The following is a 72,089-nucleotide window of genomic DNA, read 5'->3' as shown; positions in this document are numbered from 1 at the left end:
CATATGCTCTTGGACACTTTGTCAAAAATGAGTTCACTGTAGGTAGATGAATTTGTTTCTGAGTTCTCTGTTCTGTTCCATTGACCTATGTGTCTGTTTCTATGCCAGTACCATGCTGGTTTGGTTACTATAGCTTTGTTAGTATAATTTGAAGTCAGATAATGTGATTTCTTCAGTTGTGTTCTTTTTGCTTAGGATAGCGTTGGCTATTCTGAGTCTTTTGTGGTTCCGTATAACTTTTAGGATTATGTTTTCTATTTCTGTGAAGAATGTTAATGGTATTTTGATAGAGATTGCATTGAATCTGTAGATTGCTTTGGGTAGTATGAACATTTTAATAATGTTGATTCTTCCAGTCCATGAACATGGAATATTTTTCTGTTTGTGACATCTTCAGTATCTTTCATCAGTGCTTTATGGTTTTCACTGTAGATATTCTTCACTTCTTTGGTTATGTTAATTTCTAGTATTTAATTTTATTTGAGGCTATTGTAAATGGGATTATTTTTACATTTATTTTTCAGATTATTTACTGTTGGTATATAGAAACGCTACTGATTCATGTATTTTGATTTTGTATCCTTCAACTTTAGTGCATTTGTTTATCAGTTCCAATAGTTTATTGGTATGTCTTTAGGTTTTTTTAAAAAATAGGATCATATTATCTGCAAGCAAGAATAAATTGACTTCTGCCTTTGCAATTTGGATGCACTTCATTTTTTTTTCTCTTGTCTGATTGCTTTGGCTAGAACTCCTAGTGCTATGTCAAATAACAGTGGTGACAGTGGACATCCTTGTCATGTTCCATATATTAAAGGAAAGGCTTTCATTTTTTTCCCCATTCAGTATGATAGTAACTGTGGGTCTTTTGTATATGGCTTTTTTATGTTGAGGTTTGTTTATTTATGCCCAGTTTTTTGATAGTTTTCTTTAATCATAAAGGGATGTTGCACTTTATAAAATGGTTCTTATGGATGAATTGAAATGATCATATGGTTTTGGTCTTCATTCTGTTGATATGATGTATCACATTGATTGATTTGTTTATGTTAAACCATCCTTGCATCCTTGGGATAAATCCCACTTGGTCATGATGAATGATCTTTTTAATGTATTGTTCAGTTGGGTTTGCTAGTATTTTGTTGAGGATTTTTGCATTAATATTCATTACAGATTTTGAAGAGTTTTCTTAGTTTTCTAGGTAAACTATGGTTTTAAGTTTTAACTCTAGTTTTATAGCCTATAATTTTCTTTTTTGATGTGTCTTTTTCTGGTTTTGGTATCAGGGTAATACTGGCTTCATAAAATGAGTTTAGAAATATTTCCTCCTTATCTAATTTTTGGAATAGTTAGATTAGGATTAGTATTTATTCTTCTTTAAGTGTTTGGTAGAATTCAGCAGTGAAGCCATCTGATCCTGGGTTTTTCTTTACCGGGAGACCATTTATGATGGCTTCAGTCTTGTTAGTTGTTATTTGTCTGTTCAGGTTTTGAATTTCTGCATTTTTCAATCCTGTTAGGTTGTATATGTCTAGAAATTCATCCACTTTCTCTAGATTTTGAAATATATTGGGATATATTTGCTCATAGTAGCCACTAGTGATCCTTTGAAATCCTTCAGTATCAGTAATAATGTCTCTTTTTGGCTCTGATTTTTGAAAATATAGGTGTCTCCTTTATTCTTAGTCTAGCTAAAGATTTGTCAATTTTAATTATCTTTTATAAAAAACAGATTTTCATTTTGTTGATCTTTTGTAATGTTTTGTTTCAATTTCATTTATTTCTTCTCTGATCTTTATTCTTCTACTAATTTTGGGATTGATTTGCTTTTGCATTTATAGTTCTTCAAGATGCATCATAATGTTACTTATTTGATGTTTTTCTTCTTTTTAATGTAGGCACTTATAGCTACAAATTTCCCTCTTACTATTGCTTTTGCAGTATCCCATAGGTTTTGATATGTTGTGTTTTCATTTGTTTCAAGAAATTTTTAAATTTTCTTCGTAATTTTTTCATTGATCCACTGGTCATTCAGTAGCATAGTTTTTAAATTTCCACATGTTTGTATAGTCTCCAAAATTCCTCCTGTTGTTAATTTCTAGTTTTATTCTATTGTGGTCAGAATTATATTATTTCTTTCTTTTAGTGTTTTAAGACTTGTTTTGTGGTCTAATATATGGTCTGTCCTTGAGAATGATTTATGTGCTAAGAAGAATAATGTATATTCTACAGTTCTTGGATAAAATGTTCTGTAAATACCTATTAGGTCCATTTGTTCTATACTACAGATTAAGTCTGATTTTTTTTTCTATTGATTTTCTGTCTGGAAGATCTGTCCAAAGCTGAAAGTTGAAGCCTCCACTATTACTGTAGGCAGGTCTATATCTCTCTTTAGTTCTAATAATGTTTGCTTTATATACCTGGGTGCTCAGCATTGAGATGCACGTTTACAATGTTTATCTAAATTGCTAAATTGACCCCTTTATCATTATATAATTACACCCTTTGTTTCTTCTGATAGTTTTTGTCTTGAAATCTACTTTGTTTGATATAAGTATAGCTATTCCTGCTCTTTTTTGGTTTCCATTGACATGGAATATCTTTTTCCATCCCTTTATTTTCAGTCTATATGTATCTATTAATATATAGGTAAAATGTGTTTCCTTTAGGCAATGGATCATTGGGTCTTACTTTTTTATCCACTCAGCCACTCTTTTGAATGGAGAGTTTAATCTGTTTAAATTCAATGTTGTTATTGATAAGAAAGTGCTTACTCCTGGCATTTTGTTGTTTTCTGGTTGTCTTTTGGTCTTCTCTTTCTTCATTTCTTTCTTTCTGTCTTTTTTTAATTGAAGGTGATTGTCTCTTGTGGTATAATTTACTTTCTTGCTTTTATTTTCTTTTGTGTATCTGTTGAATATTTTTTGATTTGAGGTTACCATGAGGCTTGCAAATACTATTTTATAACCCATTATTTTAAAATAATGACCACTCAACACTGATTGCATAAACAAACCAATAAGCAAAAGGAAAACTAATAAAAACTCTACATTTTAACCTCATCCCCCTGCTGTTTCAGTTTTGTTGTTTCTTTTCATGTATTATGGTACTATCTATGTCATATAAAGTTGTAGTGATTATTTTTGGTTGGTTCGTCATTTATTTTTCTACTTAAGATAACAATACTTTACACCTCACAATTACAGTGTTATAATATACTGGTTTCTCTGTACTTAGTGTTACCAGTGCTTAGTATTACTACTGCCAGTGAGCTTTGTAACTTCAGATGATTTCTTCTTGATTATCAACATCTTTTTCTTTCAGATTAGAGAATCCCCTTTAGCATTTCTTTTGGAACAGGTTCGGCGTTGATGAAATCTCTCAGTTTTTGTTTGTCTGGGAAGGCCTTTATTTCTCCTTCATGCTTAAAGGATATTTTCACCAGATTTACTTTCTAGGTTAAAAGTTTTTTCCCTTCACCACTTTAAATGTGTCATACCACTCTCTCCTGGCCTATGAAGTTTCCACTGAAAAGTCTGTTGCCAGATGTATTGTGGCTCTATTGTATGTTATTTGTTGCTTTTTTTCTTGCTGCTTTTAGAATCCTTTTTAAAATCTTTGATCTTGGAAATTTGATTATTAAATGCCTTAAGGTAGCCTTATTTGGGTTAAACTTGCTTGGTGTTCTATAAACTCCTCATACTTGCATTTTGATGTCTTTCACTAGATTTGGAAAGATCTCTGCTATTATCCATTTGTATAAAATTTCTACCGCTATCTTTCCATTCCTCCTCTTTAAGGCCAATAACTTTTGGATTTTCCCTTTTGTGGCTATTTTCTAGATCCTGTAGGTATGCTTTGTTGTGTTTTCTTCTTTTGTCTCCTCTGACTGTGTATTTTTAAGTACGCTGTCTTCAAACTCACTAATTATTTCTTCTGCTTGATCAATTCTGCCATTGAGTTTCTGATGCATTCTTCAGTATGTCAATTGCATTTTTTAATTCCGAGAGTTTTTAAAATTATTTTGATATCTTAGTTAAATTTATCTGATAGGATTCTGAATCCCTTCTCTGTGTTATCTTGAATTTAATGGAAGTTCCTTAAAATGGCTATTTTGAACTCTCTGTCTGAAGGGTCACATAGCTCTTTTTCTCCAGGGTTGGTATTTAGTTCATTTGGTGACGTCATGTTTTTCTGGATGATGTTGAAGCTTATGAATATTTATGGGTGTGTGAGCACTGAAGAGTCAGATATTTATTGTAGCCTTTGCAGTCAAGGTTTGTTTGGGCTTGCCTTTCTTGGGAAGGCTTTCCAGGTATTAAAAGGAACTTGGGTCTTGTATTAGTTCATTTTCACACTGTGATAAAGAACTACCTGAGACTGGGTAATTTATGAAGAAAAGAGGTTTAATTGACTCACAGTTCCACACACTTACCTGGAAGTATGGCTAGGAGGCCTCAGGAAACTTACGATGGCAGAAGGCAAAGGGGAAGCAAGCACGTCTTACCATAGTGGAGCAGGAGATAGAGTGAAGGGGGAAGTGAACATCCAGATCTTATAAAAACTCACTCACTGTCAGGAGATCGGCAAAGGGGAAGTTTGCCCCCATTATTCAATCACCTCCCACCAGGCCCCTTCCCCAACATGTGGGATTACAATCAGCGATGAGATTTGGGTAGCAACACAGAACCAAACCACTTTAAGCCCCAAGCTTATAAATATTATGCTTCTTACAGACTTGTATAGGTACCACCTTGGTCATCTTGGATAATATCTGGAAGAATTCCATGCATTACCAGGTAGGGACTCTTATTCTTTTCCCTTACTTTCTCCTAAATAAACAGTCTTTCTCTGTGCTGAGCCACCTGGAACTGAGGGTAGGGTGACACAGGCACCCCTTTGGCCATCACCACTGACACTTTGATGGGTCAGACTTGAAGCCAGCAAAGCACTGGGTCTCACCCAAGGTCCTCTATGAATACTACCTGGCTATTGCCTATGTTCCCTGAAGGCCACAGGGCTCTACAATCAGCAGACGGCGGGGTGTAGGGGAAGCCAGCCAGGTTTGTGTCCTTCCCTTTAGGGTGACATCTTTCCCTAAGCCCTGGGAAGGTCTAAAGATGCTGTATGGAATCCAGTGATTAAGGTCAAAAACATTAGAAATCTACCTGATGTTCTTTTCTACTGCAGCTGAGCTGACCTTCAAAACACAATAGACAGTCAGTCCTTCCCACTCTTTTTTTCCCTTTCCATAGGTAGAGGTGCCTCTTCTGGTGGCCATCACTATCACTGGGCCACAGGGAGCTCTGCCAACCTACCACTGATGTTCAATTAAAGGCCAATGGCTCTTCAGTCAGCTTGTGGTGAATGCTGCCAGACCTGGGACTCACCCTTCAGGGCAGTGGGTTCCCCAGGTTAGATCCAGAAATGTTGTCCAAGAACTTAGGCCCAGACTCAGGGAACCTAAGCTCCTGTTTGGTCCTCTATCTAACTATGAATAAGCTGATATATAAGGTGCAAGACTGAGTCCCTTTATTTTTCTCTCTGCTTTTCTTAAGCAGAGTGAGTGGCTTTCATCATAGCCATCACAGATGCGAATGTACTGGGTTTCACCTGAAGACAGCATATCTCTGAGTCTCACCCAAGGCCCATGGCGTACTACCTGGGCATCCCTGCTGGTAATTTAGGTCCGGAGGGCTCTTTAGTCAACATATTATGAATCCTTCCAGGACTGGGTCCTTTCCTTCAAGGCAGCAGATTCCCTCTTGGCCCACGGTGTGCCTCCAAATGTCATTCGGAGCTAGGGCCAAAAAGGGGGGTTCATGACTCTGCCCATTGCCCTATCCTATTGTGGCTGAGCTGGTGTGTGTGTATATACACACACACACACACACACACACACACACACACGGGTCTCCATAATCAGAAAGAGTCAAAGTCAGCCAGGCCTGTGTCCTTCCTTTCAGGATGGCAAGTTCTCCTGGGCCCTGGACATGTACAAAAGCCAGGGACTAGAGTTAAACATCTTAGAAGTCTACCTGGTATTCAATTGTACTGTGGATGAACTGCCACTCAAACCACAAGATACTTTTCTTTTCATTCTTCACTCCCCTTTTGAAAGTCAGAAGAGCCTCACCCCTTGGCCACCACAACCACAGCCTATGGGGAGTACGTCTAGACTAACACTGCTGTTTTTTTAATGCCCAAGGGCTCTTCAGTCCGCTTGTGGTGAATGCTGCTTGGCCTGGGACTCACCCTTCAGTGCAGAGTGCAGTGGGCTCCCCTCTGGCTGACGGCAGGTCCAGAAATGCCATCCAAAAGCCAAGTCCTGGAATTGAAGACCCCAAGAGCCTGCTCGGTGCCCTACCCTCCTGTGGCCAAGCTGGTACCTAAGATGCAAGACAAAATCCCCATTTTCTTATCTCAAGTGCAAGAAATCTTGCTCATAGCCATCACAGTCGGAAAAGTGCTGCGTCTCACCTGAAGCCAGCAAGCCTCAGAGTCTTGCCAAAGGCCCTTGATGTAGTACTTTGGTATCGCTGCTGGTTATTCAGGGTCCAAGGGCACTTCAGTTAACAGGTGATAAATCCCACTAGTACTTCATCCTTCCCTTCAAGGGATTGGGTTCCCTTCTGGCCCAGGATGTGTCTAGAAATGTTGTCTGGGATCCAGGGCCTAGAATGGGGACCTCATGACTGTGACCACTGCCCTATACTGCTGTGGCTGAGCTGGTATCCGAGATGCAAAACAAAGCCCTCCCAACTCTTCCCTCTACTCACTCATGTGGAGGGAAGGGGTATCTTTTGGAGCCTCTAGCTGTGCACCTGCGGTTAAGTGTAGGGTGGCATCAGCACTCCTTTAGCAGATCTGGTTGATGTCTCAGTAGGTTACGTGCCCCCACGCCCCAGTCTACTGTCTCTGGCTCCAATTAAGCACTATGACTTGCCTAAGAGTTGCAGTCCTTGTGGCTTAGACTGCCTTGCAAGTTTATTTATAGCCCCAGAGCCCTTTAGCACACAGTGGCAAGGCTTGCAGGAAGAGTTCTGACCACTGGGATTGGTGAGTTACCTTTAGCTAGGGCTCGTTTAAATGCTCCTTCCATGGGTGGACATCAGCTGAGTTTGGTCCCATTTTGTTTTCTTTTATAACAGGACAGCACTAAGTTCAATGCCTTGCAAATGCTGTGACCTCCCTCTCCTCAGTGCACCATAACACTCTCTGCACCACATCACTGTTGCCATGGGGATACGGGAGGGGTGGCATCAGAAATTCAAGACTGTTTTTACCTCTTCAGTGCCTCTCTCAGGGACTTGAAGTCAAAACCAGGTACTATGAGTGCTTTTTGTGTGTAGATGGTTGCCAAATTGGTGTCCTTGGAGGCCAGATACCACTGGAGCCTTCTATTTTGCCATCTTTCTTCATCCTTCCCTCCCAATTCTATTAAGCTCTCTTATTTGATAGCTAGTCACCTTGTTCCCCTTCATTTTGTGAGAATCGACTTGTTATTTTAAATTATTATTTTCTAACGATGTTGGTTATATTATTTAGCCTTCTGATTAAATGCACTAACAAAAACATCCCAAAAAATATTGTCTTTTTATCGAGGCTTGGTGGCTTACAACTGTAATTCCAGCAGTTTGTGAGGCCGAGGCAGGAGGATCTCTTGAGCTCAGGAGTTCAAGACCAGCCTGAGCAAGATAGGAAGCCTTTGTCTCTACAAAAAATTTTTTAAAAAATAACTAAACATGGCAATACACACTGTAGTCCCAGCTATTTGAGAGGCTGAAGCAAGGGGATTGCTTGTGCCCAGGAGGTTGAGGCTGCAGTGAGCTATGATAGCGCTACTGCAACCCAGTGTGGGTGACAGAGTCAAAAAAAAAAAGTTGTCGTACATACTCTTTTACATCATTGGTTTATGTTCTGATTAGTTTTTCTACCAAGCTTTTATTGACATGCTGGGTGCCTTTCCAGGTAGATTTTGCATTTTTAAAGTACTTGGGACTTTAGTCAAGTGTAAGCGATGAATGCCAGCCACTCTGAATATGCAGAGAGTGAGAGGAAATTATAGGTTGCTGAGAATTACTTATCTGTTCATGGTATGTTTTCTTATTTTCAAGGATTTTCACATATTTTCTATTTCTAAATAACCCAAGTTTATTTTAGTGAGAATAAAATAAAGAAGAATTAAGCAAAAGCACCCACTTCATGATTCTTGACACCAAGTTATTTGAAATCATTTTCACTCCTCTATCCTTTAAGAAACATGGTTTACTGAAGTAAAAAGAGAAAAAATAAAGCCCTGTATTCAGAATATACTATGAGTCCCAGGATTGCAGTTTTCAATCTCTCTCCCTCCTTTTCATTTATTTTACACATAAACAGCATTGATAAATGTGGACTCCCTAAACTCTCTATTAATAACTCATGTCATTCTATTTCTCTGAGTGTAATAAGGTTTAGTTTTCTAATAAAGAAGGAGAGTAAGAGGAATAAAAAGGAGTAAAGAATTTGCAAACTAACCAAATTTAAAACTATTACTGAGGCTCTTAGTCTATGTTTTTTTCTCAATCATTTCAGCAGACATACAAGCATGCTCAGAAAACCCAGAGAAATCTCTGTGCACTTAGCAGGAGCACACTTCAATGTGTGATCCAGATGGATCTGCAGTGGCAAGCCATTAATTGTCCAAGCGGTTTCATAATTTTCTACTGTTTTGAAATCAACTGGACCTCATATCTCTGCCTTCAGTTCCAACTCCAAAATGTTCCCTTGGTAGGAATCCTACAAATGGATCCTTTTATTTTAATTTTGTACCTTTCTCTAATAATTCAGTCAGGTTTTACTAGACCAGACAAGCAGGAGATGAGTTTTCCATAACCTTTTATTCTTGCCAGGAAATCTCCAGGCTTGGTTACATTTCTGTCTTTTGGTGCTAATTCCATAGCTTCTGTTTTTGATTTCAGTTGGACGAATTCCTTCAATGTCAGGTCCATGACCTCAGTGAGCTCATGGGGATCCCTCAAATATGACCAGGACGTAGATTTGTAACTTGTTTGGCACATCATTTCCAAAGTACCCATGTCCAAGCTTCCATGTTCCCCCAGGTGTAAGCCACTGTGAGGTAACCTGTTATCCAAATTTGCAGATTGTTTATGAATCCGTTTTTTCCCAAATGTACTTACTATTCAGTGGACCTGCTAGGAAACCCAATATTAGAGACTAGAATAACAGACTTTGGATTCGGAGCTCCTGAGTTTGAACTCTGACTCTGCCATTTACTAGCAAAGTGATGCTGGGAAAAATATTTAATATTTTTCATAACACTTAATGATTCAACAATCTGTGTTTCTAACTCCTATCAATAAAAGTTGAAAAATCTTAGTCTAGATTTCAAAGCCATCTGAAATATGACTCCATCAGATAGTTCTTCACCAAAAGTTGGCTTTCTCCTTATGTTATAAATTCCACTCAATTATATCACCCATTACTTCTAAAATGCTATTTATTCCTTCTCTTTTCTGCTCATATAAATACCTCTTAGCCTATGTTCCAGTACAAACTATACTTTCTTTATGATGTCCTCCAAGACTACTGGACCTCATATTTATATCCCTTTTCTCTAAACACTTAGGTTGTTTATAATCAGTGCTTCATTACATTATCTAGTACAGAATTTTCTACACTTTTTAAAAATTTTAACACATCTATCTAGGAGGGAATAAAAGTTGATGTTTAATTAAGTTGGGAAACACTGGATTAAATGTAATTAAACATGTTGCTTAACATCAAGATTTTTTGCAAAATATTCTTAATATATAATTTATTTTCAAAATAGGCTAAAGTATAAAATACTTCCTAAAATTATTATTAGATGGTACGTTTTAGAAAATGAAGCTAGCATTATTGATCAGTGGAACACTTTTTAGAGCACAGTATTCTAGCTTAATTTATTTCTTAAATTGTAGTATCAGTTTTCCTAAAGTATACATTTCTTGAGGGTCTGCATAGATACATTATGCTTAGAAAAATGAATTACTATTGCCAGGTAGTTATTAGAGACATACGGAAAACACTGCAGATTCTGTCAAGAAAAACGAAAATCACAAAGTGAAGAAACAAATTAAAAAGTAGAAATTAAATGTATATATATATATATTTTTTTTAAGAGATAGTCTCGCTCTGTCACCTAGGCTGGAGTGCAATGGCACGATCTTGGCTCACTGCAACCTCTGCCTCCCAGGTCCAAGTGATTCTCTTCCCTCAGCCTCTTGAGTAGCTGGGATTATAGGCACGCACCACCACACACCATTAATTTTTGTATTTTTAGTAGAGACAGGGTTTCACCATGTTGGTCATGTTGGTCTCAAACTCCTGAGCTCGTGATCCACTGCCTCAGCCTCCCAAAGTGTTGGGATTACAGGCGTGAGCCACCGCGCCTGTCTGAAAGTATGTCTACTTTGTGATTTTCATTTTTCAGTTTCTTTATAATCTCCAGTAGGGTTTAAACTCCATTTCTCCACTCAGTCATTAGCATTGATACATTCCATATTTATCAGAAGAACAAGGGAAGGAGAACCCTTATGAGAGATAGAGATTAAAGGATTTATTGGTGGGTCCATCCCACAGACCCTGGCCAAGCAATGGATGAAAGGAGTACCCAGACACAGGTCTGCAGTGAAAGAGCAGCTGGGGGACTGCTGAAGAGTGAGCAGCCTCAATAAGCTGGAGCTGCTTGCTTTTATTTAGCACAGACATAATGCCGAAAGCCTAGAGCCAACACAATCTGTGGGTAATTAACATTATTGTTCCCCCTTTCTGGGATCAAAATTTCTGGTTAACATAGGTAAACAAGCCTATTTACACTAAATTCCACTACACTTCCTTGTATCTACTCCTTGCCTTCTGCCTCAGGGTAAGAGAACAGCTGCCTTCTGCTTATTCTCCCCCAGAGCTATACACAGCCTTCTGACCTTTCAGGAGGTCTGCACCTATCTCAGTAGCTTCTCCCACCAATCTGACTGAGCTCCTACAATTTATTATAAGCATAATATCTCACACAATTATGGAATCTGGCAAAAATGTCTAAGAAAGGCTATTGCCTATGTATCTGGTGGTGGGCACAAAGTTGCACTAGGTTAGGGCTAGTGGAAAGTAACCTGGGCATGAAGTAGGAAAGAATGAATACAAATTGGACCCAGAGAATACGGACACAAAGCAGACATTTGTTCAAATAATAGGACAACCCAGAATCCACAGGGACAAACTGGGAGCACATGTCTACCAGTACCTCCAACCTTGTCAGTGCAGCAGCTGGCACCATTTGTCTCACAGTTGAGTTCCTGACTCAGAACTCAAGAGACCTCAATAGGAGAGACTCAGCATGGACTGAAGAAGCTACTGACTCATACTAGCAAGGTGAATTTCCATTGCCCTACAAAGACCTTCCAAATCTGTGTAAATTTTTCTTATGGCCAACCCCAATTTGTAACCATCTAGGGCACAACATTATGGAAAGTAAAGTTCTTATTTAGCTAGATTGACACAGTGAAAAACACGACATCACAGAGTCATAAGGATGAGAAAAGATATTACAGTCAATTATCCTACTCTTTCTAGCCTGCAGAGGAGAAAATAGAAACTCAAGGAAGTTGTATTTTGTTCAAAAATTACAGTTAGCTAGGGTTGGAGTGGAAAGATGAGTTGGTAGTTCTGATTCCCAGTCTATTACTCTCTCCTGCTGTTTATTTAGGAATTGCAATGGTCTAGAATAGGTTTTATAAATTAATATACTCCTACAGCCTCTGAGGACTTCACTTAGTGGGACATAGTTTTATATGACCAGATGTATCTATATCTTTTCCTGTGGCCATTCCCTTCATTTCTCTTTTCAGCAAACACATGAATATTACACATGAGTAGTCCAGGGTCTGTTTTATTATTCGTAAGGTAAGCATTTCTACCATACCTAAATTTCTAGTCTAGGGTTTCTCAGTCTGGGAACTCTTGACATTTGAAGTTGGATAATGATTTGTCATATATGTGGATGGGGGACAGGGACTGTCCTGTGTACCACAGGATGTTTAGCAACACCATTGGCCTCCACCCACTAATACTAGGAGTTCCCCCTCAGTCGTGATAATAAAAAATGTCTATAGACACTGATAAATATTCCCTTGGGATGAGGAAACAGGAACCAGTTTTCCCTTGTTAAGAATTACTAGTGTAACAATTATTTTATTTAGAAAAACCAAACTGATGTTGTCAAGCACTATCTATAGGTTGAAACATTATTTTTTTCAAGCTATAAAAAAGATTCCATTCTCTGAATCCTACACTAGACCCTTTCCATCTACTTCCATTGTGAAGCTATTTTGTTCCTGCTGAGAATTCAACCTATTCTGCAGTAAGAATATACAAAGCAAGCAGTGATATTCCCTATGAAATTATTCTGTGCATTTCTTATATAAAATTATTTATTTAGATAATATCCTGGAAAAATTAATGATAAAGTTGAGAAGTAGGATCAGATATCATCCAAAATAAAGAACTGCTTAGAACATTACCTCTCTCTTATTTTACAAGGTATACTGAGGCCTCTTTCAGAGCCCGCATACCTTCACATGCATAAAGCCACAGCTGTGGAACATCAAATTGCATGTACTCTAGGGTGATCTTGATACAAGATCAACTAATACTAGTAATAGGGCCCAAGATATTTTCTCTTTCTAGCTGCAGTTTTCTATCTTTTCAGTGGCGTATACCATAATAAAAAGATGTCACTAAAAATAAACTTGTTTGTTTCAGTCAAAATAAGGCCCTCAATGCAATGTTTATCTTTATCCTCCAAAAACACAAGAACTAAAAAAAGAATTGACGAAGATGTAAAATTTCTTTGGTAGCTTTTACTTCCCCTTTGCAGACTCCACTGGTATTTTTATTTTTGAATATGATCATCTTATATTTAACATATTTAAGGGTTACTGCCAATGACTCCCCAGTAACCCTTCAAGTTGGGGAAGGGTTTCCATGCCATGAGCTAGAAGACACTACTTGGTTTGGACTACCTATATCTTGACCTCATTTTCCATCACTCACTCTTTTGAGGACTATATTTTGGCTAAACAGATCTTTCTGTTCCTCAGAATATAACAACCTTATTACCTCTGTTTCTGATCTTCCTTCTGCCTGGAAAGATATCTTTTCTTCTTTTCAAAGTTAGTTCCCCCTAATACTCAAGTCTGCTGAAAATTAAAATTTTCCGGACCCCCTGATAAATTCTGATTAATTGATCTGAGGTAAGGCCCCCAAAATTGCATTTTAATAAGAACCTGAGGCAGTGTTGAGATGGGCAGTGCACTCTACACATTGAAGAGTCCTAATTTCAAATTCTTAAATAGTGCAGTTGCAGTCTTTATAAGCAGTTGAGACTTCCCCATTTCCATAGAAATAAATTCTGGAGAAGACATTGTCCTGAGGTCTTAGCTGTAGCTAGAAAGAAGTAGCAAACCCATGGCAAAATTCCACCTAGTCAGCATTTCATATTTTGTGACATCAGCCTCTTTGATGAAAAATCCCTGACATTTTGTGCTGACCAAACTCTCATCTCTTCCTATCAAAACTAAGCTGTGATTCCCTAAAGCTTTTTTGTAAAACTATATTTGATGCATCTTTGGATTTAAGGAAAGTAGGTCTTTTTACCGTATAAAATTTTGGCCTGTTCATTTTCTATTGGCTCAACTTCTACTTTTTGCTTGATAGTGTGATTAAATGTCTCCTCTCAATGAAACTTATGATATGCCTCCCAGGACAAGTTTAAAATTTCTGTATTTGTTTGCCTATAATAATTTATTTAAAATTCTATTCAGCTTTCACTCTAGTGGTGAGGACTTCCATGTAAACTTTAACTGAGCCCCTCCTGTCTTTCTTTATCTACTTGCCCTGATTTATATGTCATCAAAGCTGAGAGCACTACGTGACATTATATTTGTATTTTATCCATTTATTTACAGTCTTTCTCCCACTCCCATTATAATATAAACTCCAAGAAGAGGGGAGACTTTGTTGGTTGCTTATTGCTGTATCTCCAGAATAGCGCCTAGAACATAGTAGGAGCTCAATACATATTAATACTAAAAAAATCTTTTCTTTAGCACTTTGTTTTGAGGTTTTTCTATTCATATATCTTATTTCTTCTGAAGAATTTTAGATCCCATTAACACTATCAAAATCTAGAATGGTGCTTGGCATATAAAAGTTATAGAGTACATCCTTATTGAAAAATTCAATGTTTTCTTTTTAAAAAAATTGTTATATTGCAATTAACAGATTATTTCATGTGAATGAAGTTGGTTGAGATGGGGCAGAGGTCTCAGGGAACACTTTTACAAAAGTCTGTCTTCTAAGATGTGACCAATGTGATACCCTGCGGTGCAGCTGGAAGATTCGTTTTTCCTTTCCAAGTTTTTGAACACAAGATAGATTACTATTAATAATTGCTGACAACATAGTGGTCAAAATGAGGCCGTAAAACATTAACTTCAATTACAAAGGGCTTTTGTATTAAACAAAACAAAAGAATTCTGAAAAGAGCATCAAGGGGAAATATGTTACTGTGTGGCTGCTCTGCTTTATAGTTAAAGCTTTACCTGAGGTAGTAGTTCTCAAGCTGTTTTAGATCGTGGACCATTTGGAAAGGAGAGCTTTTCCCCTCACCTATTCTTAAGCTCACCATGTTAAGTTCTTTGAGGTATGGGACCCATGACCACTTCAATCTAGCCTTCACTTCAAACCAAGAGAGATTACTAATATACAGAACCCTGAGATTCGCCCTGATTTTTCATTCCATCTGGTCTGGATGATGGTAAAGGAGATAATGTAAGCTTAGGCAGAAATCAGAAATTTATAAATGCATGAAATTTGTAATTGCATGAAATTTGGAGGTAAAAGAATCATTTTAATCATTTTGTATTGATAGGAGCTACAGAAATTAACAAGTGGTGGTTTACGCCTGTAATCCCAACACTTTGGGAGGCTGAGGTGGATGGATTGCTTGAGCCCAGGAGTTGGAAACCAGTCTGGGCAACATAGCAAAACCCAGTCTCTACAAAAAAATGCAATAAAAAGTTAACTGGGCATGGTAGCATGCGCCTGTAGTCCCAGCTACTTGGGAGGTTGAGGTGCGAGGATCATCTGAGCCTGGGAAAGTCAAGGCTGCAATGAACTATGATCACACCACTACACTTCAGCCTGGGCATCACGGTGAGACCCTGTCTCAAATTTTAAAAAAATTTAAAAGAAAAGAAAAAAAAAAAAAAGAAGTTAACAAGACGCTTCCTACTCACCATCTCCCTGATTGAAATCCTGGCATAGATTTCCTACTGCTAGAACAAGGCCAGCTATTGGTCCTTCTGAGTGTACCTCTCTTTGCAGATATAGTTAGCCTGACCTCACACTGCCATGCTCATCATATCAATGCTTACTCCTTCCACTTTTTTCCCAGTTCAGACTCTGGAACCAAAGTCTATAAACGTATATTTCAAACTTGCATTTCCATTTACTCGTTGTAAGTGAGACTGTAAATCTTATTTATTACTTAACTGATGCCAACATTGGTTTCTGTCTTTTAAACTGAAGTTTGTTCTAAGAATCAAATAAAAGAAATATAAATGAATAAGTCTGACACATATTTGGCCTTTTTTTCCATCTATATTATGATCTCCCTTATTATGAAAATCTCTATATCAATTTATTGTTTAATTTTTTTTCTTTTTAGACACTTATGTTGTCATATATGCAAGTGAGGGTGAAAAAGTGTGCCTATAACTCCAAACCTACTTCATTTCCTATAAGCTTACATATTACACACATATATATATGTAGAGACACACATACATATACACATATATGTATATATACATTTGTGTGCCCATATGTATCCTTTGCTTTAGATATATAATTTATCATATACCTATATAAAATTCAAGAGAGTCCTATTGTTAACACTCTTTATTTCACATACTGTCCCACCTGACACAATGGCACTTGCAACAGTGGACTCGTTTGGCAAAATAAAAGCAAATTCAAGTGTATTTTCCTAGTTCCACTACACTCTCCCTAAGTAAATTTCTCAATTGGTAAGTTAAGATTGTCAAAGCTGTGAACAGAAACTTGAGATTTATTGTTGCCCATTTTGGTACATGTGAAGTAATATTTTACTGCTACTGTCATCAAAATCATGGAAGGTTTTGGAGTGTGTCTGGGATGGAAACTATTCTTACCCTAGGGAGGAAGTACAGAGTGTACTTTATGTAAAGTCTGTTGCTTCAACTCTCATGCTCTGTATTCTGCCAGAAAATGAGGTAGTTTGCCATTGAGAGGCTTGAGGAATACCTAAACATGACAAATGATCTGATTTCAATAAATGTAAACAATATATGACAATGTCGAATCTAAGCTTCTAGGAGAAGCTTCAGATGAATATGCTAGAAAAAATAACCCTAACAATAGTGAAAATTCAAGGGTATTTCAACTAAATTATAAGATTTTTCTTATTCTCTTTCTTTGCATTTCAATTTTCTAGTGACATGATGGGTAATTTGTATCACATGTACACCAAGAACTATATGAATGTCTGCAATGCCCTCTGACCAGTATTCAGTGCTAAACAATGATGTAATATGTATCACAATTTCAGTGTTACGGTCTCATGGAATGAAACACCTGTTTAGTGAAAAAAAAAAACCTAAATAACTGGGCTATTGAGTGTTTTGTTTGCTTGCTTTCTTCTGAAATAGCTTGGTGGCTTAACGAAGCATGGAAATGAAGAAATCACAGAACTTTTAAAATATTCACCCATGTAATTTATATATGAAAAGAGTAATTCTTGAATAACTTTTAAATAACAGCCACAGACTGCAGCAAGACTTCTAGCTGGGTGCAGTACCTCCACAATATCAATACATCAGCAAATAATCTTTTGCATACACTTCCTAATTTACATGATCCTTGTTTAGTTCCTCTTGCCTATTAGATTTCTAATTCCAGAGAATTCAAAAGGGAAAGTTTGTAGCTAAAAATCGCTCAATAAATTACAGATTTCTGTAGTTGGCAATAGAAAAAAAAAAAAGTGGTTCAGATATACTTAAATCAATGGGAGGATTAGCAGCAAACATTTTGCAACACTCCACAAATAAAACAGAAAAACTGGTACTCTTTATGGCAAATTATTAGTGATGGTCTTGCTCATGAACTTTACTCTTTTGCTAAATTGGGACTCCATGTGGGCGTGTGGGTGACTCGACGTTGCCCAATATTTTACTTGGCCGTTCAGTTCTCTAGCGCTCTGGTTGCGAGAAGATTCTTCCCTGTGACGGAAACAGAGTGCTGCAGATCAATGAAAGCGCCCTTTCTGGTATACTGTAGCTACCACTCCTCTGTTATGTTAAGGATGAATGGAACCTGACACACTGTTTCTCAATCTCAGGAGAGTCATATTGCCAAACAGTTGAAAGGTGCAAGGAACGGCTGTGTAGAAGAAAAGAATGGAGTGGCTGTTTAGTCAAATAGCAACTCTTAGGTGACTATTCCTGTTGGGCTCCTAAAAGCTGTTTCTCTCTGGTCTTGTTATTGAATGTGAACGTGGGTCACGGAAGCAATGCCATCTCCCATTCACACAGCTCAAAGCCAAAGTCCAGTTCCTTGTTTGTCTTCCATATAAACAGGACAAATTGCTTTCTCTGCATGGTGTAATTTCATTGAAACTTTATATTCTGTTAGGTAAAGGACTCCTATTTTTCCTTCCTATTCATTCAGCAAGCACTTCATGTCATTTCAGGCACCATCTGGTAACAAGTAGTATGAGGGGAAATGAACTATGCAATAAATATGACTTACATTTATTGAGAGCTTCTTATGAGCCAGGCATTTCTGAACTCTTTACGTGTATTAACTCATTTAATATACCTATGAGATAGGTATATTATTATGCTTATTTTACAAATGGGAAAAGTTAGGCAGAGAGAGATGAGCCAGTGGTGGAGCTGAGAGTTGAATCCTGACTCTAACCATAGATGCTACGTTGTTAATTATAGAATGGCAGTTTGCTTTAATTCCAGGGGTTAAGAGTCTGTATTCTTACAGCAGCAGGAAACTAATGATTAAAATCTTGTATTTATTGAATCTGGCTGTTGCTTATAAGACTATATACTTTGTAACAATTTAATAATCTGTACATTTATGATACGTGCACTTGTAAACATGGCTTCAATGTATAATTTAAAATTGAAAAATAATAATCATGGATGCAAAGCTGTGGCAATGTAGAGCAGCCTGTGTGTGTGAATGCTGGAGGCAAAGCTTTAACACGATGGCTCTAAGACCTGTAATCAAGAATGTCTGTGTGCATGGTCCTAATCAGTGTTATCACTGGGAAACTAGACATGCTTGAAAATCTATCCATTAGTATATATATTTTACTATCAAACCCATAGTGTCACTCTTTCTAGGAAGAAGCAAAAGAAAGTTTATATTAACTATTATATATTAAGAGACTAAATCAAATCATATGATTCAAGTTTAAAAATTTGGTATGAACTTTCACTTAAATCTGTACCTCTCTCCAATACTTCCTTTGCTCTATTAGAGTGCCTGTGCTAAGAAGTAGTAAGGCAGTTAAGATTTGGCTTTAACCCACAAAACTAGGAGATAAAGATTCCAGAGGGATCAATGATAAGTGTAAGCCTTTTACTCCCAAGAAAAATCTAGTATCAGCATAATCTTTAAATAAATTATTCTTAGCCTTGGTTTTCCAGAATCTGGTAGAGTAGTGGCCCCAGTTCTACTCTCAACCTTGCAATTCTTGGACCAATACTTAACACATTTTCTACCATGAACTTAATAGTAATAACTAATTCTGACGATGACTAACATTTGTTGAAAGTATACTTTACACTTGGGCTTAACTAGGTACTTATATCTATTATCTCATTTAATATTTGTGTAAACTCTTGAGGTGAGTATTTATGACAATTAATTTTGTGTGTCAACTTGACTGGGCCATTGTGTGCCCAGATATTTGGTCAAGTATTTTTTCTCAGTGTGTTTCTAGGTGTTTTGGGATAAGACTAACATTTTAATCAGTAGACTGAGTAATGTGATTGACCTCCTAATGTAAATAGCCTGTATCCACACAGTTGAAGGCTGGAATAGAGCAAAAAGTCTGGCCTGACCATAAATAAGTAGGCACTCCCCTTGCCTGACTGATTGAGCTGGGACAATAGTTTTGTTGTTGTTGTTGTTTGTTTGTTTCCCTGTCTTCTGACTCAAATTGTAACATCAACTACTCCTGGGTTTCAAGCCTGCAGGCTTTTGAGCTGGAACTTACACCATCAATCTCCTGGTTTTGAGGCCTGTAGATTGAGACAAGAACTGACACCATTGGCTCTCCTGGTTCTCAGGTCTGTGGATGTGGGCTGAAATGATACTATTGGCTTTCCCAGGTCAACAGCTTGCTGACTGAGTTCTTGAGACTTCTCAGCCTTCACAATCATGTAATTCCTAAATGTATATGTATATATATATAGGAATATATGTGTGTGTGTGTGTGTGTATATATGTATATTATGCACACACACTTACACATACATTATATATATGTGTATATATATGTATATATACAATTATACATATAATGTATGTGTAAGTGTGTGTGCATAATATACATATGTATACACACACACATATATTCCTAAATATATATACATATATATAATTATACATATATATACATATATATGTATATAATTATATATATGATATATATGTATGTGTAAGTGTGTGTGCATAATCTCCTTTTATTTTATTTCCCTGGAAGAGCCTAATCCAGATTTTGGTACCTAGAATGACTCTACAGGAACAGAATTTTAGGCATGAGTTTTCTGAATTGGTTCTGGAATTCCTGGAATTGGCTCTCTTATCTGATTAGGTTTAAAGGCACTAGTAACACTATTTCTAGGAGTTAAGAGAACACACATAGTCCATGGCCTGAAATGGCAAAAGGGATAAACAAAATATCACCATTGGGTACTCCTAACCAACCATTTATAAGGATCAGGGACTTGGGTGATTGTGCCTATGATGCTTTTGAATATTCTTGGCAAAGTAGTGAATAGTAGGTTGACATGATTCTCCTAATAATGTTGCTGGAAAAAGGGGGAAAAATAAATAATTAGTTAGGAATTTGAGTTTCAAGCTTAAATGCTACATAAATGATTTGACAGCTTTTATGTCTGTCCCAAGGGAGACCTTTGTCTCCTACAGCTGTAGGGTTGAGATGCTGAAAACTAAAATCAGACCTTCATCTTGAATTACAGTGCAAATAGACCCAGACTTATAGGTTGTGCACTGTTGAAGTGAGGGCACTGATTGGGAAAGAATGACATGGATAGGGAAGGAAAGTTGAAATGGGGCTATGTGGGAGGATCCTCATGAAATTGGAAACATTGAGCCCCTAAATTTTTCTTGCCGGCAGAAGAGACCTCTTCCTCACCACTGGGAATGTGGCTTCTGCACTCTCATCTAAGGTGATTAACTATGATTGCCTGAGAAAACAACAATGACATCCCCTAAAAAAGTTGCCATAAAAGTAAGTCCATGCTGTTCTCCTAAGAACCCACACTTTTAGCTTAAGAATGCATTTTGGAAAAAAATACAATAATTAATATAAAAAGAAAAGTTAAAGAACCCACTGTCTTTGTTTCTGTATCTATACCAGACTTAAGGTCTGGTAGGTCTCTAAAGGCAGGTACAATGTGTTACATACAAGAAGGTATACTACACTCAAAATATCCACTTGGTTTTCTAAATATGTAGAAAGAAATCTGGGGAACATGGGTAGGAATAGATACTAAATGTATGGGATAATAGTAGAAGAAACAAAGTTGCATCAGACAAAATTTATGGATGTGGCTCTACAAGAGGTGGCTGACAGTAATGCCAGACCTGCCTGGGTTTACTGTGGAGGAGATTCAAAGGTCTAGGGAGATTAGAATGTCACAGTGAGTTTGTCATTTAAAATCAACTCGCTCACACTGGGAAGATACAGAAGACATACCTTTCACCAATACTGTGAGAAATAAATTTGTAATGGAAAACCTAACATCATTTAAGTGCTGTGTGACTGTTCTTTATAGGCGAGACTCTGCAGTGGGAACTGTTGTCAGTAAATTGGAAGACCTAAATACAATGTGAATAATTGGATCCTGGAGTGCCAGGGGTCAAGTGGTGGCACTCAGCGGCCCAAGTCAAGGTAGAAGTAGTTACTGTGAAGGACAGCAGAGATGAAGCAGCAATCAGAATAGTCTGACTTGCGCAGACCTCTGGTATTGGCTAATTTACCATGGGTGATCCTTGAAATGAAATAAGTAGGAAGCATACTAAATTTTTATTTGATCTGTATAAGCAGAAAATTTATAGGTTAAGTTACCAAAAGTCTAACCTGAATCATGAAAACACAAAGACATGGCCCCGTCTCAATCAATTCCCAGGCTTGAGCCAGTTTACAGACCCAGAATCTCTTGAATAAAGAGGAATCGAAGTCCACTTATGGAAAGATGTGTGTACACTGCCAAAATTGATACTGTTATTCCTTCTCCCAGTCCTTCTCAAAGTAACCGATGGCCTTTAATATGGTAATTATATACTGGGAAAAAGGAAATAACCAGACCTTTCAGTGACTACAAGATACTGGTTACGAACTAACACTAATCCCAAGAGACCTCAAAATTGTGATTCACCAGTCAAGATACAGAGTTATGGGAATCAGATGATCAGTGGAGTTTTAGATTAGATCTATTTCTCATTGAGCCCAGTGCATCTCTGAACCCATTCTGTGATTATTGCCTCAGTTATGGAATGCATTATTGCAGTAGATCTACTCAGTAGTTGGCTTAATCCCCACTTTGGTTCCATTACCTATGGAGTGAGGGCTATTAGGATGAGAAAGACCAATTGGAAAACACTAGGATGGCCTCTACTTAGGAAAGTAGCATACCTGGAAGAATGGCAGAGATTAGTGCCACTATCAGGATCAGAAAGATGCAGGGGTAGTTATTCCCACCACCTTCCCATTCGACTTGTCTGTGCAGAAGACAGATGGATCTGGGAGAATGATAATGAGTTATCATTCTCATGTTTGACCAGGTGATGACTACAACTCAAGCTGCTGTACCAAATGTAGTTTCAGTACGTGAACAAAATAATACATCCCCTGGTACCTGACATGTAGCTTATAAATTCCTTTTTCTCCATTTCTGTCAAAAAGGATTATCAGGGGCAGTTTACTGTCAGCTGTCAAGGCTAGAAATACACCTTCGCTGTCCTATCTTAGGTGTATATTAACTCTCTAGCCCTACGTTATAATTTAGTTTGCAAGGATCTTGATCACCTTCTCCTTCCAAAAGATATCACACTGGTCCATTACACTGGTGACATTATGCTGATTGGACCTAGTGAACAAAAAGTAGCAACTATTCTAGACTTATTGATAAGATATTTGCATGTGAGAGGGTGGGAAATAAATCCCACAAAAGTTCAGGACTGAACGCAATGAAATTTCTAAGGGTCCAGTGATATGCGGAATCTCAAGAGATCCCTTTTAAGGTGAAGGATATGTTGTTGCATCAGGATTGTATCAGGATTGTATTACAACCAAAAAAAGGGAGGGAGGGGCATAATGTCTAGTGAACTTCTTTGGATTGTGGGAGCAACACATTCCTTATTTGGGTGTTTTATTCTGGCATATTTACTGAATGGCCCAAGATGTTGCTAGTTTTTTTGTATGGCTCAACTGTTACACAAACTACTATAGGTCCCAGCTGCTTTGCAAACTGCTCTGCCACTTGGGCCATATTATCCAGCAGATCCAATTGTTCTTGAAATGTCAGTGGCAGATAGGAATGCTATTTGGAGCTTTGGCATGACCTGATAGGTGAGTCACAGCTCAGGTGCTTAGCCTGTGTCTGTTGCCTCATGGGAGTTTCCTACAATCAATTGACAGAGGAGGAGAAAACTCAGGTCTGGTTTACATATGCTTCTGCACTGTATGCAGAAAACACCTGAAAGTAGACAGTTGCAGCATTACAGCCACTTTCCAGGACATTCCTGAATGACACAGGTGAAGAGAACTTCTCCAAGGGGGTAGAACCATAGAATTGCATCTGATTGTTCACTTTTCTGGAAGGAGAAATGGTCTAATATGTGACTATATACTGAGTCATGCATGGTCTGTGACCTATGGTTGACTGGATGGTCAGGAAATTGAAAAAAACATGATTGATAAATTAATAACAAAAAATTTGGGGAAGAGCTTTCTGGATAAACACATCTAAATGGGAAAAATCGTGGAGGTATTTGTACCCCATGTGAATGCTTCAAAAGGGGACATCATCAGATGATGATTTTAATAATTAAATTGACAGAATGATCCATTGTGTGGATACCAGACAATTTCTTTCTCCAGACTCTTTCATGACCCAATGAGCTCATCAAAATGTGGTTATGGTGTCAGAAATGGAGATGATGCATGAGGTCAGCAAAATCGACTTCCATTTACCAAGGCTGACCTGGCTACAGCCACCAATGGGTATTCAATTTGCCAGTAGCAAAGAACAACAGTGAGTCTTCAACATGGCACTATTCCCCAGGGTAATCAGCCGGCTACCTGGTGACAAGTTGATTATATTAGAATGCTTCCATCATGGAAAGGGCAGTGTTTTGCATTTATTTAGATAGGCACTTACTCTCGATGCAAATTTCTCTTCCCTACATGCAATACTTCTGCCAAAACTACGGTCTATGAATTTTCAAGCTGTCTTTTTCACTGATACACTTTCTTATTCCACACAGCATTGCTTCTAATCAATACACTCACTTCACTGAAAATTAAATGTGCCAGTGGGCCCATATTCATGGAATTCACTGGTTATACCATGTTCCCCACCATCCTGAAGCAGCTGGATTAATAAATCTGTAGAATGGTCTTTTGAAGACTCAGTTACAGTTCTAGGTACATGACAATGCCTTGCTGGGCTGGGGCAAGTTCTCTAGAAGGCTATATATCTGGTCTCAATCAGCATCCAGTATATGGTGTGGTTTCTCCCATAGTCAGTATTCATGAGTCCAGGGTTGGAAATGGGAATGGCATCACTCACTATGACCCTTAATGACCCAATTGCAAAATTTTTGCTTCCTGTTTTCATGACCTTATGATCTGCTGGCCTAAAGGTTTTAGTTCCAAAGGGAGGAGACATTTCCACCAGTAGACAAAACAGTGACTCTCTTGAACTGGAGGTTAAGACTCCTGTCCAGGGACTTTGGTTTCCTGCTGCCTCTAAATCAACAGGCAAAGAAGGGAGTTACTCTGCTGGCAGAGATGATTGATCCTGACTACCAAGGAGAAACTGACTACTCCACAGTGGAGGTATGGAAGAATATGTCTGGAATATAGTAGATTCCTTTGGATGCCTCTTAGTATTACCATGACTTATGATAAAGGTCAATGGAAAACTATAGCATTCAAATCAAGGCAGGATTATTAATGTCCCAGGCCCTTCAGGACACCCTTCATCTGGAGTTTGGGTAACTCTACCAGATAAAGAACCAGATAAAGGATTTTCTGAAGGCAAAGGAAGTACAGAGTGGCTAGTAGAGGAAGGCTGTTATAAATAACAGCTGTGACTGCGTGACCAGTTACAGAAAGGAGGACTGTAATTGTTAAGCATATCCCTCTTATCTTGTTGTCAATATGTTGCATGTATGTACATGCATGTATATCTATACATATATATTTTTTCTCTTATTCTCTTATGTAACATAAGATGTATTCACTTTTACATCACTATTTAAATAGCATTTGAATATTAAATACATAGTATTTAAAAATGTTTTGCTTATAGTAATGCAAATGTAAGTTATGGGATATCAAAGAGAAAAGTAAATACTCAAGCACTTTACCTCCTCTTCTGAAAAAGAGGCTGGTGTGTTTTTAGCTGTATGCAGAATTGTATCAGGTGGAATTATAGCCTTGTTATTGTCTTTATTTGGATAAAGGGTAGGTTTAAGGAGATGAATATAGGTGCCCATTTGAGAAGGAAAGGACTTATGTTTTTCCAGCTTTCTTGAGGTATAATCAACAAATAAAAACTGTCTATATTAAAGGTGTAGAATGTGACATTTTGATATTAGTATGCATTGTAAAATGATTATCACAACTAATCTAATTAATATATTTATCACCTCATATAGTATATTAGTTCCTGTTGCTCTGCTATACAGGAATACCTGAGACTGGGTAATTTATACAGAAAAGAGGTTTATTTGGCTCATAGTTTTGCAGGCTGTACAAAAAGCATGGAATAGGATCTGCCTGGTTTGTGGTGAGGGCCTCAGAAAGCTTTTACTCATGGCAGAAGGTAAGGGGAGTCAGCATGTCACATGGTGAGAAAGGGTAGCAATATGGAGAGGAGGGAGGTGCCAGGCTTTTTTCAATAATTAGATCTGCAGGTTACCTTCATGATGGCACAAAGTCATGCATGTTGGATCCACCTCCATGACCCAAACAATCCCACCCACCAGGCCCCATCTGACCTTGCAAATCAAATTTCAACATGAGATTTGGAGGGAACAAATGTGCAAAGTATATCACACGGTTGTTTATTTTTTTGTGGTAAGAACATTTAACACCTACTGTACTAAAAATCATAGTCACGATGCTATACATTAGGTCTCCAGAATTTATTCATCTTACGTAACTGAAATTTTTTACTTTTTTTCAGACACCTCCTCATTTCTCCCATTCTCCAACCTCTGGCAACCACCAGTCTACTCTCTGCTTCTATGAGTTTGACTCTTTTTTATTCTATTTCACAAATACTGAGATTATTCAGTATTAGTCTTTCTGTATGGGCTTATTTCACTTAACATAATGTCCTCTAGGCTCATCCATGTTGTCACAAATGACAGAATTTCCTTCTTTTTAAAGGTTGAATAATATTCCATCTTATACATTACATATTATATGCATATTATATGTATGTATACAATGTTTTCTTTATCTGCATTTTCTTTATCCATTTGTGTGTTGATGGACACTTAGGTTGGTTCTATATTTTGACTCTTGTGAGTGATATTGCAATGAACATGGAAGTGCAAATATCTCTTTGAGACACTGATTTTATTTTCTTTAGATATATACCCAAAAGTGGGATTGCTGGATCATATGGTAGTTCTATTTTTAATTTTTTGGGCAACCTCCATACTCTTTTACATAATGGCTAAACAATTGAAATTCCCACTGACAATACACAAGCGTTTTCTTTTCTCAACATTCTTGTCAACACTTATCTTTTGTCTTTTTTTACTATAGCCATTATTTTCTTATTGATACAAAATATTTTACATATTTATAGAGTACATGTGAATATTTGTTACATGCATACAGTGTGAGTGATCAAGTCAGGGTGTTTGTGTTTTCCATCACTTGGAGTATTTATTATTTCTTTATGTTGGTGGTATTTCAAGTCCTCTGTTCTAGCTACTTTAAAATACACAGTACATTGTTGCTATCTGTCATACTCTGGTATTGACTATTGAGACTCATTTCTTTTAACTTGTATTTTTGTACCCACTAACCAATCTTTATTCTCCTCTCCACCGACATGCTCTTCCCAACCTCTGGTACCTATGAATCTATTACGTATCTCCATGAGATAAAGTTTTTTAGCTCCCACCACATGTGAGTGAGAACATGTGGCTTCTGCCTTTCTGTGCCTGGCCTATTTCACTTAATATAATGACCTCCAGTTTCATCCACATTGCTGCAAATGACATGGTTTTATTCTTTTTTTGGTCACGTGAATAGCATTCCATCATATCTATATACAGCATTTTCTTTATCCATTTATCTGTTGATGGACACTTAGGTTGAGTCCACACTTTTGCTATTGTGAATAGTGCTGCAGAATTTCTCACTGTGGTTTTTTTTTTGCATTTTTTTGATGATTTCTATTGTTGAAAATTTTTTCATATATTTCTTTGCCATTTGGATGTTTTCTTTTCTTTTCTTTTCTTTTCTTTCTTTTTTTTTTTTTTTTTTTGAGATGGAGTCTTCTGTCACCCAGGCTGGAGTGCAGTGGTGTGGAATCTCGGCTCACTGCAAGTTCCACCTCCTGGGTTCACGTCATTCTCCTGCTTCAGCCTCCCAAGTAGCTGGAACTACAGGTGCCTGTCACCATGCCCAGCTAATGTTTTGTAGTTTTAGTAGAGACGGGGTTTCACTATGTTAGCCAGGATGGTCTCAATCTCCTGACCTCGTGATCCACCTGCCTCGACCTCCTAAAGTGCTGGGATTACAGGCGTGAGCCACTGCGCCTGGCCCCATTTGGATGTTTTCTTTTGAGAAATGTATATTCAGTTCCATTTAATATTTTCTTCCGTGCTATAGGTTGTCTCTTGACTCTGTTTATTTTTTTTTTGATATGCAAAATTTTTATAGATTGATATAGTTCCAGTTGTCTATTTTTGGTTTTGATGCATGTACTTTGGGGGTCATAGCTAAAACTCATTACCTATACAAATGTCAAGAAGTCTTTTTCCCTGTCTTTTTCTAGTTGTTTTACAGTTGCAAGTCTTAATGGTTACGTACTTAATTCATTTTGAGTTGGTTTTGTATAAGGTCCAATTTCATTGTTCTCCATGTAAGTATATAGTTTTTCCAATACCGTATATTGAATAAACTATCATTTTCCTATTGTGTACATCTGTTATCTTTGCCAAATTAATTTGACTTTATATCCATGAATGTACTTCCAGGCTTTCTGTTCTTTTCCATTGGTCCCTATGTCTGGTTTTATGCCGGTATGATTTCGTTTTGATTACTATAGCTTTGTAGTATATTTTGAAATCATGTAGTGTGATGCCTCCAGTTTTATTCTTCATTCTCAAAATTTCCTTGGCTAGTCTGGGTCTTTGGGTCTCATATGAATGTTAAAGAAATTACTTTCTACTTACGTGAAAAATCACTTTAGAATTTCATTACAGATTGCACTGAATCTGTAGATAGTGTTGTATAGGATGCACATTTTAATAATATTAATTCTTCCAAACCAGGAACATGAGATTTCTTTATTTAATTGTGTCTTTTTCAATTTCTTATACCAGTGTCACAGTTTTCAGTGTACATCACTTTCACTTCCTTAGTTAAATGTACTCCTAAGTATTTTTAAAATGATATTGTAAATAAAATAATTCTCTTAATTTTTCAAGATAGCTTGTTTATTGTATAAAAACTTTAGTGATTTTTGTATCCTGCAACACTACTAAATTTGTTTATTAGTTTTAACAGTTTTTCGGTGGAGTATTCAGAGTTTTATATATGTAAGATCATGTCATCTGTAAACAAAGGCAGTTTTATTTGTTCCTCTCTGATTTGGGTGCCTTTTATTTCTTTTTCTTGATGAATAATTGCTCTGGCTAGGACTTCGAGTACTATGTTGAATAGAAGTAATGTGACTAGGCACCATTGTCTTGTTCCTTATTTTAGAGGAAAAGTTTTCAGCTTTTTACTGTTGACTGTAATGTTATCAGTGGACTTGTCATATATGGCCTTTGTTATGACAAACTACATTATTCCTGTATTTAATATGTTGAGAGTTTTTATCTTGAAAGGATGTTGAGTTTTGTCAAATGATTTTTCTGTATCTATTGATATTATTTATTTTTTATCATCCATTCTTATAATATGATGTATCACATCTGTTGATTTGCTTATATTCAAACATCCTTTCATTTTAGAGATAAAATCCACTTAATCATGATGTATAATCTTTTTTTAATGTGCTGGTGAATTTGCTTTGCTAATATTCTGTTGAGGATTTTTCCACCTCTGTTCATAAGGAATATTGACTTGTAAACATAAAATCTACCAAGACTGTATCATGAAGAATTAGAAAATATAGGTAGACCAATAATGAGTAAAGAGGTTGATTCAGTAATCAAAAAACTCTCCACAAACAAAAGCCCTGGATGTATGTTCTATCAAACATCTAAAGAAAAATTAATGCCAATCATTCTCAAATTCATACAATAATTGAAGAGGAGGAAATTACCCAATACATTTTATCATCAGTATTAATTACCCCAACACCAAAACCAGCAAAGATATTACAAGAAAACAAAATTATAGGCCAATATTTTAGTGATGGTTAATTTTATGTGTCAATTTAATTAGTGATGGTTAATTTTATGTGTTTGGGCCATAAGGTGTGGAAATTTTGGTCAATCATTATTCTCAGTGTATGTATGTAGATGCTTTTGGATGCAAATAACATTTGATTTGTAAGACTGAGTAATATAGATTGGCTTTCCCAATGTGAGTTTCCCTAATTTAATCAAAGACTTGAATAGAACAAAAAGCTGACTTAGTCTTAAGGGAGAACTCTTTCTGCTTGGTGATTGAGCTAGAACATAGGTCTCTTCCTTTCCTTGGACTCAAACTAAAACATTGGCTCTTCTTGGATCTTGAGAATGTCAGTTTTCAGGTTGGAACTTACATCGTTGGCTCTTCTGATTCTCAGGCCTTCAAACTCAGGTTGGAACTGGAACTTCACTATTGGCTATTCTAGGTCTCCAGCCTGCTTACTGAAGATCTTAATATGTCCCAGCCTCCATAATCATGTGAGCCAATTCCTTATAATAAATATCTTTATATATGTATATATTATATGTAAATAGATATTATACATATTATATAAACATATAGGGATTTATAAGATATACATGTATAAATATTTATATATATATATATATATATAATGGTTCTATAGAGAACCCTGGATATTACCTTCATTAGGCCACATTGGAGCTAGTAAGTGTCCATGTTTGTCTGATGTAATGGCTTTGCTCGCATATCTTCTGTGCCATAGTTAAGTTCTGCTTATTGAATAGTGAAGGTGGATAGAGACTCAGAGGTCCCCCATATCTCTTGCTGATGCCTCATTGCCTAAATGCTTAGTAAATCTTGTTTTGTGTTTTGATTAATTTGCTGTGTGAAAATTATCCCCATATTTAGTAGTAATAAAACAGCAATCTATTTTGCTCACTCATTTATGATTAAGAAATTCGGGAAAGGCTTGGCTAGGTTACTCTTTCATGGGGTCTCTCATGGGGTTGTAGTGAGCTGTCTCATAGGTTATCAGTTGCCTGAAGCTCAAATGAATCGAACCTCCAAGATGGCACAGTAACTTGACTGATAGTTGATGCCTGGTATTGGCTTTGGGGCTTGGCCAGACTGTCAGCCAGAGCACCAGAGCCTTTCCATCACAGTAATCTCAGAGCAGTCAGACTTTCTTCATGGTGGCTGACCTCTTTCAGATTGAGCAGATTGTATAATCCAGTGGAAGCCACAGGGTGTTTTTGGCCTAGTCACAGAAGCCATATAATACTATGGCAACTGTGGTTTATTGATTACAAATGCATCACTGAGTTAGGACCAGATTCAAGGGAAGGAAGCAGAGATCCCTCCTCTTAACAGAAGGGGTATCAAAGATTTTGTGGGCATGTTTAGACAGTGCCATGCATTATTATTTTAGGATCTAGGTATCTCTAGATATGGCATAAGACCAGAAAAATGGACTTTGAAATGAGATCATGATTTTAACCTTCTTCCATCATTTATTGCTCTATAACTGTGGACAAATTAATTTAAGTATATTGGTTAGCGACCTTCTCTGACAAGAGAGGGTGTTGATATCTACCTTGCAGCTGAAGAAAGCATATGTGCAAGTTTCTTATCATAGTAATTAGTACTCAATGTTTGAATGACGGTTTTATACCTCCTTCACTTAACTCACCAATTTCTATTATTTTTAGGTATAATTTAGAGACATATCAGGATATGATTTACAGTTTGATTTTTCCTTAAGAGATAGTGGATGCATTACAAACTTTATGTATTAAGCCCAAAACCAAATTAACTGTGGCCCAAAGATACACATTGCTACGTCATGGATCATGGCATGCTCTGTGCTATACCATCCATCAAGTCATGGTGTATACATCATATATCTCTTTTTCCGTGTAAGATAGTTAAACAAGTTCAGATACAGAACATCTCAGGTCAAATCTGAATCCTTGGTTGATCTATTCTGATAAAACTTTTTTTTCTTTCTAATTTAAAGCTATTTGATAAAAAGTTTCATTGTATTGGAATCAAGAGGAATCTATTATCTGGAATTCACAAAAAGAATTTAACCAAATGAATAAATCGAATTTAAGGAGCAATGGCATGTAGAAGACAAAAGCCAGGGACTCACATGGAGTAACACAAAATTCCCCATGTGGAAGTCATTTAAGCTTCAATTTTTCACATGGTAGGGATGAAAACATTCTTCTGCTATGGAGCTTCATAAAGCACGTCAGACATTTTCTTGCACCAGCCTTTTACGCATCTGTCAATTGGAGAAGTTAACCTCTCTGCTGTTTTGATGAGAAAAAGATAAAAATCGAAGTCCTGGTGATTTTATAGGAGTGCTGGCTGCTTGTGTCTTTGGCTATCTCTTCACCCCCTTGGTGTGAAGACATCCTTGATTCAAAACAGATGTGGTCCCCTTGGCACATCCTGCTAAACACCACATTGCTCACAGAGCTCTGTGGTTCACAAGGTACCCTCATGAAGCTGGGTCAGTACCTAGGGATAGGTTTTCTGCCCAGCACTGTGGACTGACACCTGATGGTTTTTCAAGAGACTCACACCCAGGTGTCTAACTAAATAGATAACAGATAATCACATTTACTGTAGCATTGAGGCTTATTTTTCACCCTTCTCATGGAAGTTTAAGGGACAGTCATATTTGCATAATCTAAATTTTCAGCTTTTACTTAGCCGTTCTTTAGCTGAGTGGCAAATAATGTTTACTTTATAAACTTTTTTTGAATGTGCCTTGGGTTATTTTCTGAGCAGCTGGAATACTGCCTTGAAAGCTGGAAAGCAATTTTCTTATTTCCATATGGGGAAGGCAAGTGGGGAGTGGTCAACAGAGCAGCACATTTAAGCAAGTTGTTAGAATAACTAAGGATTTATTCAGTTTCCATTACAAATATCTAATTATAAATAATTACCCCAAACTAATTTATTCCATCCTCTTGAGCTTTATTCCAGCAAAAAGCTTATCCGTATGCATTTTGTTAAATAGACCACTGCACTGTGAAGGGAACAAAAACGCTCAACGAGACTGATACGACTTGCATGGGAAAGGAGGGGATTAACAATAATTGGGCATTTTTTGGAGTATCCTCTCCAATTCCATTAGTGGTGAAATATAAGTAGGTGTTTAAGAAAATGAGTTCACAGTAAAAAATTGAAGGAGATTACCAGTTTTAATAGATGGTCCCTGCCCTATTTAAGAGTTAATGCCAGAAACAGTAGAACAGTTTGTTTTAGTATTAGGCTAAATTTTTAAATATGTAAAAAAATTAAATTTTTAAGGTCAAATGCTGACAACTCACTAAAATAAGAATATATATTAATTTTCATTTTCAGTTTTTCAGAAGTGTTTGAAGATGTAGTGTCTTTTTATCTGAAGATGAAATATGAACCTCATAATTTTAGTGTAGTTATTCTGGAAACCATAGTTAACACTTGTTGGAAAAGCAAACAGCTTCATTGTTTTTCTGCATACAAAATTAATGCATTTTCAGTTTAAAAATTTACATGAAATAAAATGTAGAAAAAATAAATCACCAATAAACTTATAACACAAATAACATAATTATTAACATATTGATATATTTCTCTCCAGATACTTTTTCTGCGAATGAGAATGATTTTTATGTAATTACAATTAAAGCACAGCATACATGTAGAAAGTGACCAAATAAGTATTCTAGAAGCAGAACATCTTCAGAGCTCCAGAAGCCCTCCCATCACCACCCCTGTGCACAAACAGTGTATTTCCTTGACACTTTTTAAACATTTCAATAGTTTTGGGGGTACAGGTGGTCTTTGGTTACATGGATAAGTTCTTTACTGGTGATTTCTGAGATTTAGTGCATCCATCACCCAAGCTATTCTGAATGTGATATAAAAGGAATCACACACTGTATATTCTTTTATGTTGGCTTATTTTACGTAACATTAGGATTGTAAGATATACTCGTATTGTTATGTGTCATGTAATTTGCTTATACTCGTTGATATATATACTTACATTGTATAAATGTACCAGACTTCGGGGTCGGGCGCGGTGGCTCACGCGTGTAATCCCTGCACTTTGGGAGGCCGAGGCAGGTGGCTCACGAAGTCAGGAGATCGAGACCATCCTGGCTAACACAGTGACACCCCGTCTCTACTAAAAATACGAAAATTAGCCCAGCGTAATGGCGGGCGCCTGTAGTTCCAGCTACACGGGAGGCTGAGGCAGGAGAACGGCGCGAACCCGGGAGGCAGAGCTTGCAGTGAGCCGAGATCGCGCCACTGCACTCCAGCCTGGGCGCAGAGTGAGATTCCGTCACGAAAAAAAAAAAAAAAAAGGACCAGACTTCATTTAATCATTTTGTTATTTGGTTGCTTCAAGTTTGGGGCTATTCGATATATTGTCGCTATGAAATTCTAGTGCACGCCTTATGGTGGAACTTATGGACATGTTTCTATTGGGCATATACTTGGGAGTAAAATTGGTGGTTTCTAGGGGTGTACATGTGGTAAGTTTTTAATACACACTGTCAAAGAGTTTTCCAAAATAACTGTAAGAATTCACACTTTCATTGGCAATGTATGAGACTTGCAGATGCTCTACATACTTCCAACACTTGATACAAAATCATTGTTTTTAAATCAAAGTAAAGTAAATAATATTCCACATGCACTTCGGAAGCCTGCATTTCATAGATAACAATACATCTTGGGCATCTTTCCATGTCAATAAAGAAAAAGATCAGCATTTTAAGTAATTGTGTAACAATCGTTTGTATTGTGTATCTAAGTATATGTAATTCTTTCGTTGATGAATATTTCTACAGATTTTAATTGTTCATTTTATAAGCAAAATGGATTATATAATTCTCTATGCATATAGTTTATAAATTAATATAACTCTTGTCAATAAATTAAATCACTATTTTTTCCTACATAGTATTCATCACTAAAATGACAGAAATCCAACATTATTTAATTTATTATCTTACTTCTACCCCTTCTTCGTTGTAAATAATGTCTTAGTAAAATAGCACATGACAGAGAAAATTAGATTCACTAAATACTTGTGATTATCTCACATAGACTCTCAAATTTTTCTGTTTGGCCATATTTCCCCATTCTACTCATTGATTATTTAAAATCTCTAACCTCCTTAAACTTCTAAATTTCTCCTTACCTCTTTCTATGCTCTCAGCAGATGACTGATCCTCATATTTCATAGAGAGTACAGGAGCCATCAGAAGAGAATGCACCCAAAGTGATTTGCAAGTCTCCGCAAGGCAAAAACTTACACACACACACCCCCCTACCTGGCCTATCTTCTTACTTCTGTGAAAATAGAGAAGCTGATGCCTCACCTTCTTCTACTTCTCCATGTAAGGTCAGTTCTGGCAACTGGTCTTGGGAGCCCATTGCCCTCTCTCTTTTTGATTCATTTGGCACATTTTCTCTTGCTCCTTTACTGACTTCATCTCTGCTGGCCAAACTCCAAGTATATTAATTACTCCTGGGCTTTGTTAATTCTCTTTCTCTTTAATTTTCTCCTCTTTCCCTTTTCTACCCCTCTGTTTTCCTCCACTCACTGTTTCTCATGTTCTCTTCACTTTAATTTTTCCTCCACTTTCCTATTTTTATGTTGTCTTTAGCTTTAGTTAGTCCCTGTTATGGTATGAAACGCTATGCTTGCATCTTCTAGATTTATACAGACAATCTGGTGTTCTTTTCTTATCTTTTTTTTTAAACCTCCTTTTGCTCTTAGACAAATGACTATTTGTCAACTTCTGTTAAATTTATCAGAGATAGTACAAAATTGACGTGTCTAAAATAGAACCTTTCATATTTATTTTCTGAATAACAACTGTCTTCACATCCCAGTAAATGGTATGCGTTCACCTAGGTGGCGAGCTGAAATTATAAAAGTTGTCTAGTATTCCTGTCTTTTCTTGTTTCAGCGAGTCAAATTAATTGACAAGGCCATTGTATAATGTTCCAAAATATGTCTAAATTTATCTCGGTAGCCACCTGCCCCCCAAGCCAAAATAATCCCCCACTAGATGCGGAAATGATCATGGTCAACTCCATGACTGCCTCATTCATCATTTTAGGCCTCGTTCTTGGCACACTGCCTGACACTTAATAGATGTTCACAAAAGTAGATTTAATCACCACAGTCTTTTGCCTTAACTTCTAAAGATGTTTGTATTAATATTTCAGGTTTAAAATAATTTCTTCGTGAAAGCATTCTCTTTCATTCAAAGTGGATCAAATCCCAATTACAGGCTCCTGTAACACCCTGTATCAATGCATCTCTCTTTTCTAATAATTTTCCAGCTATAAACCCTCATTAGTTTTCTAACAGTTCATTAACATTGCCTGACCCTGAGATTCAGAGAGAAAAAGGACTGAGTTTCTGTTTATGTCTCCATTCTGCCTACATATTATGCATATCAGTGATAAATTTCAAGAAGTGTTTTCGTACATTGAAGTGTATACCTATTCTTAATACTTCTTATCCATAATTCCAATGTTTCCTCACTTCAAATGATTTATATTTTCTCTTTGCAATCAAACAGATTTCTCATTTTTAGTTTCATGCACTTTAGTTATGCATTTCTTTTAAATCATTATCAATGTAAATCTTGTGTATAATTGTTGTTTTACTTTGCATGTTTTGATTACTGGTCATTTGACTTTTTTTTTCTGTTTTCAGGCTCCATGTATCTATTTTTCTCTTTATGTATTGACTGTAGTTATTTGTAAGACCTTTTTCATATTAGTGAGATTAATCTCTTCTGCACAACATCATACTCTGTTTCCCAGGGTGTCATCTGCATTTGCTTACATTCTTCTGCAATAGCTTTTTGATTCATTTATTAGATTCCTACTATATGTCTAAAACCATTCAAGAAATAGGAACAAAGCAATGGTAGCAACAGACAAAATACTGCCTTTATGGAGTTTACATTGCAGTTACAGAGAGGCTGGGTAGACAAACAATGATTGCTATAAAAGAAGTAATACACATAGAATATTTGGTAGTGGTAAGAGTTATTAACATAATTAAAGCAGGAAAGGGACTAAGAAGGGTCAGCAAGTGTGAATTGGAAAGTTAATAATGTAGGGTTTTGTCGGCCACCATAAGGACTTTGGTGTTTACTTGGAATGAGACAAAAAGTGTTGGCGGTTTTTGAGCAGAGGAGAGAAATTATCTGACTACATTTTAACTATAAAACTCTGGTTTTTTGAAAATAGCTTTGAGGGAATAAAGATTAGAAACAAGAAGCCCAGTTAGACCATTGCAGTTATTCCAGCTAAGATAAGGAAGGATCAGACCAACTGGTGGTGAATAGAAGCAATGTGTTAGCAGTAGAGATGGAGATCAGATTAAATGTGTATGTTGAATATAATATCAATACATTTGTTTGCGAATTGAATGTGAGGTATGGAACTAAGAGAGAAGTTTAGGTTATCAATGGTTTTTATTTAATTTGGGTCTGAGAAATTGGATGGAGCTGTGCTTATAAGAGATGGGGAAAATATGACTAGAGGAGGTACTAGAAGGAAAATCAACAGTTTTAGTTTTGTACCTGTTAAGTTTGAGATTTCTGTTAGGTGTCTAGGCAGAGCTATTTAATAGGTTGTTGGATATATGGTTCTGTTGTTCTGGAAAGATATGAACTTTGGCGTCATCAACATACAGATGGGATTTGTTGCCATGCCACTGACTGATAATACCAGAGCAGTGGATGTAAATAGAAAAGAGAAAATAAACAAGAACTGAAACACAGAGAGCTCCAAATTTCAAAGATCAGCAAGGTGAAGAAAAACAAATAATGAGACTGGGAAGAAGCTGCCACTGATTGAGAAATAAAATTAAGAAAGAATGTAATCCTGGAATTGAAGCTGAGGAAGTGACTCAAGTTTCAGTGAATGATCAACTATTGCAATGCTGCTAAATAGAATGAGGACAGATAATTGGAAATTAAACACAGCAGGGTGATGGTAAGAAACGGCATAGCTAGGAGAGATTTAAGTGAAATAGTAGAAAACCTGATTAACTAGATCCATGAGAGAGGAGAAAAATTGGAGACAGTGAGTATAGACTTCCTCTGAGAACTTTTTGTAAGGGAAAAGACAGATATAAGAAAGAAGTGAGGCAAAAGGATGTTTGTATTTTAAAATTAGAGAAAGGATCACATTGTGTGCTGATGGGAAGCATCAAGTAGAGAGGAAATGTGATTATGCTTCAAGAAGGAAGAAGCATTAGGGTAGTGCTGAGGGGATGGAATCCAGAGCACAAGCAGAAGCCATGGCCTTTGTTAGGAATACGGATAGTTTTTCCATAGCAATTAAAGAGAAGGTAGAGGTCCTGTAGGAGGTAACGAAAGTTATATTCAGAATACTCTTATTTTCATTGTTCTATCATAAGAAAAATTATCACCTAGGAGTAAAGATCAGTATTAGAATTAGAGGAGAGGAAAGGGAGTGTGAAATTGCAACCTAGGGAATTTTGAGAGTCATTGGAATTGACAAAAGAGTGCAGTATGCTATTCACTCACATATACTCCTGGTACTGGCCTCTGCCTCCTTAATGGTGCTAGAATTATGCTTTCAGACCCCCAATCAGATTATGCCATTTTATGCTAAGGAAATGTTATTTTGGCTCCTCCCTAGCTATAGTTAAGTACAGGACATAACTTAAACCCCTTAGCCTGTCCAACAGTGTCCTATAATCTTCTCCAAACCTACATTCATAAACTCATCTCTATTCCCATGGCTTCACACAATTCAAGTTCTAGGTGAATCTAACATCTTGGATTTGCTCTAAAACGTTTTACACACTCACAACTCCTTGCCTTTGTCTAGGTAGTTTCCTTACCTGGAATGTTTTCTTTTTTTCTCCTCCCCACTTCCTAAAATGCAGCTCCTGCTCCACTTACCCGTCACTTCCAAGGTAGAGCTGACTACTCTCTTCTCTATGTTCCCCTTAAACTTGGAGTTTAGCTTTGTACTTAGCTTTGCCATATTGCATTATTGCTTAATATGTCTGTCTTTTCCTGGACTAGATGTTTTTCAAGGATAAGAGTAGTATCTTGCTGTGTGCATGCTTTACTTGGAATACAGAGTTTCCTTCAATCCTCAATTGGTTATGCAAATTTGGGCTTACATTTTTAAAACACCTCTCTTTTCCAGAACAATTTATATGTTTTCAGTTTAACAAAACAACAAAACAACAAGAGCATTGAATTTGAACATTAATGTTAGGTGCCTTATATTTAGATGAATACCTTATAATTAGATGAGGAATATATAATGGTATTAGATATAGGTCAACATTTCTCTCAAATTGGAATGGAATTTGATGGAATTTGATGGAATATCAAGTAAGTAAAGAAACTGGCCTAACTTGTGGAATATTAAGCTTCAAAGATTTGGAGTATTTTGGTAATTTAGTTCATTCCTTGAGGTTTCCTGTACTTACCTTTGTGTTTTTAATTTAGCTGACTCTTGCCTCATAATGAGAAGTATAAGTAAATCAAGATAAAGTAATCAAACACCTTATTCTGAGGATTAAGATGTACATCAGAAACACATAATTGATAGATATAATTCTTTCAGTATTGTTTTCAGAAGTGAGGTTTTTGTTTCTCTATCTAGTGAGTGGGAAAAACAGAGCCTCCTTGGGGAATCTACAGCCTTTGGTGTTTTGCTATTAAAACTTCAATTAGAAGAATCATTTGCTAAAATAAGCCAATTATGGTTGATTTGCCACAGATTAAGAAGTGTATAGAAAGGATACGTGAGGAGTACATTTGGATAGAAAGGGTAGGATGTGATCATAAGGCATTTTTGATTATTCATTACTATGGAACAAAGCATGCCAAGTCTTAGTGGCTTAAAATAATAATTGATTATTGTCATTCAAAGTTCTGTGAGTTAACTGGGTTAACAAGTATTTCACTGGGTCTCTCATGTAGTATAGTCAGATGACAACAGGGGCTCATATGGACTAAACATTCAAAATGGCTAGCTCACATGGCTGGAAGTTGTTGCTGACTGTCAGGATTTCAGCTGGGACTATCAATAGCAGTGCCAGTGCAAACCTTCCGCCTGTCTTGGGGTTCTTACAGCATGGCATGGGTTCTGAGAGGGAGTATCACAAAAAGCAAGCATTCCAAGAGACTCAAGCTGGAATCTTCTTATCACCTAACTTTGGAAGTCCAAGAAATCACTTCTGTTACCTGTTTGCCAAGCACATCACTAAGGTCAACCAGATTTAACAAAAGGAAAAGTAGGCTCAACCTCTTAATGAGGGAGGGATGAGGCCATGTTGGAAAGAATGTGAAGCATGGGACATGTGGGTGCAGCCATCTGTGGAAAATACAAACTACCACAAAGGCCACGAATAACTGTTTCAAGGTAATAAGGTATAATGAGAAGTCTACTCTCACTGCTGCCATTGTCCCTGTCCCTGTCCCTGTCCAGATCTGGTCACTGCCTTCTCCACCCTGCCAGGTGGCCACGCTCACATTTATTCGGTACAGATTTAATGACAAAGGCCTTGAGTCAACACACTTGTGGGTAATTAACATGGTCACCCCCTGTCCTCCCAAGAGAGCAGTCCTACACAAGGATTATTAAAAGCCAGGTTCCGAGGCCTAAGTAAACTAAATTATCTAGATCAGTTTCTTTACATCTCCTTGTTACCTAACCTAAGCTTTCAGGCACCTGGTAAGAGAATCTAGCTGCCTTCAGCCAAATCCTTTTCCGAAGCTTTTGTAAAACCTGTGGGCCTTCCAAAAAGGTTTGCATCTTTCTACAATTTTTCCCACCACCCTGACCGATGTCCTACACCACCCCAGCCTCAGGGAACTCCTTTCACCTTCTTTACTTTACCATCCTTGCTATGGTTTTAGAGGTTTCCCAGACAGTCTCCTGTAAGACTGAAACAGTCTTCTCTTCAATACTTCTTGGTTTTTTTCTATTATATTTTAAATCTTATTTTAAATGTCACTGGCCCTATAAAGTATATTCTGTTTGTTCCTTTATAGTACCCCAAAGTATTCTTCACACAGAAATGCTATTGCTTGATTTCTTAATACTTTCTTCAATAAAACAATATGACCCATGAATCTTCCTTCTTGCCCTAAGTTCCTTCTGATAGTATATTATGATCATCACTGTCTGTTACTATATATTATAACAGACTATATTTTTTGTTTATAAATATATATAAAAGGTATTTATAGAATATTTTACCCATTAACAGTATAACACATATTCTTATCAAGTTCACATACAGCATTCACCAAGATAGACTACATTCTGGCCATAAACATATCTCAACAAATTTAAAAAGATAGAAATTGTATAAAGTATACTTTCAGCTCACAATGGAATTGAACTAAAAATCGATAACAGAAATATAGCTGAAAAATCCTAAAATACTTAGAAATTAAACAACACACTTCTAAATAACACATGGATCAAAGAAAAAAAATCTCAAGAAAACTTTGAAATATTTTGAACAAAATAAAATAGCAATGCATCCTATCATAACTTGTGGAATACAGTGAAAACATTCCTAAATGATAAACAAAATTGATAAACTGCTAGGTAGCCCACAAAGAAGAGAGAAGACTCAAATAAAATGAGAAATGAAAATGGAGATATTACAGTGGATACCACAGAAATACAAAAAATCATCAGAGACTGTTATGAATAACTATAATGAATAACTATACACTGACAAACTGGAAAGCCTTGAGGAAATGGACAAATTCCTGGACATGTATCACCCACCAAGACTGAATCAGGAAGAAATAGAAAATCAGAACAGACCAACAATTAATAGCAAGATATAATCAATAATAAAATCTCTCCCAACAAAGAAAAGCCCAAGACTAGATGGATTCACAGCTGAATTCTACAAAACATACAAAGAAGAACTAATACAAATCCTCTTGAAGCTATTCCAAAAGAATCAAAAAGAAGAGAATTATCCCTAACTCACTCTGTGAGGCTAGCATTACCCTGATACCGAAACTAGACAAGATCACAACAACAAAAGAAAGCTACTGGCCCATCTCCCTGATGGACAAAAATGCAAAATACTAGCAACAAAATACTAGCAAATGGAATTAAACAGCACATCATAAAGATTATGCACCACAATCAGGTGGAATTTATAGTAGAAATACAAGGATGATTCTACATATGCAAATTAATAAGTATGAAATCATACATCACATAAACACAATGAAGGAGAAAAAATATCATCTCAATAGATGCAGAAAAAACATTTGCTAAAATTAAACATCACTTCATGATAAAACTCTCAACAGGCTAGGCATAGAAGGAAGATATCTCAAAATAATAAAGTCCATACATTACAAACCCACAGCTAACATCACTATGAATGGAAAAAGTTGAAAATCCTTCCTCTAAGAACAGAAAAAAAAGAATGCAGACTTTTAGCACTCCTACTCAATATTACTGGAAGCCCTAGCTACAGTAAAAAACTACAAAACACTGAGAAAAGAAACTGAAGAGGACACAGAGAAATGGAAAAACAACCCATGCTCATGAAGTGGAAGAATTAATATCATTTAAATGACCATATTGCCCAAAACAATATACAAATTTAAAGCATTCTATATCAAAATACCAGTGTCATTCTTCACAGAAATAGAAAAAAAAATCCTAAAATTCATAGGGAATCAAAAAGGAGCCTGAATAGCCAAAGCAATCCTGAGCAAAAAGGATAATGCTTTAGGAATCATGTTACCTGCTTCAACATACATTACAAGGCTACAGTCACCAAAATAGCTTAGTATTGCTATGAAAATTGACACATAGACCAAGGGAATAGAATAGAGACCCAGAAATAAATCACACATTTACAGTTAACTGATCTTTGACAAAACCAACAAGAATTTACCTTGGAGAAAGGACACCTTTTTTCAATATAGGGTGTGGGGAAAATTGGACAGCCACATGCTAAAGAATAAAGCTGGACCCCTGTGTCTATCATATAAAAAATCAACTGAAAGTGGATTAAAGACTTGATCATAAGACCTGAAATTATAACACTAATAGAAGAACATCTGCAGAATACTCTTCTGGATATTGGTCTAGGCAATAAATTTAGGGCAAGTATCTCAAAAGCACAGGCAAGAGAAACAACAAATAAACAAATGGGCCTTAAACTTAAGACTTGGAACCAACCCAAATGTCCATCAGTAATAGACTGGATTAAGAAAATGTGGCACATATACACCATGGAATACTATGCAGCCTTAAAAAAGGATGAGTTCGTGTCCTTTGTAGGGACATGGATGCAGCTGGAAACCATCATTCTCAGCAAACTATCGCAAGAACAGAAAACCAAACACCACATGTTCTCACTCATAGGTGGGAATTGAACAATGATATCACTTGGACACAGGAAGGGGAACATCACACACCGGGGCCTGTTGTGGGGTGGGGGAAGGGGGGAGGAATAGCATTAGGAGATACACCTAATGTAAATGACGAGTTAATGGGCGCAGCACACCAACATGGCACATGTATACATATGTACTGCACGTTGCGCACATGTACCCTAGAACATAAATTATAATAAAAAAATTTAAAAAATAAAAATATGTGTACCTCTTAAAAAAAAATTCTGTACAGCAGAAGAAATTCAACAGGGTGAAGAGACAACATGTTGAATGGAAGAAAGTATTTGCAAATTATTCATCCTTCAATAAACCAATATCCAGAATATACAAGGAATTCAAACAACAGGAAAAAAAAAAACATGCAAATAATCCCATTAAAAAGTGGGCAAAGGAGATGAATAGACATTTCTCAAAAGACTTAAAAATGACCGACAGTGACATAACAACGCTTAACAACACTAATCTTCAGAGAAATGCAAATTAAAACCTCAATGAGATAAACATCTTACTCCAGTCAGAATGGCTCATATTAAAAAGACAAAAAAATATATATATCAGATGTTGTTAAGGATACAGAGAAAAGGTAACTGCTATACACTATTAGTGAGAATATAAAATAGTATAGCCACTATTGCAAACAGTATGGAGATTTCCCAGAAGACGAAAAATTACCATTCAATCTAGCAATCCCACTAGTGGGTATCTACCCAAAGGCAAATAAATCAATATATCAAAGATATACTTACACTTGAATGTTTATTGCAGTACTATTCACAATAGCAAAATTTGGAATAAATCTTAGGGTCCATTAATAGATGAATATATATAGAAAATGTGATATGTGATATATCTATATATCTATCTGCATATACATATATAGAGAGAGCAATTCCATTTACAATGTATATATGAATTATATATATATATATATCTATTGTGTGTGTATATATATACACATACACAGTTCCATATATATATATACACACACACACACACACACACATGCACACATGGAATGGGAAAATAGATAACAGAATGGGAAGGGTAAGTGGGGAATGAGGGAAGGTAGGGAGAAGTGGGTTAAAGGATATAAATATACAGTAAGATAGAAGAAATAAATTCAGTGTTTGATAGCAAAGTAAGATGACTGTACTAAAAATAATGTATAGTATTCAGGTGATGGACTGTCTAAACACCCTGACTTGATAACTACACATTACATACATGTAAAACTTTCCCATGTGCCCTATGAATGAGCACAAATTTTTACAAAATTAAAAATTAAAATAATAATGTTGAAAGGTACAAGATTAATGTACAAACTTTGAAAGCAGCTGAGTGCCCTTCAAAAGGTCAATGTATAAGCAAACTGTGATATGTTAATACAAAAAAACATTATTCATCAGTGGAAAGAAATAAGTTCCTTCTGTAAAGGGAATATTAAAAATAATATTCTATAAAGGGAAAAACTATGGAAAGAAATAGATGATCAGTGTTTGCCAGGGGATAAGGGGAGGGAAAGATGAATAGGCAGGGCACAAAGGATATTGAGAGCAATGAAACTTTTCCAGGGGTCCATCTCCTTAAATTGTAATTCTGCAGTCTTTCTGAAGGAAGACAGAGGATTCAATTCTGAAGAAAGTTGCTGAGTAAGTACTTGTTCTCACTAGCTCTTCATCTCAGGAATGCTATTGCTGTTGATTTCTCTTTGGGGTATGCTGGAGAAGGCAGTGGTCCTAACAAGCTGAGCTGAGCAAGAAACAGGAGCAGAAATTGTCATCTTTCTAATAAACTAGTTTCTCATTTATGGTCCTCACATTCACCCGCTGCCTCCCCAAACCCCAACACACACATGTGTGCATGGACACACACACACACACACACACACACACACACACACAGACACCAGTTCCAGACAGCTTTTCATCTCCCTGAAAATTTCTCAGCTTTTATATTAGCTCCTTAGATGAAAGATTTTCTCTTTCTTCTGTGATGTATCCAAGCTTAAGTTTGTTGAGGAGAGCCAACAGCCATGATTGTTCTCATTTTGTGAGAAGTCTAGATTTTACTGTTTATGCTCCTGCCATTGCTCTGTGAGGGTATCATTATATCCATCTCTGGTTTATGGCACAATTTGGGTAGTCATTATGTTACTACCATGAAAATACGTATATTCAAACATTCGTAAGCAGTTGAACAATGTTTTAACCTGTTTACCACTTTTGTCAACCTTCATACGTTTTCAGGCCTAGAAAATTTAGTAAAGACAGCAAAGTATTGTGGCAGGTAGCTATATAGAATGTTGCTTACCTTATCTTTCCAATTTTCAATACAATTGATGTAAGATATATGTAGTTATGAAGTAGTTCTAGGAAACAATAACAGCAATAGCATTCAGGATTACAGGATAAAGTCTAAGCTCCTTTAACATTAAGAGTTGATCATAAACCACATTGTGCTTCAGATTACCCTGGAGAGGTACTATGTCTAGGTCCTATCCCATACAAGTACTGATTCAATTAACCCTCATTTGGGTTCAGGCTTTGATATTATTTTTAAAGCTCCTCAGGTGAACTTAAAGTGTATTTAAAGTTAAAAATGACTTTTTAGACCATGCTCACAAACTAAGCCAAATCACTTCCATTAGTGGACCCCTACAGTGTTTACCCCACACTTGTTTACTTTAAATTGAAATTATTACTGGTTTTTACAAAAAACTAAAGATTTCACATAAAATCTTGAGTTGAGGCTTCTCTCCAAACCCATAAAGGCTGACGGTATCAAGACTGCATAACAATATTAGAGCAACTGGGTGGGATTGAGTGGTGGCTTCTTCTTTGAAAGGGCATTTAGGTTTTGCTTTCATCTCATTTCTTTCATGTTTTACCTAAAACCCATTCATATATCTATATTACTATCCATTTTTCCTTGCAGGCAATAGAGATTTTGACTGTTGGTCCATAAGCTTCTTCCTGAACTTTCCCCTATTTATCTTCATGACATCATTTTTCATGTAGAAAATTCCAGAGAATCAACAAAATTCCGGGAACTAATAGCTGACTATTAGTAATCACCAATTTCTAATAAGTAACTTTATCTCCTATCTCTGACATTCGCTTTTTAATCCAACCACGATAGTTGAGTTTGTCCTACTGTTTTACTCCTCTAACTCATTGCACATGTAATTTTTGTTTGTATTCTGAAACTCACTTATTTGCCTGGTAGTTTATTTTTCATCACTCAACCCAAGCATCAATTCCTTCTTGAATTTTCTATGTTCCTGAAGTCTGCTTGAGAAGGCCTTCCTGGTTGTTTCCATAGTACCATGGTCATGTTTTAGTTATTTGCCAAACTTCTTGTCATTTCTTGACAGACAGCTCCTCTTACTGAGAATCACTTTACAGCTGAGAAAGTCTAACTTAGTTTTTGTATTTGCAGCTCCAAACTGAGGACCTGGAATAAAGTAAACTTATGTAAAGAAGAAAAATAAAATTATTTTCGTACATGATGTTAGATAGTGTTGGGAAAACTGGATAGCCACATGCAATTTTATTCTTTTGCATGTGGCTATCCAGCTTTCCCAACGCCATTTTTTGAAAAGACTATCCTTTCTTCATTGTGTATTTTGGCACCCTTGTTGAAGATCTGTTGATGGTGTGTGCATGGATTCATTTCTGGGCTATCAATTCTGTTTCATTGGTCTATATATCTGTTTCTATGCCAGTACCATATTGTTTTAATTACTGCAGCTTTGTATTAGATTTTATAAGCAAGAAGTGGGATAACTACAGCTTTTTTTCTTCTTCCATAAGATCATTTTTGTTATTTTGGGTCTTTTCTGTTTCTATAAAATTTTAGAATTCATTTTTAAATTTCTCAAAAATACTCCTCAGATTTTGATGGGGATATCATTGAATTTGTAAATTGTTTTGGGTAGTATGAACATTTTAACAATATTAAGCCTTCTAGTCCATGAACACAGATTATTTTCCATTTATTTATGTCTTTTAAAATTTCTTCCATCCAATGTTCTGTAGTTTTCAGTGTACAAGTCTCCTACTTCCTTGTGTAGGTTTATCCCAAGTGTTTTATTTTATTTTTGATGCTGTTGGAAATGGGATTAGATTTTAAATTTTCTTTTGTTATACTTCAGTGAAATTGTTAAGAAAAAATATATATTACAAATAAACTTGGAACAGCAGTTCCACAAGTCAAAACACTTGGAGAATATTAGTCAAGATATTTTTCATTAGTGGGTAACCTCATAGATTGTTGATATTTAATGACTACCTGTTGAATAGATATAAGCATTAAGAAATGTATGTACATTGAGTATCTTCTCAGTAGCAAATACAAATGAAGTTTCTGCCATCTTTGCATTTACAGTTCATGATCTAGATGAGAAGATGCTATGTCCAGACTTGGCAAATTAGCAAAAGAAAATAGTAATAGCAACAGAAAAATAAATGCCATAAAACTTCAAAAGAGTGAGGAAATGTTGGATGGTAATCAAATAAGAACTCATAGTAATGGGTCTTGCATTGATCTTGGAGAATAATGAAATTTAAACCTTAAAAGGAGGGAGAAACCCATAGCAGCAGAAAGCGAAGACATAGACAAGGACTCATAAGCAGGAGGACCATTTATTGGGAGGAAAATTAATGAGTCTTAAGTATATTAGAAAGACAAAGAGGGATCCAGCTCCATTCCAGTGGAAATTGTGTGAAGAGAAAGAATATATAACACAACACAAAATGAAGCTGGGAGTCCATATTGTTAAAAATCATTGAATGCCAGAGTATTTAGTTAGGGCTGTAAAGAGCTATTGATACATTTTAGGACTGAAATACATAACCTGATGGCCCTGTTCAGAAAGTAAAATTGAATTATGATTTACCAGTGGATTGAACAGTGAAAAGTCTAGAAAGAGTAAATATATTTTGTGGCTATTTATGGTTCAGTGAAGACTAGATATGGTTATAGTAATAGTAGTCTTAATAGCTGAGACAGTAAAAATCGCAGATTGATCTAAACTACAGAACCTCACCAAGAACTCTGAGGAAAATTTAGATAAAATCATAAGAAAAAAAATCAGGTATAGGGAGACCTGGGACAAAATTAAACTTTTCTGGCCACAATACGGTTAAATTAGAAAGACATAACAGGAAAAGCCTGAGAAATTTACAAATACATGGAAATTTAAAAACATACTTCTAAATAAAAATAGGTCTAGAAGTAATTACAAGGGAAGTTAGAAAACACACGGAGATAAATGAAATGGAAAACACAATATATCAAATCTCCTGGGATGCAACTAAAACAGAGCTTAGAAGAAAAATTCATAAACACCATTTTTTTTAAAAAAAAAAGGAAGAATAATATCAAATCAGTAGCCTCAATTTTCACCTTAAGAAGCTAGAAAGAAGTTTACAAAGCTAGGGGATTATGGAGGATAGAAGGCAGGACTAGATTGCAGCTCCAACTCAAATGAACAGAGGAGTATATGGAGGCTCACATCATGAATTTTTGCTCCAGAATGACTGCAGGAATGTCAGGAAATCTGAGAGGACCTACAGACCCCGTGAAGCAGATTTCTCCTGCAGGACCCAGGAGACACCACAAAATTGTTCTGGTATCCATGACTGAGAGACCCACAAAAGGTTTACATCACAGGACTCTTTGCAGACAACCCCCAGTACCAGCCCAGTGCCTGGTAGACTTGCTGAGTAACTAGATCCAAAAGAGAGATAACAATTACTACAGCTCGGCTCTCAGGAAGCCACATCCATAGGAAAAAAGGGAGAGTATACATCAAGGGAACACCGCATGGGACAAAACAATCTGAACAACAGCCTTCAGCCCTAGACCTTCCCTCTGATGGAGCCTACCCAAATGAGAAGGAACCAGAAAACCAACTCTGGTAATATGACAAAACAAGGTTTTTAACAACCCCCCAAAAATCATACTAGCTCACCAGTAATGGAGCCAAACCAAGAAGAAATCCCTGATTTACCTGAGAAAGAATTCAGGAGGTCAATTACTAAGCTAATCAGGGAAGAACCAGAGAAAGGCAAACCCTAATGAGAGGAAATTTTTAAAAATGGTGCAAGAAGTGAAGAAAGAAATATTCAAGGAAATAGATAACATAAACAAAAAGCAATCAACACTTCAGGAAAAAATTGACACAATTTTAGAAATGTGAAATGCTCTGGAAAGTCTCAGCAATAGAATCGAACAAGTAGAAGAAAGAAGGTCAGAGCTCTAAGACAAGGTATTTTAATTCACCCAATTCAACAAAGACAAAGGAAAAATAATAAGTAATTATGAAAAAAGCCTCCAAGAAGTCTGGGATTATGTTAAATGACCAAACCTAAGAATAATTGGTGTTCCTGAGGAAGAAGAGAAATCTAAAAGTTTGGAAAACATGTTCGGGGGGATAATAAAGGAAAATTTCCCCAGCCTTGCTAGAGACCTAGACATCCAAATACAAGCAGCACAGAGAACACCTGGGAAATTCATCACAAAAAGATTATTGCCTAGGCACATTGTCATCAGGTTACCTAAAGTTAAAACAAAGGAAAGAATCTTAATGGCTTGAGACAAAAGTGCCAGGTAACCTATAAAGGAAAACCTATGAGATTAACAGCAAATTTCTCAGTAGAAACCCTACAAGCTAGAAGGGATAGGAGCCCTATCTTCAGCCTTGTCAAACAAAAAATTATCAGCTTAAGATTTTGTATCCAGTGAAACTAAGCTTCATATATGCAGGAAAGATACAGTCTTTTTCAGACAAACAAATGCTGAAAGAATTCACCACTATGAAGCCACCACTACAAGAACTGCTAAAAGGAGCTCTAACTCTTGAAACAAATCTTGGAAACACATCAAAACAGAACCTCTTTAAAGCATAAATCTCACAGGACCTATAAAACAAAAATACAATTTAAAAAACAAAACCAAAAAACCAAGGTGTAGAGGCAACAAATAGGCACAATGAATGGAATGGCACTTCTCATCTCTATACTAACATTGAATGAAAATGGCCTAAATGCTCCAACTAAAAGACACAGAATTGCAGAATGTACAAGAATTCACCAACCAACTATCTGCTGCCTTCAAGAAACTCACCTAATACATAAGAACTTGCACATACTTAAGGTAAAGGAGTAGAAAAAGACACTTTGTGCATATGAACACCAAAAGTAAGCAGGAATAACTATTCTTATATCAGACAAAACAAACTTTATAGCAACAGCAATTAAAAAAGACAAAGAAGGACATTATATAATGATAAAAGTCCTTGTTTAACAGGAAAATATCACAGTCTTAAACATATATGCACCTAACACTGGAGATCACAAATTTATAAAACAATTACTGATAAAACTAAGAAATGAGATAGACAGCAACACAATAATAGTAGGGGACTTCAATACTCCACTGTCAGCACTAGACGGGTCATCAGGACAGAAAGTCAACAAAGAAACAATGAATTTAAACTATACCTTGGAACACATGGACTTAACAGATATATACAGAGCATTCCATCCAACAACCACAGAATATACATTCTATTCAGCAGCATATGGAATGTTCCCCAAGATAGACCATATGATAGGTCACAAAACAAGCCTCAAAAATTTTAAGAAAATTGAAATGATGTCAAGCCCTCTCTCAGACCCTTGTGGAATAAAACTGGAAATCAACTTCAAAAGGAACCTTCAACACCATACAAAAACATGGACATTAAATAACCTGATCCTGAATGATCATCAGGTCAAAAATGAAATCAAGATGGAAATTTAAAAATTCTTTGAACTGAAAGACAATAGTGACACAGCCTATCATCAAAACCTCTGGAACACAGCAAATGTGGTGCTAAGAGGAAAGTTCATAGCCCTAAACTCCTACATCAAAAAGTCTGAAAGAGCACAAACAGACCATCTAAGGTCACACCACAAGGAAGTAGAGAAATAATAAAAAACCTAACCCAAAACCAGCAGAAGAAAAGAAATAAGCAAGATCAGAGCAGAATTAAATGAAACTGAAACAAAAAAGCTACAAAATATAAATGAAATAAAAAGCTGGTGCATTGAAAAGATAAATAAAATTGATAGACCATTAGTAAGATTAACTGAGAAAAGAAGAGAGAAAATCCAAATAAGCTCAATAAGAAATGAAACAGGAGATATTACAGCTGACACCACAGAAATACAAAAGATCATTCAAGGCTACTACGAACACCTTTATATGCATAAACTAGAAAACCTAGAAGAGATGGATGAATTCCTCACAAGATACCACCCTCCTAGCTTAAATCAGGAAGAATCAGATACCATGAATAGACCAATAACAAGCAGCGAGATTAAAATGGTAATTAAAAATTACCAACAAAAAAAGTCCAGGACCAGAAAGATTCACAGCAGAATTCTACCATTCAAAGAATTGTCACCAATCCTATTGACAGTATTCCACAAGATAGAGAAAGAAGGAACGCTCCCTAAATCATTCTATGAAACCAGTATCACCCTAATACCAAAACCAAGAAAGGACATAACCAAAAAAGAAAATTATAGACCAATATCCCTGATGAACATAGATGCTAAAATCCTTAACAAAATACTAGCTAGCCGAATCCAACAACATATCAAAAAGATAATCTGCCATTATTGCCATGATCAAGTGGGTTTCATACCAGGGATGCAGGGATGGTTTAACATACACAGGTCAATAAATGTGATACACCACATAAACAGATTTAAAAACAAAAATCACATGATCATCTCAATAAATGCAGAAAAAGCATTCAGCAAAATACAGTGTCCCTTTATGATTAAAACTCTCAGCAAAATTAGCAAACAAGAGACATATTTCAATATAATAAAAGCCATCTATGACAGACACACAGCCAACATAATACTGAATGAGTAAAAATTGAAAGAGTTCCCTCTGAGAACTAGAACAAGACAAGGATGCCCACTCTCACCACTCCTCTTTAACATAGTGCTGAAAGTCCTAGCCAGAGCAATAAGACAAGAGAAAGATATAAAGGGCATCCAAATCAGTAAAGAGGAAGTCAAAGTGCCACTATTTGCTGATGATGTGATTGTTACTTGGAAAACTCTAAAGACTCCTCCAGAAAGTTCCTAGAACTGATTTTTAAAAAATCAGCAAAGTTTCCTGATACAAAATTAATGTACACAAATTAGTAGCTCCTCTATACACCAACAGAGACCAAGCTGAGAATCAAATCAAGAACTCAACCCTGTTTACAATAGCTGCAAAAAAATAATAATTAGGAATATACCTAACCAAGGAAGTAAAAGACCTCTACACGGAAAACTACAAAACACCATTGAAAGAAATCACAGATGACATAAACAAATGGAAACACATCCCATGCTCATGGATGGGTAGAATGTATTGTGAAAATGACCATACTGCCAAAAGCAATCTACAAATTCAGTGCAATTCCCATCGAAATGCCACCATCATTCTTCACAGAATTAGAAAAAACAATTCCAAAATGTATATGGAGCCAAAAAAGAGGCTGCATAGCCAAAGCAAGACTAAGCAAAAAGAACAGATCTGGAGGCATCAACTACTTGATTTCGAACTACATGTATAAGGCCATCATCACCAAAACAGCATGGTACTGGTATAAAAAAAGGCAGATAGACCAAAGGAAGAGAATAGAGAACGCAGAAATAAACTCAAATACTTACAGTGAACTGATCTTGAACAAAGCAATGAAAATACAAAGTGGAGAAAGGACATCCTTTTAAACAAATGGTTCTGGGATAATTGACTAGCCACATGTAGAAGAATGAAATTGGATCCTCATCTCTCACCTTAAAAATCAACTCAAAATGGATTAAGGACTTAAATCTAATACCTGAAACTATAAAAATTCTATAAGATAACATTGGAAAAATCCCTTCTAGACACTGGCTTTGGCAAGATTTTATGACCAAGAACCCAAAAGCAAATGCAATAAAAGCAAAGATAAATTGATGGGACTTAAGTAAACTAAAGAGCTTTTGCATGGCAAAAGGAATAGTCAGCAGAGTAAAGAGATAACCCACAGAGTGGAAAAACTTCACAATCTATACATCTGACACATGACTAATATCCAGTGTCTACAATAAACTCAAACAAATCAACAAGAAAAAAACAAACAATCCCATCAAAAAGTGGGCTGAGGACATGAATAGACAATTCTCAAAAGAAGATACACAAATGACCAATACACATATGAAAAAATGCTCAACATCACTAATGATCAGGCAAATGCAAGTCAAAACCACAGTGTGATACCAGCTTACTCCTGCAAGAATGGCCATAATCAAAAAATAAAAAAAATAGTGGATGCTGACATGGATGCAGTGAACAGGGAACACTTCTACACTTCTGGTGGGAATGTAAACTAGTATAACTACTATGAAAAACAATGTGGAGATTCCTTAAAGAACTGAAAGTAGAAATACCAATTGATCCAGCAATCCCACTACTGGGTATCTACCCAGAGGAAAATAAGTCATTATATGAAAAATATACTTGCCCATGCATGTTTATAGCAGCACAATTTGCAATTGCAAAAACTTGGAACCAACCCAAATGCCCACCAATCAATGAGTAGATAAGGAAACTGTGGTATATATGTATACAACGGAATACTACTCAGCTATAAGAAGGGATGAATTAATGGCATTTGCAGTGACCTAGGTGAAATTGGAGACTATTATTCTAAGTGAAGTAATTCAGGAATGAAAAACCAAACATCATATGTTCTCACTCATAAGTGCGAGTTAAGCTGTTAGGATGCAAAGGCATAAGAATGACACAATGGACTTTCGGGACTCAGAGGGAAAGGATGAAAGGGGGTGAGGAATAAAAGACTACACACAAATAGGGTGCAATGTATACTGCTCAGGTGATGGGTGCACCAAAATCTCACAAATCACCATTAAAGAACTTATGTAACCAATGCCACCTGTTACCTAATAACCTATGGAAATAAAACAAAAATTACAAAAGAATAAAACAATGAGATACCACTACACACCCATTAGAATGACTGAAGTCCAGAAAACTGATATACTAAATGCTGGCAAGGACGTGTGGCAACACGGAGCTCTCATTTATTGTTGGTGAATACAATATGGTTCAGTCTAAAAAAAAAAAAAAAGAAAGAAAGAAACTAGAAAAAAAGGGCAAACTAAACCCCAAGCAAGCAGAAAGAAGGAAATAATAAAGATTATAGCAGAAATAAATGCAATAGAGAGGAGGAAAAATATGTGACATGGTCTTTTATGTAACTATGTGGTCTATTAAAAATTGTTAGAAATAATAAATTAATTCAGAAAGTTTGCAGGTTAAAAGAATGTTTATAGCAACTTTATTCAGAATTACCAAAACTTGGAAGCAATCGTGATTTTCTTCAGTAGATGAATAGATAAATAAACTGACACAACTAGACGATGGAATACTTTTCAGTGCTAAAAAGAAATGAGCTATCAGTCCACGAAAATACATGGAATAATCTTAAATACAAATTACCATGTGAGAAAAGGCAATCTGGAAAGGCTGCATTTTGCATGATTAGAACTATATAACTTTTTGGAAAAGGCAAAACTACGGACATAGTGAAAAGATGAGTGGTTGCCAAGGGGTCAGAGAGGTTGCAGGAATGAAAAGGCAGAGAACAGAAGATTTTAGATTCATGAAACTATTCTGTATTACACCATAATGGTGGATAGATGTCATTATCCACTGATCAAAACCCATAGAATGTACCACACTCCGAATGAACTCTAATGTAAAGTATGGACTTTGGGTAATGATGTGTGACTATAGGTTTAATGGATTTTAACAAGTGTTTCACTTTGGTGCAGGATATTGATGGTGAGGGAAGGTGTACATGTATGGGTACAGTTGGTGTATCAGAACTCTGTGTTTTCTGCTCAGTTTTTCTGTGAACCTAAAACTGCTCCAAAAACTAAAACCTACTTTCAAAAAAATTCTTAATATAACTTTTTTCTTATCCTTATATTTGAGAGAATGATTCCCAAATAATCTGGAAAAGTAAATAAATGACAAAATGTTTTAAATAGTAAAAAACAAATTAGTAAGATAATTTTCCTACCAAATACTAAAACATATTTTTAGTAAATATCAACAAAATGATGTAATTTTTTTTTTTTTTTTTTTTTGAGACAGAGTCTTGCTCTGCCTCCCAGGCTGGAGTGCAGTGGTGCTATCTCAGTTTGCTGCAAGCTCCACCTCCCAGGTTCTCGCCATTCTCCTGCCTCGCCTCCCGAGTAGTTGGGACTACAGGTGCCCGCCACCACGTCCGGCTAATTTTTTGTATTTTTAGGAGAGACGGGGTTTCACCGTGTTAGCCAGGATGGTCTCAATCTCCTGACCTCGTGATCCACCCCCCTAGGCCTCCCAAAGTGTTGGGATTACAGGCGTGAGCCATTGTGCCTGGCCGCAATATGTTTTTAATATTGGACAGGCAGATCAACTAACTCAAATGTCTACTCAAGGTCTGTATGCTTTGTGGTCTAAAACGTTCTACAAAATTCACGCTTTAGAAACGTAATCCCTACTACAGCAGTGTTTGGAAGTGGGGTCTGATTAGAGATGCTTAGGTCACGAGAACACTGCCTTAATGAATGGATTAATGCCACTATAAAAAGGGCCTGCAGGAGTAGGTATTACGCCTTCCGTCTTCTGCCATGTGGGGCTACAGTAAGACGACTCTCACCAGATAACTGGGTTTTTACCTTTGACTTACCAGCCTGTGGAACTGTAAGAAATAGATTTCTGTTCCTTATAAGGAATTCTCAGGTATTCTATTAGCACCAAATGGACTAAGACACTCATAAAATAGCACCGTTAATAAATACATGCATAATACACAAAATGTCAAAAAGGACAAATAATTACTGGAAAAATAGCAGAATTTCACTGTTTAAAAAAAGCCTCAAATTATACAACAAAGTAAATTCTAGACATATAACTATTTTCTTCAAAAAAACAAAAGAAACAATTGAAAGAAAGTAGAAATTAAAAATAAAAGAATAATAAAATTGTGTTCTTATCAATTTATTCTACTTCTAGGAATCCAGATATGGGACATAAAATAGAGATGTGGATATTCTGTATGTATAATATCGTCCATTTTAACAACATAGACTATAAAGGGTGATGGTCGTGTAATAGGGAAATGGTTAGATAAATGTTGACACACAGTATGTAATATTATACTACCATGAAAAATAATGTATAGGCACACGCAGGGCCGAAAGAAAATTAACCGTCATAATACCTGTCTCTTAATTCTTGGTTGTGAAAAACGAATTATTTTATTTCCTTCTTTTCTATGTTGTACAAATGTTCTCAGAAGTATACACTTTTTTTTATAATGAATCACAATAAAAATATTGTTTTAATTTTTTTGAAGTAAGGAATACCTCAATTATAGCAGTAGCAATGAAATAAATAAGAGAAAAAGATTGTACAAATTAATGCAGACTAGAATTGTGGGATAATGAAGCTGATTTGGCTTGGGGGCCAAGAAAGAGAAAAAAATAAAACATAATGCCAACTTTCTCAGTCTGGGTAACTGGGATGTTGACATCTTCAGTAAACATATAGATGCACAGACATATTGCTTTATTTATTTTTAGAAGTAATAAATAATATGTTCACAGTGAAGATGGTTAATTTTACTTCAAACTTGAACTTGCAATGCAATGCCAGTGGAACATTCGGATAAAATATTGCATAGGCCTTTAAAAATTCTATTAAAAATTCTGTTATTTTTCGTAATACCAGATATATAACACAGCCTTTTGTAATCTGATTTCTTTAAAGAATTACAATATAGTGCTATATCATATTATTCTCTTCAGGATATTATAGAAAATTTGACTATCATTTTGTGTCATGTTCATTGATTACATTCTGGCTAAGACATCCTCCAACAGTTCAGATATTTGAGAGAAGAATTTCCCTTGAAATCTTTCAGAGAAGGACCCATGAAATTTATTCCTCTGACCCCTGCATGCCTTTCAAATATGTACCTAAGAAAAAGCGATACTTCACAGCAGTTTTGTGCTTTTAGAAACTTACATAGAATTCAAAACATAAATAGAATATCAGTAATGTTCAGAAATGTGTTTCGCATTAAAATAGAAATTTCAAAGACTCAAGTCAGCTTGAAATGAGAGTAGCTAATGGACTTCATTTTGTATTCAGAAAGAAGTTCTGCTTCAGCTATCTTTAATGCAAGATACATAGTTAAATTAGACTTTTCCTTTTCCTGAAGGAGGCACATCTTTGGTAACCAAAACAATGCCTCTGGGATCTACTCCAAAATGGCAGCCATTATGTAACAAATTCCAAAAGAGACAAAAAGCAGCTGTTATCTTCTAAAGAGGTTACCTTAGAGATCTCATCGAAGTCCAGGGATGCCTAGAAGCAGTTAGTTGCGAACGAGGACAATTTATTGTTCCATGTAAAAGCAAGAGATTTTTTTTTTTCCCAGATAACATTTTTGTTAATAATTGTATACACTTTGGGTTTCTGAGGGATCTTCAGAGTGAATATTGCAGCAAATCAAGGAAATATTTTCTTTTTAAGTGTGGCAAGAACACTTTACGTGGTATGTACCCAATTAGCAGATTTTAAAGATACAATATAGTATTATCTATAGGAACAACATTCTACAGAAAATCTCTGGAACTTATTTATCTTGTGTAACTAAAATTTTATACCCATTGATTAGCAACTCTACATACCACCTTCCTGGCCACTGGTGACCACTAGTCTACTATTTTCTTTTATGAGATTGACTATTTTAGATAACTTCATATAAATGGAATCATGCAATATTTGTCCTCTGTGATTGGACTCTTTCACTTAGCATAACATCCTGAAGATTGATGCTGTTGAATATTTCAGGATTTCCTTCTTTATTAAGGCTATCTAATATTTCATTATATGCATATACCACAACTTTTTTTTTATGAATTCATCTGTCAATTAACACTTAGGTTGTTCCCACATATTGACCATTGTAAATAGTACTGCAGTAAACATGGAAGTGTTAATATCTTTTTGAGATCCTGATTTTAATTTTTTTGGATAAACATCCAGAAGTGGAATCCCTGGATCACATGGTAGTTCTAGTTTAATATTTTTAGAGAAAACCTGCATATTATTTTTCATAGCAGCTGTAGCATTTTGCATGTCCACCAACTGTGTATAAGGGTTCCAGTTTCTCTACATCCTTGCCAAGACTAGTTGTAGATTTTTGTTGTTGTTGTTTGTTTTATTTAATAATGGCCATCTCAACAGGTGAGAGTTGATATGTCATTGTGATTTTGATTTGAATATCCCTGAAGATTGGTGATACTGAGCAGACAACATACGGGGAAAGTTTCATAATGTTAGTCTTGGCAATGATTTCATGGCTATAACACGAAAAGTATAGACTAGAAAAAAAAATCAGGCTGCATCAAACTAAAAACTTTCTCACAGCAAAGCAAGCAATCAATAGGGTGAACAGGCAACCTATGGAATGGAAGAAATTATTTGCAAACTGTGTATCTGATGTCTTAGTCTGTTTTGTACTGCTCTATCGGAATACCACAGCTGGGTAACTTATAAGCAATAGAAATGTATTTGGCTCCTGGTTCTGGAGACTGAAAAGTCCAAGGTGAAGGGGTTGCATTTAGCGAGGGCCTTCTTGCTGCGTCAGAACATGGGGAAAGGCATCACACGACTAGCAAACAAGAGAGGAAAGGGGGCCAAATTTATTCTTTTATTAGGAACCCACTTCCGCAATGATTAGCACTTTCATGCAATAACAGTATTAATCTACAATATCTGGGAAGGGGAGAGGGGATGAAAGTTGAGTTGATCAAAAATGGTTAATGATTTAATCAGTGATGCCTACATAATGAAGCTTTCGTAGACACTCAAAATCAGGATTTGGGGTAAAGACATGGAAGCTCCATTCTGTGCACAGCAGCATACTCACCCGCATACCTTGCACTATGTATCTTTTTCATCTGGTTGTTCATCTGTATCTTTTACAATATTTTTTGTAGTAAATGGATAAACACAAGCATTGTATTTCCCTGAGTTCTGTAAGCTGTTCTAGCAAATTAACTAAACTTGAGTAGGCGATTGTGAAAACTCTGATTAATAGTCAGTCAGAAATGCAGGCCACAACGTGGGGCTTGTGTTTGGCCTTGAAGTAGGGAGCAGTTTGAGGAATTGAGCTCTTAACCAGAGATCTGCTCATCTCCAAGTAGATGGTGGCAGAATTGAGCTCATTGTAGAACACCCGGTTGGCAGCCGCTGGAGGATCTGGTGTTAGAAATGAGTATGTTGAGTGACTGTGTTATTTTCCTAATATAAATCAATCCAAAATCTGCAAATGTGACTTGTAAATGAACACTGGAAAATTTCCAGATTAACATTCTTGTTAGATTATGGAAAATACTCCAATAGGAGAAGGGACTAATTAAACAGGAGGAAAGATAGCAGAGAGAAGAAAGCTAATTCTTAAAATTTCATAAAATTCATTCATTGTACTTCAGCAAATTTCATAAAATTCATTCATTGTACCGCAGGTAAAGCTAGTAAGTATAGGTCCCATGTTCAAGTTAGTGCCTCAACTTGATATTTTAAAAATAAAACCAGAAAAGTTTATTTTATATTATTTCCTGTACTTTCTTTCATAATTTGTTTATACTTGTGCTTGCTGATTTATCTTAATTGTCAATTTGTTGAAATAATAAATAAATCAATTCGCAGTACATCACTAGGATATGCTTTGTGAATGGAGACAGCTCTTACACGGTACTTAAGACACTCTTCTCTTCAGTAAGTGTTTTAGCATATTTTTCAGTACATACTTGCTTTTGCAGGATAGACCTTAAGCAGTGTATTAGGTTCTAGGAGTTAGCAAGAGTCTTGGGAAAGGTCAAATAGATTATAGTAGTACTTGGTGTCAGGACTTGGGATGTGTCTTTAATTCTCCAAACAAGACTTGAATTTACAAAAGAACTCTTAGTAACTTTAGAGACATTGTTATTGTTGTCAGTGACTAGTTCATATTCTTTAGGTCTGTTAGTGTGCTTCAACTGATTTCCAGCTGCTGGTATCTGCATCTCTTTGTGTGATATTTTTTCCCCCTTCAGGAACTGTGAAGTCTGTTTTGCCTGTATGAGTGGCAGATCAGAAGTGCTCTGGGATTAATAACCCTGGAAGCAGTAAAGAATTGATGACTAAAAGCGCACACATAAACACCCCATCTCCCCATCTCCTTCACATCTTGGTGAAAGGGGAGAGAGAGTTTCTCTGTGGGTGAAGCTCTAGTTACCACTATGATAAATGGATTAATAGAATATCTTTTATTCACTACCTTCTATTCCTTGAGTCACTTCCCTGCTCTACTATTCATGTTTCCTTAGATCTTAATATTAAATGGCTTGAATACAAATGTTTTTCTGAAGGTCTGCTTCTTGGGAAATCCAAATTAATGTAAGTTGTGAAAGCTTTGAGCAAGTTTTCCTTTCCAGACTAGCCCAGGAGATTAAGATCTAAATTATGAACTGGAAATGCAATGACCATGAAAAAATCATGAGGCTCTGGATCCTGCTTTTATCTTCCCTGCTGGTTGGAGTCTATTTGGGTCTCTTGGTAATATAAACATATCATGTATCTTCCTTCATCCAAATGAAGACTTTGACAAGTCCCAGCTCACCACTTCACAGAGAAAGCATTAAGACTAACAGAAAAAATGATCATCTCAGATATCATGTGGAATTGAAAAGTTTTTTTATTTTATAATTTTATGGGTACATAGTAGATTATATATATATATTTATGTGGCACATGAGATATTTTGATACAGGCATACAATGTGTAATAATCACATCAGGGTAAATGGGGTGTCCGTCACCTCAAACATTCGTCAGTTATTTGTATTATAAACATTCCAATTGTACTTCCACAGTTATTCTAAAATGTACAAAAATAATTTCTGACTCTGATCACCTTTTGCAACCTTGTTATGAATAAGATCAAATATTAGATCTTATGCATTGTATCTAGCTATCACATGTTTTTGTACCCATTAACCCTCCCCATATTCCCCCCCATCACTACCCTTTCTATCCTCTGTTAACCATCATTCTACTATCTATCTCCATGCATTCGATTGTTTTAATTTTTAGCTCCCTCAAATGAGTGAGAACATGACAAGTTTATCTTCCTGTGCCTGGCTTAATTCTCTTAACATAATGTCCTGCAGTTCTATCCATGTTGTTGAGAATGACAGCATCTCATTCTCTTTATAGCTCCATTGTGTATATGTCTCTCATTTTCTTTATCCATTCATCTGTTGATGGACACTTAGGTTGACTCTGAACCTTAACTATTATGAATAGTGTTGCAATAAATCTGAGAGTGTAAATATCACTTCAAAATACTAATTTTCTTTCCCTTGGGTATACCTCTAGAAGGTGAAATTCCCAGATCATGTGGCAGTTCTATTTTTTTTTTTTTTTTTTGAGGAAGCTCCATACTGTTCTCCATAATGGCTCTACTAACTTACATTTCCACCAACAGTGTACAAGGTAAACTGTTGTAATTTTTGTATACTGTTATTGGAAATGTAATTTAGTAGAGCCATTATGGAGCTCCACATCTGTAACCAGCACTCATTATTGCCTGATTTTGGGATAAAAGTCATTTTAACTGTGATGAAATTAATTCTCATTGTAGTTTTGATTTGCATTTCTCTCATGATCAGTGACGTTGAGCACTTTTTCATGCACTTGTCATTTGTATGTATTTTTTGAGAAATTTCTATTCAGATGTTTGCCCATTTTAAATTGGATTATTACCTTTTTTTCCTATTCAGTTGTTTGAGCTTTTTATATATTCTGGTTATTAACCTCTTGTCAGCTAATTAGGTTGCAAGTATTTTCTTCCATGCTATGAGTTGCCTCTTCGTTTTGTTGATAGTTTTCTTTGTTGTGCAGAAGCTTTTAAACTTGATATGATCCCATTTGTCCATTTTTGCTTTGATTGCCTGTGCTTTTGGGATATTACTGAAGAAATCCTTGACTAGACTAACGACCTGGAGAGTTTTCTCAATTTTTTTTTAGTAGTTTTATAGTTTGAGGTCTTGTATTTAAGTCTTTAAGCCATATGTTGATTTTTGTATACGGCAAGAGATAGGGTTCTAGATTCATTGTTCTGCATATGGATGTCTAGTTTTCCCAGCACCATTTATTGAAGAGACTGTTTTTTTCCCCAATATGTATTCTTGGCAACTTTGTCAAAAATGTCTTCACTGAAGATGTATGAATTTATTTCTGAGATGTCTCTTTTGTTCTATTGGTCTATGTTTCCATTTTTATGTCAGTACCATGCAGTTTTGGTTACTAAAACTCTGTAATATAGTTTGAAGTCAGGTAATGTGATTCCTCCAGTTTTGTTGTTTTTGCTAAGGATGGCTTTAGATATTCTGGGCTTTTTGTGGTTCTACATAAATTATAAGATTGCTTTTTCTATTTCTGTGAAGGATATTATTGGTATTTTGATAGGTATTGCATTGAATTTATAGATTGTTTTGAGTAATATGTACATTTAACAATATTGATTCTTTCAATCCAAGAACATGGAATATCTTTTGATTATTTGTGTGTTCTTTAATTTTTTGCATCAATGTTTTATAGGTTCTGTTGTAGAGATCTTTTACTTCTGTGGTTAATTCCTAGGTATTTAATTTTATTCGTGGCTATTGTATTAGGTTGATGCAAAATTAATTGCAATTTTTTGCCATTACTTTCAATGATAAAAACCACAATTACTTTTGTACCAACATAATAAATGGGGTTAATTTTTAATTTCTTTTTTAGATTGTTCACTCTTGGCATATAGACATACTACTGATTTTTGTATTTTGAATCTGTATTTTGCACCTTTACTGAATTTATTTATCAGTTCTAAGAGTTTATTGGTGGAGTCTTTAGGTTTTTACAAATATAAATTCATTTTATTTGCATACAAGAAAAATTTGCCTTTTTTTTTTTATTTCAAATTTGGATGCCTTTTAGTTCCTTCTCTTGTCTGGTTGCTCTAGCTAGTATTTCCAGTACTGTGTTGAATAACAGTGGTAAAAGCAGGCATCCTTGTCCTGTTCCAGATCTTAGAGGAAAATTTTCATTTGTCCTCATTCAGTATGATACTAGTGTGGGTCTATTATGTATGACTTTTATTGCATTGAAGTTTGTTTCTTCTATATCCAATATTTTTAGCATTTATTGTGAAGGAATGTTGAATTTTATAAAATATTTTTTCATCATCAGTTAAAATGATTGAATGGTTTTATCTTCATTCTGCTGACGTGATATATCACGTTGATTATTTTGTGTATATTGAACCAGCCTTGATTCCTTGGGATGAATTTCACTTGGTTGTGATGAATAATCATTTGAATGTGTTGTTGAATTTGATTTGCTATTATTTTGTTGAGAATTTGTGCATCATGTTCATCAGAGGTATCAGCCTATATATAGTATTTTTTATGTCTCTTTGTCTGGTTGTGGTATCAGGATAATACTGACTGCATAGAATGAGCTTAGAAGTATTTTCTTCTCTATTTTTTCAGAATATTTTTCATAGAGTTTGTAGTAGTTATTCTTTAAATGTTTGGTAGAATTCAGCAATGTATTCTACCAAAGAAAAGTCTCAGGCTTTTTCTTTGCAAAGAGACTTTTTTTTTTTTTTTTTTATGGCTTTGTTCTCGTTACATGTTTTTGGTCTACTCAGGTTTTGGATTTCTTCATGGTTCAATCTTGGTAGGGTGTATGTGTCTAGGAATTTATCTATTTCTTCTAGGTTTTCCAATTTATTGGCATGTAGTTACTCATAGTACTCTCTAATGATCCTTTGAATTTCTGTGGTATCAGTTCTAGTGTCTCCATTTTCATCTGTGATTTTATTTATTTGGCCCTTCTCTCTCTCTCTTTTTTTTTTTTTGTCTTAGTTACTCTGGCTAAAGGTTTGTCGATTTTGTTTATTTTTTCACAAAACCAACTTTTCATTTCACTAATCTTTCGTAACATTTTTCAATTTTATTTATTTCTACTCTGATCTTCATTATTTCATTTCTTCTACTGATTTTAAGTTTGCTTTGCCCTTGCTTTTCTAGTTCTTTAAGATTCATTATTTGGTTGTTTGTTTATTTGAATTTTTTTCTACTTTTTAAAAATGTAAACACTTATTGTTTTAAACTTTATTCTTAGCACTGCTTTCACGGTATCCCATGGGTTTTGGTATGTTGCATTTCCACTTTGTTTCCAGAAATTTCTAAATTTCAATTTTAATTTCTTTATTGACCCACTGGTCATTCAGGATCATATTATTTAATATCCATGTGTTTTTACGGTTTCCAAATTTGCTCTTGTTATGAATGTCTGGATTTATTTCATAGTCAGAGAAGATACTTGATATAATTTTAAATTTGTTGAATTATTTAAGATTTGTTTTGTGGCCTAACATGTGATCCGTTCTTGAGAATAATCCACATATTGAGGAGATGAATGTGTCCTCTTTTAGTGTATTCATTTGGTCTGTAGTGAACATTAAATTCAATATTTGTTTGTTAATTTTCTGTTTGAATGAGCTGTCCAATGCTGAAAGTAGGGTGTTGAAGTCTACAACTTTTATTGTATTGGGTTCTATCTCTCTTTAGCTCTAAGATTTGCTTTATATGTCTGGTTACTACAGTGTTGTGTGCATATATGTTTAAGTTTTTATATCCTCTTGCTCAGTTAATCCCTTTATCATTATAGAATTACCTTGTCTCTTGTTATAGTTTTGTCTTGAAATCTATTTTATGTAATATAAATGTAGATACTTCTGCTCTTTTTTCATTTCAATTTGCATGGAGTATCTTTTTCCATCACTTTATTTTCAGTCTATATGCATCTTTATAGGTGAAGTGTGTTCCTTATAAGCAACAGATTCTGAGTCTTATTTTTCTATGCATTCAGCTACTCTGTCTTTTGAATGTAGAGTTTAGTCCATTTATAAGTAGAGACTTACTACTGCCATTTTGTTATTTATTTTCTGCTTGTTTCATGGTATTTTCTTTCTTCCTTCTCTTCTATTTTCCTTTTTGTGAAAGTGATTTTCTCTGGTGGTGTTTTAAGTTCTTGCTTTATATGTTTGCTGTATCTTTTGTAGGTTTTTAAAATTAAGGTTATTGAAGTTTTCAAATAACATCTTATAACCCGTTATTTTAAACTGATGACAACTTAACTCTACAAAAACAAATAACAAACAAGCAAAGAGAAAACTAACAAAAACTACACTTCACCCCCTTGCCTTTTAACTTTTTGTTACTTGAATTTATGTCTTGTTATACTGTCTATATTTTTAAAAGTTATAGTTTTTATTTTTATAGTTTTTTAGTCTTCTTTTTCAATATATGAGTAGTTTACACACCACAATTTTATTGTTATAATCTTCTGTATTTATCTGTGCACTTACTGTTACCAGTGAGTTTTGTACCCTTACATGATATCCTTTTTTTTTTTCGAGATGGAGACTTGCTCTGTTGCCCAGGCTGGAGTGCAGTGGTGTGATGTTGGCTCAGTGCAACCTCCACCTCCCGAGTTCAAGGGATTCTCCTGCCTCAGCCTCCTGATAAGCTGGGATTACAGGTGCCCGCCACCATGCCTGGCTAATTTTTGTGTTTTTAGTAGAGACGGGGTTTCACCATTTTGGCCAGGCTGGTCTTGAACTCCTGACCGCAGGTGATCCACTCACCCTAGCCTCCCAAAATGCTGGGATGACAGGCGTGAGACACTGTGCCCTGCTCCCTTAGATGATTTCTTATTGCTCATTAATGTCCTTTTAATTCAGTTTGGATAATTCACTTTAGCATTTCTTGTAGGACAGATCTGGTGTTGATGAAATTCCTCAGCTTTTGTTTGTCTGGGAAAGTCTTTATTATTCATGTTTGAAGGATATAATCACTGGATACAATATTATAAAATAATATTTTTTGAGCACTTTAAATATTTCATACCACTCTCACCAGGCCTGTAAGGCTTACACTGAGAAATCTGCTGCCAGATGTATTGGAGTTCCCTTATAGAGGGTTTTTTTGTTTTTTGTTTTTGTTTTTTTTTTGGCTGCTGTTAGGATCCTTGACTTTTGGGAATTTAATTATCAAATCTTTGAGGTAGTTTCATCTGGGTTAAATCTGCTTAGTGTTCTATAACCTTCTTTTACTTGAATATTGATATCTTTCTCCAGGTTTGAAAATATCTTTTTTATTATCCATTTAAATAAACTGTCTACCCTAATCTCTCTCTCTACCTCCTCTTTGAGGCCAATAACTTTTAGATTTGCCCTTTGAGGCTATTTTCTAGATCCTATAGACATGGTTTGTCATTTTTTATTCCTTTTTCTTTTGACTTCTCTGACTTTATTTTCAAATTGTCTTGAAGCTCATTCATTATTTGCTACACTTGAACAATTCTGCTCTTTAGAAACTCATATATTCTTCACCGTGTCAATTGCATTTTTTCAGCTCCAGAATTTCTACTTGGTTCTTTTTAATTATTTTAACCTCCTTTTAATATTTATCTGATTGAATTCTGAATTCCTTCTCTGCATTATCTTGGATTTCATTATGCTTCCTCAAAACAGCTATTTTGAATTCTCTGTCTGAAAGGTGACATGTCTCTATCACTGTGGGATTGGTTACTGGTACCTTATTTAGTTCATTTGGTGAGGTCATGTTTTCCTGGATGGTCTTGATGCTTGTGGATGTTTCTTGATACCTGGGCATTGAAGAGTTAGATATTTATTGTAATCTTCATGGTCTGGGCTGTTTTGCACTTATCCTTCTTGGGAAGGCTTTCCAAATATTCAAAAGGAATTGAGTGTTGTCACCTGAGTCCTTGGTCATAGCAGCTGTATGTGTATTAAGGAGCACTCCAGGCTCAGTAACACCATAATTTTTAAAGACTTGTAGAGGTACTGCCTTGATGATATTGGGTAAGATCCTAGATAATTTCCTGGATTATCAGGCAAAATCTCTTATTCTTTTTCCTTACTTTCCTCCAAACAACTCATGTCTCTCTCTCTCTCTCTGTAAGAAGCTGCCTGGAGTAGGTGAAGGGGTAACAAAAACACTTCCGTGGCCACCGCTGCTGAGACTACTGGGTCACACCTGACATCAGCACAGCACTGGGGCTTGTCCAACGCCTGTAGTGACTATTCCCTGGCTACTGCTGATGTTTGTTTATGTCGCAAGGGCTCTGTAGTCAGCAGATGATAAGTCCTGTCAGGACTGGCTCTTTCCCTTCATTGCAGCAGGTTTCCTTCTGGCCCAGGGTGGGTCTACAAATGCCATCCAGAAGCTAGGGCCTGGGATCAGAGGTTTTAGGAATCTGCTTGGTGCTTTATTTTCCTGGGGCTGTGCTGGTATCCAGATTTCAAAACAAAGTCCTCTTTACTTTTCCTTCTATTTTCCTCAAGCAGAATAAATCTCTCCCCATGGCCACTGCAGCTGAGATGGCAGTTGCTGATTGGCTATTGCTGATGTTTCTTCAAAACCCAATGGCTCTTTAGTCAGCAGATGGTAAATTCTGCCAGGAATTGGTCCTTCCCTTCAGGACTATGAGTTCCCTTCTGGCCCAGGTGGGTCTTGAAATATTGTCCATGAGCTATGGCCTGGAATGGGGTCTTTGAGACTCTGGTTGATGCATTATTGTACTGTCTGAGCTAGTATCCTAGTTGCAAGAGAAAGTCATCTTTACTCTTCCCTTTTCTTCCAGAGCTGTGACCTTCAGTGCTTAAGAGTTGGAGGCGGAATAACGCATGCATTCCTTTTGTCACTGGGGCTGGTGTCTCACTGGCTCACATGCATCCCAAGTCCACTGGCCTCAAGCCAAGCGCAAAACTAGAAATTGGAGTCCCTGCAGCCTAGGTTGCTTTTCCAGTTTATTTAGAACCCCAGAGCAGTTTAGCCCCTGGTGGTGGGGCTAGCCAGAACTCAGGTTCCAACTACTAGGATGGACAATCTCACTCTGGCTAGGGCTGGTATAAATGCTTTCTACTTGAGTGCTGGTTGAATTCTGCCTTGTGTTGCTTTCCACTGAGACAGGACAGTGCTGAGTTCCAGTGCAAAGTCCCACAATCACCTTGCTCTCCCTCCCCCAAGCACACAGATTCTCTCTCCATGTGATGTGCCACTGCTAGTGGTGGGGAGAGCTGGTATAGGAGATTCAAGACTGTCCTACTCTCTTCAGTGCCTCTTGCTGTGATATAATGTTTAATCCAGTTACTGTGATTGCTCATCTGAGTCTTTGTTATTATGAAGGTGTTTTAATGTGTGGTTAGTTGTTCAATTTAATATTCCTGAAGGAAAGATGATCACTGGAAAGTTCTATTCAGCTTGCTCCATTTCTTCCAGGAATTAAAATGTTGAGAAATTAAATGGATACATACTGTATTATGAGGAATCTGCTACATTGGTGACCTAAAGTATTTTTTAAAATTTCCTTCTTCTGTGACTCCAAGTGGGAATGAGCATGGGGGAAAAGATGATGAGTGTCAATCTAAAATGGGATGGAAACAGGGATCATAAGAAAATGACCTCTTTTAGTTAGCTATGATTTTTGGAAATCAATCTTTCCTTCCTCAATAAGAATGGAAGTGTTCAAATTAATTTCATCATATTGATTCTATAATTACAAATTTTGGTACTTAGAGTCACACAGAATCATGGTTTTGGGGCACAATTTATAAATTGTCCATCAAGGAATCTTGTGTTTTGTTTTGTTTTGTTTTGTTTTTGAGATAGGGTCTCATTCTATCACCAAGGCTGGAGTGTACAGTAGTAGCACATATTGGCTCACTGCAACCTCTACCTCCCAGGCTCAAGAGACCTTCCCACCTCAGCTTCCTGAGTAACTGGGACCAGAGGCACCTGCCAGCTAGCTAATTTTTTGTATTTTTGGTAGAGATGAGGTTTCACCATGTTGCCTGGGCTCATCTCAAGCTCCTGAGCTCAAGCTATCCACCTGCCTTGGCCTCCCAAAGTGCTAGAAGTACAGGCGTGAGCCACTGCGTCTGGCCCAAGGCATCTTAATGCATTAAGGTGGTTCAAGCTACAGAAAACTTGTTAACATCTCCAAATCCCATTAAAATTGCAGATTGTAAGTGTTCAAAGTGGAAAAAATCCATAGCATTGTGAACAAACAAACAAATGCCTTCCCCTTTCAAAGAAAACCAGGAGAAAGGACTGGCAGAAAACTCAAGATATGGTTGCATTCTATTTTGATGATGCAGACAGGACCAGAATGATGGATATGCTAAGAACAAGGGTTATAAAAACAAGCACAGCCCATGGAGGTGAAATCATTCTTTATGCCAGAACTGAGAGACAAGATGCACAAACTTGAAGGTGCAAAGGAAGAAATAGTTTGAGGGACAGTGTTCCATGTATTGAATCCTGAGATAATTTTTATGATGTTACATTTGGTTAAGGTTTACTATAATGCCAATAATTTGCTTTTTATATTTTTGAGTGATTCAGACACATAGTATATTAGTGTAGCAGAGCACATCTTCTGGAGCTAGACAACGTGTATTTGAACATCTCCAGATACTAGCTTTGTGCAGGGTAGGTAACCTCTGCACTTCTTTTCACTAGTCTGGAAAATGAGAATAATATTAACAGTAATATCAACAACATAGAGTTCTACAGAATATGTGAGTTATGATAGGTAAAGCACAATGCATGACAAGTAAAAAGCACTAAATTATATTAAATTTTATTATGTTGGAAGGTTTATCTGAGCTGCAAATTCCTAAACACAACTGACCCCTGGACATCTTTAATTTATGCCTGAAAGGTTGAACTGAACATATCCCAAAGGAAACCGAACACATTCCCAAGAAAATTAATGTTTGCTTCCTCAAAGCTAGGTCATATTTTAATGTTACCTCTCTTAGTGAACTAAATCCCCAGACTTCTATATCCACTAGTAGAAATATGGGACTTATTTTTGACACCTCCATCAAGCTCACCCCCTACATGCAATGTATCAGCAAATCCTGCCAATGTTACCTCCCAAAGAGATCTCAAATCCTTTCATTTTTCTCTATTTCTCCTACTACCACCCTATATTTTTAAATTGAAAATTGTCTATACATTTACAAATTCAGGTAAAAATAAATGTATATAAAGTTTACTATCTTTACAATTTTTATGTGTACAGTTGAGTGGTAACAAAGACATTTATATATTTTCTTCTCCATTACCTATTTAACCCATGATATAAGAATACCATACTACAGCAATAGCCTCCTATGGGGGCTTATCTCATCTGCTCTTGGCCATCTCTCATTCTGAGTCATAGGGGAATTTATTCAAAGTACAAATCAGATTATATAACACTTTCTTCTATAATATCTTCACATGCTCCCAATTGCTCTCAGGGTTAAGACCAAAATTTTTAAGCAAACTACAATCTGGCTCCTACCTAGCTCTTCAATCACACAATACACTACTTTTCCCTTCCGCACCCTTTTACCCTTATTGAATATTTAAGGATGATGGTTGCTGGGTCTAGGATGCTGTCCTGCCTCTTCAACCTACTACCACACCTTCATTTGTCAAATTGCACTGTATCACTTGCTTAGAGCAATTCTTCCTGATATTCCTACATGAAGCCCTTCTTTGATAAACTTACAACATCATAAATCTTAACTTCCTAATATTTATTCCAGTTATACTTTTTTCCTTATTATTTTTTTAAGAGACAAGGTCTCGCTCTGTCACCCAGCCTGGAGCACAGTGGCATCATCATAGCTCACTGCAGCCTTAAACTCCTGGGCTCCAGAAAATCATGGAAATTCATGAATAGCTAGGACTGCAGGCATGTACCACCACACTTGGCTAATTTTTAAATATTTTGTAGAGATGGGATCTCACTATGTTGCCCAAGCTGATCTTTCACACCTGGCCTCCAGCACTCCTCCTGCCCCGGCTTACCAAAATATCGGGATTATAGGTATAAGCCACCATCCCCAGCCTGGGTTTTAAATTTAAATTTTAAAACTTAAATTTTTACATATTAATTTTTGAAATAAAATTCAAAATTTTAATTTTATTTCTCTTAATTTAAATTTTCCCTTATTATTTAAAGACTGTTTTATGCACTCACTTAATTGCAGCAAGTAACATAAACAGATAAATGCGAATGTATAAATGAATGTTTGCAGAGTGAAATTGGATTTGTAAAATTAACATTTATAGATCCAGAAGAGTAAACAAATCAGAAATGTACAGATTGATAAAATGTTAGACACACCCTTGTGTAATCATCACATGAATAAAGAAACCAGAATCCTGTGAGTCCACCTGGTATTCTCTTTTGTTCACTATACTCACTCTTCTTTCTAAAGATAGTCACTATCCTCATTTTACTGACAAGAATAAGTTGATTTTGTAATCATATAAATGCAATCAGAAGTACAGGTTCGTGTGTGTGTGTGTGTGTGTGTTTAAAAACATTATGTTGGGATATTTATTCATTCAATTTCTGTATAGTATTTTGCTGTGGTACCTAACATTTGATTGTTTTAATTTTCTATCTTCTCTACTAATGTTGGTATATATCTTTTGATTATTTGAGTCTTCTTTTATTTTTTGCATCAATGTTTTATAGGTTCTATTGTAGAGATTTTTTACTTCTTTGGTTAATTCCTAGGTATTTTATTTGTGGCTGTTGTATTAGGTTGATGCAAAAGTAATTGCAATTTTTTTGCATTACTTTCAATGATTAAAACCACAATTACTTTTGTACTAGCATAATAAATGGGGTTAATTTTTAATTTCTTTAGATTGTTCACTCTTGGCATGTAGACACGCTACTGATTTTTGTATTTTGAATTTGTATTTTGCAACTTTACTGAATTTGTTTATCAGTTCTAAGAGTTTATTGGTGGAATCTTTAGGTTTTTACAAATATAAATTCATTTTATTTGCATACAAGAATAATTTGACTGTATTTTAGTGATTATATGTGTACATTCTTTTTGGGTACAATCCTCGAAGTGCAATTTGGGTATACTTACATTCAGATATAATTAAATACTGCCAAGTAGTTTTCTAAGGTGTCTGTACAATTTATATCTATGTAGTATATGAAAGTCCAATTGCCCTGTTCCTACACTTTAGTATTTTCTGCTTTTTTCATTTTACTTTGCTAGTAGGTGCGTGGTTGATTTAATTTATCTAATGACTAATGATATTGGACGCCTTTTATTATGTTTATTGG

The sequence above is a fragment of the Theropithecus gelada genome, chromosome 10 (assembly GCF_003255815.1).
Source record: "Theropithecus gelada isolate Dixy chromosome 10, Tgel_1.0, whole genome shotgun sequence".
NCBI lineage: Eukaryota > Metazoa > Chordata > Mammalia > Primates > Cercopithecidae > Theropithecus > Theropithecus gelada.
Note: the sequence above shows the minus strand (reverse complement) of the source record.